This window comes from Hyperoodon ampullatus, assembly GCF_949752795.1.
Source record: "Hyperoodon ampullatus genome assembly, chromosome: 8".
In the NCBI taxonomy this organism is placed as follows: Eukaryota; Metazoa; Chordata; class Mammalia; order Artiodactyla; family Ziphiidae; genus Hyperoodon; species Hyperoodon ampullatus.
The window spans coordinates 35,408,377-35,475,327 of NC_136921.1; the positions used below are offsets into that span (position 1 = coordinate 35,408,377).

Here is a 66,951-nt window from a genome sequence, read left to right on the forward strand (position 1 = left end):
TTGTCAGAGAGGGGCACACTTGAAGCTGAGACTCGGGTGGAAGTACAGATATTGGTAATGACAAAGCGTACTGGATTCGTGACTGAGCAGACATGGAGGTTAGGCTCACTTAAAGGGGGTGGGGAAGATCAGGGACAAATGCAGAGTGAAATAATGGGAAAGTGTATGCCAAAATAGAATTATAAGCGAATGAACTCTTCTTCTTTGTGTGTTCTTGTATTTCCCCAATATTCTACAATGAACATATATCACTATATAAGCAGAAAAAAATTATTAAGTAAAATTAAAGACACTACTCAGAGGTAAAAAGGAAAAAATGTCTTTATTTATTGGTAAGGTAATTACTACTATTTACAAGTACTCAGTCCACAAAACTCATAAAGTTATTCCCATTCTAGAATTGTACCAGTATTTCCAGGCATCTTACAGCATCATTTTAAATAAGACCAAATGAGAGATGTGAGTTTCACAGTGTATAATATATACTTTGTTTCAAGAAATTCTTATTTTAAAATGCACATATATTTTGCTTTGTTGTATTTGCATTTGCACTAAGAAACCCTGAAATTATCTATGGGATGAGGAGGACAGGGGACCAGGCAGGCTGTGCAGAGAAATGGGGGCAAGACTTTTCTTGAACACCCTTTCATATTTTCTTATCTTCGAACAATGTAAAGATAGCACCTTTTCAAAAATAAATTTAAACAGTAAAATTTAATATAATCTAAAAATTTTAATAGAAAAACCCTCTTTTAAATTTTCATACATGCAAAAGTTATGTTAAATACAATGTTTGTATTGCCAAATGGGTCTTTCTTTAAACAGGAAATTCCCTTATTGCTTTTTTAAAAGGGTTCTACTTTCAGAAATTTAGTTTCTGTTTAAAGATACGAATATATCCCTATATTTTTACCACATCTTTAAGAGCAAACTGCAGACTTTTGACAAGACTCAGACCCTACCAGAAAAAAGTTTAAAAAAAAAAACTTGTCACATACAACATATACCTCACCAGACGATAGTTACCCTTGCTTGGTATGTCTCCAAGAGTTTAGAACCCGTGGTTCTAAGTACATTCTAAGGGGGCAGATTCAAGTCCAACAGAGAAAAAGACATTAAAGCTGTCCGCAGGTGAAACCAGATGGCAGGATTGCAAAGCAAGAGATACACAGGATTGCAAAGCCTCCACTAACAGCTGTGAGACATTGGTAAGTTTAACACTCTGAAGGCTGGACCACAGGGTCTCTCAAATCCATGACTCTGTGTGTGGTGTGAGTTCCCTCTGCTGGAAGAGTTAAGGGGAGGGATGGTGAAGTAGAGTCTATAGGGTTGAGAGGATAGACTGCAGCAGGTTTCAAATAGATTAACCACTGACACTTGACAATAAACCTGAGAATCCCCAGCCATGGACCCTAATCTATGCTACATTTAAAAGTGCAATGTAAAGTTCATCACTTTCTGTGAGCACCCGGATGTGAGCACAGAAGTCATGTGACGGTACTCAAATACGAGGTGGTCATACGGAAGAGAAGGGCACTTGTATTAATTTTTAAAGATTACCCCCACAAGGAATGACAACATTTAAAAATGAAGGTGGAGGACTCTCAGACCCTGAAGATAAATCCACAAAAACCTAAGGGCCCAAGAATTTCAGGTTGAGAACTTGACTACGTCACTCAGAAAATATCCGACCTGGAAAATTTTGTTAATCCGATATGGCACACAAGTCGTCTATAAAATGAGGTAAATGTTTACTTTGGTTCACCTCAGCGGAGACTTGATCACTGATCTTTGGCTGCTATTCAGCCTATTCACTGTTGTGTTAAACGGATCAGTGTCTGGTCTGATTGGTCAGTAACCACAATGTACTAGTTGCGTATATGTTTAAATTACCTGAGTACTGGGGGAATAATTATATTGCTAAGGGAAATGCCACGATAACAAACCTGCCCACCACCATGGTGAGTCCCTGAAGCAGACGCCACTAGGATGCTATAGTGACTAATAGTCCTAATAATACTATACACCGGTAGTATCATTATTAAATAACTAACATCTGCATAATACTCTATCAAAAGTGTTCATGTCTTTCATTTTGTTTGGTAGAAGCCAAACTTTTGAGCGATGAAGAGAAAAGAAAAGAAAAAATTAACTACAGCTCTTGTAGGTTGAGCAAAACTAGGCAAAATATACAGAAACCTTATTCCATCTGCCATTTTCATCATAAATGTCTGGACAGACAATGGCTGTAGGGACTGCCAAATGGTTGTGATCAATCACTTCCTTTTGTCTCTGGACTCTAAATTCACACACACACACACACACACACACACACACACACACACACACACAGAGATACAGACAAGGGCCAAGTGTGTATATGCTCCATTTAGGAAAAATGAGCCAAGAACGATTGCACTCCTGCTGTCTGTATAGACCCATGACTCACAGGCATAAATGTCTAGTGATTCCTCACATGCTTGCTGGAGGCCTCTGTAAAGAAAGTTCATGGAAAGTTTCCTGATTCTAGAGTTTAACCCTGCACATGCACTAAGTTCCAGTGAAACAGAAATATAAACTAGACCACAGGCCCAGGACTTCAACATCAAGCCCCACATATTTCTGATGCAGGAGAATTCATCACCTGTGCTGCCCAGCTGGACTCAGAGCCAAGAGCTGGCCTGGTTGTTCCTCAGTCAGAGAATATCAGCGGGTGTTGCTACTGTTGATTTGAAGCTAAAAGTCAGCAGGAATTCGATGCAAAGGAACTCAAACTCTGCTACTTCCATTAAGGTTACTACCAGAATACTGCTACCATGGGCCTTATATGCACCACGCCACAATTAGATTTAAACCTTAATCCTCCCAACAGATAATACTTCTCTGCTATATAGATAAGGCTCAAAAAACTAGCTTGACTTAGTGTCTCAGAGCAAGGAAATCACAGCATACAACAGAAACCCAAGGCTTCTCTCGCCAGACCCTTTGCTCTCTCCTTTGTACCAAATCATCCTTCAACTAGCAAAGGACTGTTAAATGGCCAAAAGCTGTGTATATCCAATTGGACAAAGACTGTACCCACCAGCTGTTAGCTTTGACATGTATGAACAATGATTTTGGAAGATCATCCTGACATATATGGCATTTGTTTCCTTGGTCAACCTACATTCAAATCCATGTAATTACTAGCTACATTATAACAAGGTTCTTATGAATATTTCTCATTGCAAATTTGCCAGACTTTAATTTGACTTTCATAAAAATAATTATAAAATCAAGCATCACTGAGTTATTTTTTCTTCCTTCCCTGACATCTTTCATGAGCACCTACATATCCAAGAAATGTTCATAAAGTCCTGTTATGACCCATGACATTCCAGTTCAGTTAAGTGGGAAATAAAATCCTGTAAACGATAGCTGGCTGGACGTTGTAGCAAATCACTCTGTCTCCTTGGGCTTTAGTTTCTTCATCTATAAATGAAGTCATTAACCACAGGACTTTCAATCTCCCTCCTTCCAGGAACTAACATTTAACTCCTTCCAAGAATTAAAAATTCCTCTTGAAATTAAAAAAAAAAAAGTTCAGTACATAGGAGTGTTCACAACCTTAATTTTTAAAGTATCAAGGCTTCCATACAGAGCTTCCCCCTCCAGAAGGCATAGCCAGACACTGCCTGGCCAGAGAGAGCAACAAGCCCTGTGAACACAGTCCCTGAGGCCATCTCTCTCCTCATCACTTTGGGTCAGAGGAGCAGAGTGTGTTAGAGCTAAGGCAGGGGCTGTTGACTACAGTCAGCTGCCAACCCTGAGGACTCTGACCGAGAGAGATGCTGTGTGCAGATTTAGTCCTGATTCAAGCCTCACCTGAAGCCAGTCTCCACGTTCATGTGTTTTCAGGTGAAAGAAGCCACCGATTTTCTTTTTTGCTTTAGTTGGTGTGAGGTGGGTGTTATGTCAGCGGCGTCTGAAAGGGTCCTGACCAACATGGAATTTAATCCAAGGTTGTAAAGTTTGTGCTCCCAGAGCAGCTGAATGTGTCTGTCTTCATGCTGAGCTGTCATCTTCTGAGAGCCAAACCTGTTCCCGGCCCAAGAGAAACATTGCCTGCAGAAACACCTTCCTTACACTAAAGCAGGAAATGGGTGTGGCATAGATCAAATTTTAGGGGAGAACAAGGAGAGGGTCATTGAACCATGATCTCATCATCTTCCAGTGTCCAAAGCAAGACCATTCAGAGGGGATACAGAATTATAACAAGGGGTGAGCATATATAGAAGGGAAATCTAAGCTCAGTCAAGGCCAAACAGTGGTTCTGAGCTAAAAGGAACCTTAAAATACACCAGGTCCCACCTTTTACTTCACAGATGCACAAACCGAGGCTAATCACTTTTTTCTCGGGGTACACAACTAAATTCAAGACTACAGTCCAAGACTTCAACAAAGAAAGTTTTCTACCATTTAGACTTAACCAAAAAAAAAAAAAAAAAAAAAAAGATTTTCTTGGGTCAGAAGATAGGGCATGTTCTTCTACTAGAAAGACAGGTGGCCAGCTCACTACCTGTCACTGATTTCTATGGCGGGTGGGAGGTTGGAAGCGATGCCCAAAGTGTCCTTTCAAGTGTAAGCGTTGATCAAAACTTTCTACTATAGTAAAAGTTCTTCCTGTGGCACAGGGAATACTACTTTTTTACGTAGTGTGAAAGCAGGCTGAGGCATCTGTTTTTTTTTTCCGTGTTTGTCCACTTGTCGACTCACATCATCGTTGACAGCAGTGAGAATGGATAAGATATCTTCCTGTCTGCAGGCAGAAAAGAAAATATATTTTCAACCAGGAGATAGAAATCACATACCAGGTCTTAGAAAACAGATTTTAAAATATGTGGCTTCTTCCCAGTCTAGCATGCCAAGATTCTAACTGGAATTTTGCCAAATATAAAGAAACATTTTTTCTGAAATTAAAAAAGAAATGCTAAATTATATAAAATTTTTCAATTCTACAGTCAGTATTTAAGAACATCATAATAATAATCACACCTTGCATTTTAATGCACTTAGTCCACAAAGACATTTTGCATATAATTATTTTTCTGTGTTCTTCCTTCAAGCTGGTACATAGGTAGGTAGATAGGTAGATAGATAGATAGATAGATAGATAGATAGACTAGGAGGTGATAGAAATATATATAGAGAGAGCCTACTATTAATAATACCCTCTCTATTCTAGGTTTTGGGAGGGATAAAGGGCAAACATGACACAATTCCTGAACTTAAACACTTAGAATACAGACATGAAACATGTACCAAGGTTAGCATAGAGACAAACTCCATAATACAAGGCAGAATGTGATCAACACTGCATGAAAAGTAGGTCAAAGTTCCCCTGCAAATTCTGAGGAGAAGACAGTGCCTCTGGCTGGGAGAAGAAGAGAAGACTCCATAGAGGAGGCAGCATTTGATCCAGGGCTTGTGGGCATTTACCAGAATGTTCTGGGGGTGGGCAATACATATCACTGGAAGCAAAGCATAGGCTCTGGAGACAGAGCTCAAGTTTGAATCATGCCTTCATGACTGGTTCTCAGCACCTGCATCCTGCATCACACTAGCTGTTCTCTCTGTCCCCAGATCTCCCTGTGGCTGACTCATCATTCAGTCTTACTTGAAATATCTATCGCCTCTACCAGGAAGCCTTCTCAAGTAGCTCCCTGCTCCACATTCTATATCATTATCCTGTTTTGCTTTTCATAGCAGGTATTACTTCCCCAAATTATCTCACTAATTCAAATATTCATTTACTTACATTTTTTATTATCTGTCTTCCTGTCACTGAGCGGTAAGTCCCATGGAGAAGGGATCTTGTCTCTCTTGTTCACAGCGATACCCCGAGCCCCCAGCTCAGTACCCAGTACAGTAGGCACATAGCAGGCCCTTGATAAATAGTGCATTTTCCCTGATGCCATAGGAATTGGTCTTTGATGGAGAGGTTGGTAAAGAAGAAGGAAAAGCCAAGGTGACTCAAGGCTCCCATCCTGGTTCCCAATCCTGAATTCCCAGAATTGGAACCGTTCCTAGCAACGGGGATTCAGGAGTAGGAACCCCTGGAGAGGGCTAAGAAAATGAGTTCAGGACTGTGCATACTGAATGTGAGGCTCAAAAGCAACAGAGGTGTGGGATGTCTGGCAGGCTGTGAGAAATGCATAGGACTGACCCAAAGAATGAGGTTGACTCAACCCAGCACTCACTGGTCCAGCAAATACTTATCAGCCTCAACAATGTATCAGGTACTGTGTCGGGTGCTGAGGATATAAGGTTAAATGAAACATCTCTGCCTTTCAGAAACTCAGAGATGGCAATTTGGGAGATGTTTTCATGGAGTTGCCAGTGGCTACCAGGTATAGCTAAAGCTGCCAAAAGGGGCTACAGAGAGAGAGCAAAGAAGAGGGGCTGGGGGCAGAACCTTGGTGAATGCCCATTTCCATTGTACCAGGTAAAGAGCATGTGACAGAGACAGAAGGAAAGTTGTCAGAGCAGTGGCAGGAAACCAAGGGTATTATAATGCCAAAGGCAGCACACGGGCATTCAGTAAATATAAGTGATTGATAATAAATAAATGAAGGAACAAATAAAAGGCCTCCCTGCCTATACTGATGCTGTTCCCTCTCCCCAGAATGTCTTTCACCCTGATTATTCACCTAACATCTATTTGGCATCTCTAGAAGCTTCCCCTGATCCTCCAAATCTGGGTGAGGTGCTAGTTCCATATGTTCCCATAACACCTATGCTTTACAATGTATATTTACCATAGGGAATGATCTTCCCCATATACTTGTCTGTTTTTCCGATTTGTGAGCAACTTGAGGACAGGGACTGTGTCTTTTTTTAAATTCTGTATCTTCCTTTCCAGTTACGTGCCAGTGCTCAGTACAGGTGTGTTGGACGGGTGGATGGATGCAGGAATGGATGCATGGATGGATGCATGGGTGGGTGGATAGATGGATGAACAGGTAGGTGGATAGATGAATGAATGAACAGGTAGGTGAATGGAACAACTCAAAACTCTCACCTTGGGACCAAGTCCTTCAGATGATTATACAGAGATTGGATATACCAGCTACCTTCCTCCACGTGCCGAAAGGACACGTAGCCGGGGACAGTGGCCAGGCCAAGAAGGAAATCCGCCTCAATGGGAACACTGTCCAGAAGGGAAGGGGGCACGTGCTCAGGATTTACTGCATCTGCTTCAATGGATACGGAAGGTTGTATTTCTTCACCTTGACAGGCCTGGATGAAAAAGAGTTTGGGTTTGTGAGCCAGAGCAGGACACTGCTGAGCTGTGAAGTGAGACATGATCTGCCGGATGGGAATGAGGTTCCCATCAGAAGAGTAGACAGCTCCAAATTTCCCATGGGTCAGAACACAGAACACAAAGCAGTCTCCATCAGCATGGCCTGGATGAGTCTGAAAATACTTCAGAACCTTCTCTAGGTGGTCTTTAGTCACATTGACATAAATATGCACGGTGAACCCAAGCCACTGAAACACGCGCTTCAGGCACTCTGTGAAAAAGGAGAGAAAGGGGAAGAAGTGAAATGGAGGGAAAGAAAACAAAACGCAGGGGTGAAACAATGCTAGTAGTTATAAAAATCTGCATAGCAAATAGGCTGAAGCTTTGGATGTTTTTTCTACTTTCATAACAATAAAATTTTACAATTAACCTACCTTTTTATAGTAGCCACAGTGCTATCACAATGATCCTGTGAGTCAGCAGAGGCCAGAATTTTATCCTATTTCACAGATGAGGAAGCTGAGGCCCCATGAATCTCCCACACAATCACAAACCTGGTTAGTGGTGGAGGCACAACTCTAACCCAGGTTGTCTCATCTGACCCAGGTGCTGTCTCCCAACCAGAGTCGTAAATGGTCATGGACTCTGGTCACTCTTTATTATTTTTTATTTTTTGCGTTACACGGGCCTCTCACTGTTGTGGCCTCTCCCGCTGCGGAGCACAGGCTCCGGACGCGCAGGCCCAGCAGCCATGGCTCACGGGCCCAGCCGCTCCGCGGCATATGGGATCCTCCCGGACCGGGGCACGAACCCGTATCCCCTGCATCGGCAGGCGGACTCTCAACCACTGCACCACCAGGGAGGCCCTCTGGTCACTCTTTAAGCAGGTCGGTGAGCCCAGGAGCTATGGTCTGAAAGTCTGTGTTCCCCCTCAACCCCCAAGGTGAGGGCATGAGGAAGTGGAGCCTTTGGGAGGTGCTTAGGTCATCAGGGTTGAGCCCATTAAGAAGACCCCAAAGAGCAATCTTGCCCTGGCCGCTGAGTAAGGTTACAGAGAGAAGACGGCCATCTAGGAAGTGGGCTCTCACCAGATACCGAAATGCCAGAGCCTTGATCTTGGACTTCCCAGTCTCCAGAACTGTGAGAAATAAATGTTTGCTGTTTAAAAGGCATCTAATGGTATTAGACGCCATTGGATGGACTAAGACACCAGGAATATACAGGAAGCTTAGAAACATTTCTGATATCATCCTTATATTTACATAGAAGATAAAAACTACAGAAAAAAAATGTGAAAATAAAAAGTGTTTTTAAGATTTCTAACTTGCGTTTCATGCACTTCCAGACTTTCTTACCAGCATCTTTATTGGTCCCTGGTCTTTCTGACAGTGAGGTAAAACTGTGGTTATTGACAACAACACAATACCCTCTGTGTTTCCGATCCATCCTGTACACAGCTGTCTCCTTGAAAGAAGAAGAGACAGGAACCACTTATTAGGGAATCCTCATTTTAAGGGTTTAATGTTTCTAACCAACCACTCCATTTATCAGTACCAAAGGCAGAGAGTTCTCAAGACCCTGGTCCTGATCTGGAATTAATGATTAATTCCAAGGTAGAATGCCAGGTCCTCATTAAAATTCAAACTTCACCTGTTTTGACTGCAGAATGTGAATTCGCAGTGTTAAATAATAAAATATGTATTTTTAACTTTGGCAAACCCAGGGTTTATGCAAAAGCGTCTTTCTTGTTGGATTAGCAAAGTGAAGAAAGCATAGGTAAGGATCTAACAAGACAACAAAAATATCAAATGGTAATTTGTTTTTTAAAATGGTAGAATTCTGGAGTGATCTGATTCCTCCAAAAACAGAGAAATCTCTTTTGTAGAGATCACAGTGTGAATTTTAAAATATGTGCAATTGTTTTTGAAGATTACTGTAAATAGCATTTGATTACAAATTAGCTGAGTTGGCTTCAGCAGGGCCTCTCTGTGGCTACAATGATCTCCTGAAAACATGGTACAGCTTTGATCCAAGCAGAAAAGAAGTGGCTTCAGTCGATGAAAAAGAAATTCCCCTCTCTTCATATTTCAGAGGATATGCATGACTGAAAGGGCGATAACATCACCTCCATAGCCAGAGGTCAACACACTTCTAATTATTACAGAAAAAGGGGAAAAGAACAGAGACAATCACACAGAGACGGGAAGAAGAACCAAGATGGAAACAGAAATCTGAGCCCACAGAGTCCTTAAGGGCTGGACCCTAGTTGGAGAAGACCTGAGGAAACAGTGCAAACCTTTGTACTGGTTTCACAAGTTAGAGTGTCAACGGATGCTCCCAACATCTCCACGGAGACCGGGGTTGCTCTGTCACCTAGAAAGACAAGTACTCAGACTCTTCACATAGCTTTCCCCAGACACTTAGATTTCCTTACAGAGGATGGGTTGGAATCAGCTCAAGTGTTTCTAGTTAAAAGTTTGGTTGGGTTGAGTCAACATTTATCTGTCACTGGATAGAGGCTGGGCAGACACCAAAAAGAAAGGGGGGTGGGGGAAAGGCCCAGTGACCCAATTTGGGCAGAGCAAAAATCACCACAGCCCTGGGATCAATTTAGTCATGGCTTTGGCATTGGCTGCAGACTGCACTGCTTTGAAGTGCACCTGCAAACTCCCTGGTTCCTCCGGATAAGAATCCTTCATAGAGAGAGGAAGCCAAAGATGAATTGTCAGATGACAGTAAAGGGAAAATGTGACTTGAAGCTTTTCTTCTCCCACACATGCCTGGCAAGTTTTCAGTAGAATCCAGAAGCTCTGCCCTCGTCTGTGAGGCCTGAGTTAGCTATTAACCATGGTGAAGGGTCAGTCCTGGGCACTCAGCTCAGGCTGAACAAGTCCAGGATCCTCCAGACCAGAGAACCTACCAAATGGGACCCCCGCTGCAGTCCTCCTGCGCACCTGTAAATTCCCCCTCAACGTGGGAGAAGGTAACTCTCCAGCGAAGACAGGTCTCAACTTTGAAACGGCAGAACTGCAGCACTGAAGGAAATGTGCTTGTTTTTCAGAAGTGAAACCATTGCCTGAGCTCTTGTAGCTGCAAGGGGTTAGAGCCAGGTCCTCAGAGGGTGTGATCTGGAGTCAGACTGCCAATTTCAAATCCCAGCTGCACTCCATTCTAGCTGTGTGATCTTCAGCAAAGCACCAGACCTTTTGGGTCTCAGTTTCCTCATCATTAAATGGGAATAACAGTGGTACCTATCTCCAGGTGACTGGATTATTAAAGGAGATAAGTCCTAGGAAGCTCTTAGAACAGTGGCTGGCACATGACAAGAGCTCGGTAACAATAATTCTCATCCACATCATATCATGCAGCCTCCCAGATAGGCAGAAAGACAAAAGTCCCTAGGAAAGTGGGATGTATTGGACTCTGAAGTTTAAATTTCCAGGAAAAAAAGAAATGAGGAATGGACACATCACAGAGAGAACACCAGAACCCTGACTGTTTGTAAGCAGTTTAGCCCAGTGGTTTTTCAAGGTCATGGTTTCTGGGCAAGGATTCAGAGCATTAAACACACTGGTGCCAAGTCCCTCCCTCTGACCGCCTCTTTCCCTCTGAAAAATACAAGCAGCATCTGGAGCCATACTATTCTACAGAGTCAATATTCTGCTGCTGCTGCTGGCCTGAGGGCTTCTGCCCGCCAAGGGCTCCGTCCCTCCCCACAGCGGGTGACCTCATGCTGAAGGGTGGAGGGAGACCAGCTCTGCATTCCCCAGATGCTGGTAGGTCAGGCTTTCCAAGTAGAAACCACCCAGCCCTCGCCATCCGCCCCCATGGAAAAGCCTGGTATAATCCACGCATTCAGTGGCTTGCCCTGAATTAGAATAAGAACTGAATTCTCCACTAATGTGTAAGCCTTCTCCCAAGTCATCCCAAATTGCTTGGTATGTATCAAATATATCTATCTGGCATACTGATCCAAGTTATAAAAAGTGTATTAGAGGGAATTCCCTGGCCGTCCAGTGGTTAGGACTCGGCACTTTCACTGCGGGGGAGCCCAGATTCAATCCCTGGTCAGGGAACTAAGATCCTGCAAGCCGCGCAGCGAGGCAAAAAAAAAAAAAAAAAAAAAAAAAGTGTATTAGAAACACCTACCATTACTCTGTGCATGCTCATCTTGCCAGGACACCTCCTGTTGAGGCAAGAGGAAATTCATGAATTGCAGGAAATTCACACAGTTAGGGTAAGGGCTGAAAATCTAGGCTTGATTCAGACAAGAAAAAATACCTGATCCCCAGCCATAGAAAAAGTCACTAGCAGGTAACAAGAAAAGAATCAACGTCTTCCTTCCAAACAGGAAGGTTCACCAAGACACAGTGGCAAAAGTATATGACACATACACAAAGATATTTATTCACTGCAGCATTATTTGGAATAACTGAAGACTGGAAATAACCCTAATGTTGACCAACAGGGAGTGGTCGAAAGAACGACAGTTCATCACACAGTGTGGTAGATACTGTGACATGAAAGAAGTAATGTGAAGATTGGTATTTAGTGTGCTCCCTCTCTTATAATAAAGGAGAGATTCGACTGGGTTTTTTTCAATAGGATAAATCAGAAAACTAATAAAAATGGTAATCTATGGGGGGAGGAGAAGCAAGCCAGGGATGCAATGCAGACTTCTCTGAGTGTACTCAATAGTTTTTCCTTTTAGTTTTACAAAATTAAATACAAAATTGCAGCACAGTTTAGGGCCTTTGTGTTTTCTGCATCCACTCCACTCCCACCACCCCCAGCCCTTGGGCTGCAGCTGAAAGCCCCAACGGGGACATGACCACGACGTTTTGGGGAAGGACTGACTCTGCCACTGGCTGTGTGGTGGGAAGTACCAGGACATCTGTTTGATGTGACAGGCAAGTCACCCCCAAGTCACTGGGGGCGCCTCCCTGGTGGAGCCCACCAGGCTTCTGGCTGCAGGAGGGTGATTTCTCTTCGAGCCAGACCGGAGCTGCACTGCCTCGCTCCCAAGCTGCCTGTGAGAAATGGAAGTCGTTTCTAAGGGGTGTGGCTCAGCCTTAATCTCTGAAGTGCTGCTGTTCCGGCTCTGAGGGAACAAAGGCGAAGAAGTTTAGTTTCACTTTCCAGAAGACTTCCTGCCTTTCTTTTTGCAAGACACATTTCCCTTTCTTCTGCACCCTAGAGTCCTCCTCAACAGCATCCAAGGGCCAGGCAGGCTGTTTTCTGGGTTTGCACAGTGGGTTTTGAAAGCAGCTGAGTGAATTTTCTGGGATTAAGGGCATCACAGATACAGCACTGGGCTCAGCCCAGGCATCTCCAGGCCCCAGGTTTCTTTGGTTTGTCTCTTCCCTTGTGCTGATAAAATCAGCCAGAAAAAGGACTCGGAATAAGCTTTAGGGTCTGTCTGGCTCTCTTTGTCTGAGAATGTTGCATTCCCTGTTGATACCTCCCAAGTAGCTGTGTCAAAGAGGAAAGAATGAATGCCCCATTGCCTGGCCATACTTGGTCTTCTTTCCAGTGTTTTCCAGAGGGGTCCAGTAAGGCCTTAAAAAGCAGCTGTTGTTATGTCTCCTCGTTAGAGGGCATGCATGTCTTTAAGAAAAGGCTAGGACACACTAAGGAATATTGATTTGGTTTTAAACAAATTAGAGGATGCTGCTTGAAATACAGTTTCTTTTTGTTTTGTTTTGCTTTACAACCTAACTGTCCATCGACAGATGAATGGACCAAAAAATGGAGTATATATTTGTACAAAGGAATATCATTCAGCCCCAAGAAAGAAGGAAATCCTGCCATTTGCAAAAACGTGGATGAACCTGGCAGATGTTAGGCCAAGTGAAATAATCCAGACACAGAAAGAAAAAAATGTATGATCTCACTTACATGTGGAATCTAAACTAGTTGAACTCACAGGGTAGAATGGGGTTGTCAGAGGTTTGGTGGGGTGGAGGGGTACAGGTGAAAAAGTGGGGAGATATTGGTCAAAGCGTACAAAGCTTAGGTATAGGGGATGAATAAGTTCTGGGGATCTAATGTACAACATGGTGACTGTAGTTAACATAGTGTATTGTATACTTGACACTTGCTAAGAGGGTGGATCTTTTCTTTTTTTTTAACTTCTTTAATGGAGTGAAATACAGTTTTGATAAAAGAAATTTTCACATATTGAGGAACAGGGAAGTCATCCTGGCTTATACATGAGTTAACTTGAATTTTATGCTAACTACAACAGCCTGTTTGTGGCCTATCAAGCATACATTGTACATCTGCTTTAATTATTAAAGAAAAGGGTGCACTAACCAGAAGTAAAAAATGTCCATAGTTATGAAGATTAAATGCCTCCCTTCCTGGGACACCAATGCTGGTCCTCCTCTGATGATAAGACCATACAGACTTAGGTGCCAAGGCCATACCGACTCGCTGTGTATGTGCTGATCTGTTTTTGTTTTTGTTTTTGAAACCTTGAAGGAAGGTTTCCCTGACTTTTTTGATGTTCTTTGCTCTGACAAGACATAAAACTGCTGAAAACCATGCTTCTCTGGAACAGTTCCTCAGAGTTATCTGAGAAACTGTCTTCCAGGCTATAGTCCTCAGTTTGGACCAAATAAAACCCTTTTCTATTCCTGTTATAGACTGTTTATTGTTTGTTTGTTTGTTTGTCAATAGTTTCTTCTCATTAAATGCAATTGTTGGCAGTACTCTTTTATATAAGAAAACCTTTCAGGTACATATGAAACATGAGATAATTTACCAAGTTTTAGTTTATCTCTCACTTCATGGAGAGAGACTGGTGGCCTAGATAACTTTTAAGACACCTTCCAACCCTGAGAGTCTATAAGCATGTGTGTAACGTGAGGTGCTGCCCTCCAAAGCCTCCTGCACTCCCAGCACCACCACGGCTATTCTCCATCTTCATCTGGCCGTGACCAGAATCACCCAACAGCAACAAAACAGCAGCACTTCAGAGGTTAAGGCTGAGCCACACGCCTTAGAAACTACTCAGGTGCTAGGAGGCAAAGGGGAAAGTCCTGTGTGTGTGTGTGCGCGCGCATGTGTGTTTTCCACTTGCAAATCAGTCTCTGAGCAAAAAATCAGGTAAAAATGTGGGCAAGGGACAGAATTAAGCTGAGTAGCAAAACAACTTTTGAGGGAGAAAAGAGGACTCCTGCTTACAGTAAAATGCTGAGTGGTAACATAAATGTGGAGAGAATACTGGAGTTTGAAAATCATTGCTTTTCAATCTTGCAAGAATCATCAATGGATGCTCAATCTAAGGTGACATTTTAATTCATTTCAAGGGAAAAAATAGTAACTTCATAAAATTAACTATATAGTGAAGAAATCAGACAACATCTGGACCAAATAATCAAAATTTAAATCATGAATAGGGAGCCAATGAACACCACATGCCTGCAGATGGGATGCCCTGAGAAAGATATGGTATCATTGATGTAATATTCCAGCCAGAATATACAGCTTGAATCTAATCATGAGGTAACACCACTCACACACACACACACACACACACACGCACGCACACAAAGAGGAAAATTCTATTTTTTTAATAAAATGTGGTGGTGGTGGTGACTATATTCTTCAAAAGTGTCCATGTCATAAAAGAGGAAGAAAGTTGTGGAGATGAAAAGATTTAAGGAGACTAAAGAGACATGACAACTAAATACAATATATGATCCTAGACTGAATTATGTACTGGAGGGGAAAAAGCTATAAAACCTGTAAAAGATATTATTGGGTTAATAGATAAAATTGAAATATGGACCATTGACTTGGTGAAACTTTTGTATAATTTAATTTAACTGTACTATAATCTGTAAAACAATATCCTTATTATTATGAAATATACACTGAAGTATTTAGGGGCAAAGAGCCATGATGTATGCAAGTTACTCTTAAAAAGTTGAGAAAAAATTATGTGTGTGCGTATACAAATAGATAAAGAGAGAGCACACAAATGATAAAGCAAATGGGACAAAAGTCACAACAGGTAGGTGAATCTGGGTAAACAAATTTTGTATTATTCACATTTTTTCAACTTTTCTATAAGATTAAACATACTTCCAAATTTTAAAATAATAATTATAACTGTAAAAATATGACACCATGAAAATAGTAAAGAAGCTATGAAAGAATTTTTTAAGAATTAAAAAATAAAACTTCCAGGGTGGGAGGGAGATGCAAGAGGGAGGGTATATGGAGATATATGTATACATATAGCTGATTCACTCTGTTGTACAGCAGAAACTAGCACAACATTGTAAAGCAGTTATACTCCAATAAAGATGTTTAAAAAAATAAATAAAAATAAAAAACTTCCAAAACAACCCAATTAAAAAATGGGCAAAGGACTTGAATAAACATTTCTCCAAAGAAGATATACAAATAGCCAACAAGCACCTGAAAAGATCAACATCACTAATCATTAGGGAGATGCAAGTCAAAACTACAATGAAATACCACCTCACACCCATTAGGTTGGCTACTATCAAAAACCAAGAAAATAACAAGTGTTAGCAAGGGTGTGGAGAACACTTGTGCCTTGTTTGTGAAAATGCAAAAGGATGCAGCTGCTATGGAAAACAGTATGGTGGTTTCTCAAAAAATGAAATATAGGGAATTCCCTGGCAGTCCAATGGTTAGGACTCAGCGCTTTCACTGCCCAGGCCCAGGTTCAAACCCTGGTCGGGGAACTAAGATCCCTCAAGCTCCGATGCACTGCCAAAAAGAAAAAAGAAAAGAAATATAGAATGATATATGATCCAGCAATTCTACTTCTGGGTACCCCAAAAGAATTGAAAGCAGAGTCTCAAAGAGATATTTGTACACCCATGTTCATAAGCAGTATTATTCACAATAGGGAAAAGGTAGAAGTTATTCAAGTGTCCATCCATGGATGAATGGATAAACAAGATGTGGTATATACACCCAATGGAATATTACTGAGCCTTAAAAATGAAGAAAATTCTGACATGGATGAACCTTGAGGACATTATGCTAAGTGAAATAAGCCAGTCACAAAAAGACAAATACTGTATGCTTCCACTTATATGAGGTAGCCAGAATAGTCAAATTCATAGAGACAGGAAGTAGAATGGTGTTTGCCAGAGGTTGGTGGGAGGGGGAATGGGGAGTTAGTGTTTAACGGATATAGTTTCAGTTTTCAAGATGAAATGAGCTCTGGAAATTGATTACACAACAATGTGACTGTACTTAACAACACTAAACTGTACACTTAAAAATGGCTAACACAGTACATTTTATGTTATTTGTATTTTACAACAACTTTAAAAAATTTTTTTGTATGGTTAAGATGGTAAATTTTAGGTAATGTGTATTTTACCACAATTAGAAACCAAAAACAAAAAATTCCAGGGACAACCTAACTTCACTGATGCTGACAGATGTCAGCAAAATAGAGCTGCCAAGCAAGATGGGAATAAACATAAATCCCAGGGAAGAATGTCATGTGTCTTCCAAGGACCATGATCATGGTGTGAAAAATGGATTGCAAATTCTCCCAATGTTTCCCCCTCTACCTACCCTACCTTTGCTGGGTACTACAGGAACCCAGTTCTTGTCCTCTGGGACCCAGTGCAAAGTAAAACTGTGAGGCCCCTTGTTCACACATTATCAAGAATTACAAAACAATGACAGCTGAGCATTCAAAAAGTACGGGCCCTGTGCGACTGTACAGGCTGTACGCCCATGAAGCCTGCCGTGATCGAATCCCACAGATAAGAACAGAACCATTCAAAGCAACCCAGTGGTGTACTGGAGTCAGCTCTAACCAGCTAGTGAGAGCCAATCATTAGATTTTCAGAAATTCTGCAATACAGTTAATATCAAGTTGGTAACTTGAAATCAGCCGTGGTAGGAGTATTTACACCAAATGCTACAAATCATTCTCTCTCTCTCTCTCTCTCTCTCTCTCTCTCTCTTCTCTCTCTCATTTGCAGTGAAGCTGGTGGTTACACATTTACCAACACATCAATGAACCTACCGGCAAGGCTCCAAGCAATTGGTTAATGTCCGAGCGGGAAAATAGTTCTTTCTCTCCTTGATGCAATGACTCAGTTTCCTTGGCTACAGGAGGTGCCCCTACCTGGGAGGCTGGGAATAGAATCAGATAGAAAAACAAAAAAATCACCTTCTGACTAGTGGCAATCCGAAATAACCCATCATCATAAGAAATTATGTTACAGGGACCTGTAGATTTGTAGTGGCATTTGCTTAAAGAGGCCTACATATATATACCAAGAAAAAATGTGAATGTATAAATTATTTTTATCATTATATTTTCATTCCTTATATTATGATATTTTGTTCCTTACTATTTCTATTATTTTTGTAATTTAATTAGTTCCTTAAAATTACTATATACTTTACTAAATACCATTTCAGAACTTATGGTGATCAGTGTGTCAGGTAACTGCCAAATAAAGATTACAAAAGCATTACCTCAAGAAATAAAACCAGAACTCAGACTGTACTAGCAAATAAAGATTACAAAGGCATTACCTCAAGAAATAAAACCAGAACTCAGACTGGAACAGCAAAAAGAAAACGAAAGAAAGAAGCAAAAGAAGGTAGGAAGAGAAGGAAAGGAAAAGAAAAACCATTTAAAAGTGTTGATTAGGGCTTCCCTGGTGGCGCAGTGGTTGAGAGTCCGCCTGCCGATGCAGGGGACACGGGTTCGTGCCCCAGTCCGGGAGGATCCCACATGCCGCGGAGCGGCTGGGCCCATGAGCCATGGCTGCTGAGCCTGCGCGTCCGGAGCCTGTGCTCCGCAACGGGAGAGGCCACAACAGTGAGAGGCCCGCGTACCACAAAAAAAAAAAAAAAAGTGTTGATTAAATACATATGTTATATACATAAAATATGTCTCTATGGAACCATTAATAAAAATAAGCTATATCTGCATTATATACATGGGAAAATGCCAGATATATTAGGTGGGAAAAAAGCAAGTTATGGAATATGATTAGCATGATTTTAGTTAAATATGTATTATAGGTATCTATCTATCCATACATGCATACACACATGCACTTATCTGTATATAGAAGAAAAGCTACAAAAATATACTCCCAACAGGGGTTATCTCTGGGGAACGTACTAGCAGTGGAAGAAAAAGAAGAGAGAGACTTTACCTCCTACACTCTGTATTGTTGTCATTATTTGAATTTCTATTTAATTTTATTATAATTATTATACATTATTTTTAATAATGAATTTAAAATATTAAAACAAACACCAAGGCTCAGGAAAACTCAGTAAGATATCCTGGTGGTCCTTAAACAGAGCTTGTGTCCTAATCAGATACAGTGGGCTTAGTCTTTCCACTCACCTCACTTACAGAAGCCTAAAATCTGCATACCTACTATCTTTTCAGTCCTTTAGTCCTTCATCCTAAATGCCAGAATTAAGCCCAAGCTCTCAGAGGACTGTAGAAAGTCAATATTAAAATACTGAGACCTATGATATAATAATAAATATCCATGTGGTCTCTGCCCCTCTTCCTGGCACACAGTTCCTAAAACCCTACACTCTCATAAGTGATTGTGTCTTTTTGTATGCTAATGACATGACTGGTGGTTAGGGACATCCTGATAGCCTCAGGATGGGGGCTGGTTGCCAGGGGACCCAATCAAATGATCAGAGGGTTGGAACTTTCAGCTTTACTCCCAGAACTCTGGAAAGGGGACAGGGGCTAGAGGTTGAATTAATTACAATGGCCAATGATTTAATCAATCATGCCTACGTAACAAAGCCTCCATTAAAACCCTAACTGAGGGACTTCCCTGGCGGTCCAGTGGTTAAGACTCTGCGCTTCCACTGCAGGGGGGGGGCACGGGTTCCATCCCTGGTCAGGGAATTGGGATCCCGCTGCCAGGCAGTGTGGACAAAAAAAAAAAAAAACCCCTAACTGAGGGGGTTCACAGAGCTTCTGGGTTGTGAACAAGTGGAGGTGTTGGGAGGGTGATCCACCTGGAGGGGGCATGGAACTTCCATGCTCCTTCCCTCACGCCTTGACCTATGCATCTATTCCACTTGGCTGTTCCTGAGTTGTATACTTTTGTAATAAATCAGTAATCTAGTAAGTAAACTATTTTCCTAAGTTCTGTGAACAGTTCTAGCAAATTATCAAACCTGAGGAAGGGGTCATGGGAATCCCTGGTTTGTAACCAAGTTGAACAGAAGCTGTGGGTAATCTGGGGACCCACTACCTGAGATTGGTGGCTGAAGTGGTGTGGGGAGTCTTGGGGGACTGAACCCTTAACCTGTGGGATCTGCAATAACTGATGAGTGTCAGAACTGAATTAAAACACAGGACACCCAGTTGGTGTCTGCAGAGTTGGAGAATATTTTGGTGTGGAAAAACTCACACCCCTGGGGTCAGAAGTGTTCCAGAATGTTGTTGTGAGTATTAGTAAAGGAAAACAAGTTTTTTCTTTCAACATCCAAAAAATGATCATACAGCATGTAGATTATAGAAAAGAAAAATCAAAATTAGAATTCTTCTGACAGGGAACTATATTCAATATCTTGTAATAACCTATAATTGAAAAGAATCTGAAAAGAACGTGCGTGTGTAACTGAATCACTTTGTTGTACACCTGAAATGAATACAATATTGTAAATCAAAAAAAAAAGAATTCTTCTGATAATAAAGCTCAGTCCTCAAGACTCACTGAGGCAAATGTAAACATTTACTACATAGAAACTAGAGAGCCTTCTCCAGAGTCCAAATAGTCAAAATAATCTGGCCACCTGCCCTATGTTTACTCTGTGTGGAGTACTGCATTATAGAAAAACGATGATGTGATCAGAAAAAAAAAAAAAATCTCAGCATTCAAAGTTCAAGTGAGGATTTCAAATATACTTTCAATATTAACTCCCTGTTTTTATTTCTCACTTGATGACTTGATGGTTAGAAAAGCTGTTTTTATTCTTCATAATTTTTACTTAAAGTATACATTAAATTATCCATTGATTTGGTTATTGTTTGAGATTTTATCAAATTAACAACAGTACATTTTGTTCCTGGACTCATTTTGTGTTAATAGAATTCTTAGAGAGAAGTTTCCTTTTGGCTAGTTTTGTTTTCAACCAGATAAGTTTGCACACTATGTTGAGTCTCTGAACTAAAATATGGGTGTGGCATACAAGCTTCATGAATACCATCCTGAGTGTTTACTTTTAGCTTTTGTTTAATAGTGGAGAAATGGATTCAATAAACCACAAATATTCAGCATATTGACACATGGTAAGGCAGCCAAGTTTGATTTCTGCCCTACACAGCTACTTCTACGTAATACCATGGCAATACTACCTTTACAAGCCTGATTAAAAACAAAAGAGAAAGAAAGAAAATTCTTCTCTGATAGTACTTTACAAGAATATGAAAGTTTTCATGACTTTCCTCTCTAACAAACGTATTCATAGCAGTGTGTATTGAATGCTTACTCTGTACCAGACATGCATTTTATAGGAATTACCTCATTCAATCCTCAAAAAAATTATGAAGTAGGTACTATGATTAGCCCCACTTTAAAGATGGGAAAAGTGAGACATAGAACAGCTGAAGAAAGGGCCACTGCACCATTAATAAGTGGAGTGCTGGCAATCTGACTCCATGGATCCCACTCTTAATTCCTGTGCCATCCTGCCTCCTTCCTTTTGATGTTATTTCATTCAAAACAATTTCTTTTACAATCACTTCCATGTAAGAAACAGAAGAAGACATTTGTCTAAAACCACTTTCCCTCACTAGAATATAAGCTCCAAGAAGGTAGAAGCTTTGCATGTACCTTGCTGTAGCTCCAACTTCTAAAACTGTGCCTAGTACAAAGTATGCATTCAATAAACATATGTTGAATGAACAAATGGGGAGATTTCAAAAGAATATTATCAGAGTGATAAGTAAACATCATACATGGCCAATTGGTTTAAGAATTCCCATGGTCTGATTCGAGCAAGCAAGCAAGCATAAGCTAGTTACCTTTCTCTCTTTTATATTTGTCTATCTTTCTCATAAGATTAGGTACAATTTTTTTGCAGAGATCCTCCAGTAATGCCAGATTATCTTCATTTATTTTATCTTGTTTCTCCAGATATGCCAGGAAACTTAGAGAGGTCTGCAAAAGAATCAATGGAGTCACATTTACTTGCCTACTGATTACCTATTGCAGTAATAAATTAGGTAGAGAGTCCATGCAGGAAGACTTCAATAGTAGGGGGGAGGAGGCATTATAGAGATTGTAAATCTCTATACAATCTATATTAATACCAGATACCAAACACACATCACTCATTAACTACTCAGAAACAATCCAGTGAGCAGATGCTATTATATCCACATTTTAAAGATGAAATAACTGAGGCACAGGGAAGTTCAGTAAGTCGTCCAAGGTCACAGAGCCAATAAGTGGCAGAGCTGGTATTTGAGTCCTGGCAGCCTGATGCCAAAGTCTGTCTCATTAACCATTGAGCAATACTGCCTCTAACTCACAGCTATAAATGATATAATAGATTAGGGCAGCAGCAAAGCAGGGGTACCAAAGAAAAGAGAAGAAAATGCTTTGAAAGAATTTTATATTTGGTATTTTAAAAGAAAAAAATATCTTAAGCACTCCTGGGAAAAATTACAAATTGGCTACTATTATTTTAATATTGAATTACATATGAGGTGGAAGGCACCATAATCTTTTCACTGATAAGGACTTCTCAACCAATGTATCTGGTTATTAAATATATATATGAATAAAATTGTGTTAGAGCCCACGGAAAAGAATAACTAATCAGAGGGACTTCCCTGGAGGTCCAGTAGTTAAGACCCCCATGCTTCCACTGCAGGGGGCACAGGTTCGATCCCTGGTCGAGGAACTAAGATCCCACATGCTGTGCAGAGTGGCCAAAAAATAAATAAATCAAATAACTAATCAGAAAGTGAACAGCTAAACACTCGCTAACTGCATACATAAGCATCAGCAGGATGGGAACAGGGGGCCGGGGAGTCTCCAGACATGCTGGCCAGTTGAAAAGGGACTGTATGGTCAGGAATATTGAGAAGGAGACCTGAGTACAAACTCCAAGTGAAAACTAGGCCACAGCTGGAACAGCAGACTGGTATCAGGCCATGAAGGAACACCGAGGGGTTTGGGCAAGTATCCCATGGATGAAGGGGTTCCAGCAGGAACTTTTAAGGAGAACAGTGACATGAACAGGTTTGTTTTTAAATAGAAGTCTTGGGGATAGGTTGGAGGAGGAAGTGGGCTAGAGAGAAAATATCAGCAGGAAGATTAAATGCTCCGGTGAAGAGATCAGCACAGCCTGGTCTAAAGCTAGTGGTGGAAACGCAGAGGAAGCGCTGGATTTGAGCGACTTTTCTGAGGTATAATTTGGTGAGTTGGGAGGTCAACTGGAGTGCGTGAAGAAAGGAAGGACGAATCGAAGATGACTTCAAATGGTGATGCCCCTCGTTTCTGCACGACTCACGGGCTCCACAGAGCAGGCGTCACACGAGCTGCACATGGGAGGTGATACGTGAATCGCATCTCGAAAGATCACCACGCCTTCACTTCCGACATGCAGAAGGGCCTTCCAAGCAAAGAAAATTAGATAGGGAAAATGACAAACTAAACATCTGGTTGTGAGAAGGCTCGTGGTAGTTTCGGCAAGAATAGTTTCGTGGGAGTGAAGGAGGCTGAAGCCATCTTGGAATGCGTTGGAGTGTGACTAAGAGTCGCGTCAGTGGAGAGAGAGTGTGTGTGGACTATTCTCTCAAAAAGCCTGGCATTAGGAATTCCCTGGTGGTGCAGTGGTTAAGAATCTGCCTGCCAACGCAGGGGACACGGGTTCGAGCCCTGGTCCGGGAAGATCCCACATGCCGCGGAGCAGCTAAGCCCATGCATCGCAACTACTGAGCCTGCACTCTAGAGCCTGCGAGCCACAACTACTAAGCCCGCGCGCCTAGAGCCTGTGCTCCGCAACAAAAGAAGCCACCGCAATGAGAAGCCCACGCATTGCAACGAAGACTAGCCCCCGCTCACCACAACCAGAGAAAGCCCGCACAACAACGAGGACCCAACGCAGCCATAAATAAGTAAATAAATAAATAAATAAAGACAAGTAAATAAAATTTAAAAAAAAAGTCTGGCAGTAAAGGGAAAGAAGATAGAGCAGTAACAGAAGGATGAAAAAGGGTTAATGGAAGAGTGTGTGTGTGTGTGTGTGTGCGCGCGTGCGCGCGAAATGTGTGTTTTCAAACAAGGTACTCAAAATGCCAACAACCAAGGGAAAGGCCAGAGTTACAAAGTCTTAACTGAGTTCTGTACTAATCTGATCAAAAAAGAGATTATAAATTTTCAAGACATTCCCGAGACACATAGGAGAACCAAAAATGCAAAGAAACGTGTGTGTCCTCACCTGCAGCGCCAGCACACCAACAACCTGCCCAGGAAATAAAGCAGGAGGGAGGAGGGGGTAAAGGAAGATTCATCCAGAGCTGATCAGCTGGGCAAAGGGGTCAGAGGGAATCCCCGAACAAGGTTCTACAGTCGGTTTATGTGCAAATGAGCTCCCGCTGAAGCTCAAAACAGAAACTTCTATCTTGACTGCATCCTACCAGGAGGAAGAAAAGGGGCTAAAGCATGTTTCCAGAAGCAATGATGGAAATCCATTATACTTTGTACAGAGTGTATTAGATGTTGAGTAAATGACACCCTCCATACACACACACACACGAACACCCACAATTTAAATGGAGTCTGCACATTAGTTTAAGAACACCACCCTGGCAAATATTAGCAGAAATTCTGAAACTCTCTTGCTCTGCATCTTTGTTAAAAAGATAGGTTTGGGTGTGGTTTCCTTTACATCTAACGTTCTATGTTGATTGCTACATTGAGAACGGATATCCTGACAGTTGTTTGGGTCACTCAGGATGTGTGAAGGCAGCTATGTTTGCTCTAAGTTTGTGTGAAAGCTATCAAAGAGGAAACCTAGGGCTTCCCTGTCGGCTCAGTGGTTGAGAGTCTGCCTGCTGATGCAGGGGACACGGGTTTGTGCCCCGGTCTGGGAAGATCCCACATGCTGCGGAGCGGCTGGGCCCGTGAGCCATAGCCACTGAGTCTGCGCGTCTGGAGCCTGTGCTCCGCAACGAGAGAGGCCACAACAGTGAGAGGCCCGTGTACCGCAAAAAAAAAAAAAAAAGAAAAAAGAAAAAAGAGGAAACCTAGAACACCCTGCAAAGGTCGTTTCTGTCCATCCAGAGAGACCACGTGAATTCACAATTCTTCCTTTTTGGCTGAGAGGTATTCAGGCCCTCCTCCACTGGCTGGTAAAGAATTTATTTCTGTGATAAAGTCTTGATAAAGTCTTTTGCAATTGCAATTGCAGATAATGCAGTCCCATTAAACCCTGGTATGGAAACACATCTGGGCTGCTTAGAGTTTGTCCTTTACGCATTTGAGAAAGCTGGCCTGATACTTGAGAAGGCTGGCCTGATCACAAAGCCCAACAGAGATCAACCTGGATTATCAGGTGTGTAACTCAGCCATAGTTCTGGCGTGAATAGTTACATCTCCTTCAGAATACAGTGAGATCATTTGGAATCCAAGAAGGAAGTGCAGTTTTCATGAATTTGTCCAGGAAATTCCACAGTTTTATGCCACAGCTAAACACAGTAACTTCTTATTTACTGTTGTACGGAGTGAGAAAAGCATAAAATCATTTGGCTACTTGGGCATGGGCCTTTGATGATTTAAAAGCTAATTTATCAGGAGGGAGAAATGCTTGGAATGATCCTGAACAATGAAAATGTTTCTGAAGCCACAGATGCCTTTAAGCAGAGGTCTAGGACCTGTGGAAAGGCCCAGAGGAAGAAATACATTCCCCAGCTTTTCTTAGTGGGAAATCATGGCTCAGTGTTGAGCATATCAAATGCCCTTCTCATCCTCCACCTCATTGTGGGGAGTAAGGACTTCTGTGCATGACAATAGGTGTAACAATAGAAAGTGGTCTCTTTTTATTTATAAACCCAGAGACTGGAAAAATTATGAGAGGATGCCCAGAGTTGGGAGATAATTTTACCCGAATATCCTGGAAGGTTTTTCAAACTACAAGAATCTCTTCTGATGTTGAGAAATTCTACATTTAAAGCAAAATGCTGTCATTTGAGTACGTAACCACTTTGCACCAACATAAACTCGAGATTGCACCATCCCATTCATTCATGCTTTCATTCAGAGCACCATTTTGTAATTCTGCAGTGTTTTGGGGCTATAATGATAAGTAAGACTCAGTCCCCATTCCCAAGGATCCCACAACCAATCCTTAGGATAAAGGAGCCTGGAGAGAGAATCAATGGAAAGACGCAAGAGGCTAAAATCCCTGAGGGCTCTGAAAAGGAGAAAAAAAGGACTCAAAGATTGCAACCAAAACAGAGAATTAACCTGCAGGTTAATTAACCTACAGGTCTGACACCAGGAAACATGTTTAATGAATTATTAAACATGGTCCTCATAAGACCTACCACATGTAAAACAGCTTCCTACTCCTCAGTGACTTTTCTTTCAAAAAGAATTTATTTGTCAATAATATCAGTTAGTCTGGGGAGAATGTAATATGGGAGGGCTACACATGTAAGCTCTTTGCACTGGTGATGTGCTCATCTGTAAGTTGGACGGGGGATCCATGGCTGTTCACTTAGTTCTACATTTAGTTCTACTTCCATACATGTTACATGTCTTTTTTGGTGTTATCAAACATTATATAACTTAAAACTTAATAAAGATAGCAGTTGAATAACAAAATTAATGTTATAGGGTAAAATTTGAAAATTGGCCCCTTCCCAAATTAACTAACTTGCTTGTCACAAGCTGTTATGAGAATCAAAAGAAAAAATATAAAGTTTTGAGGCCTGGAAGAGAGATGTGCAGCTACTTTCCTGCCCTTAATTGTGACCAATCTAGCAAGAATATCAGCCGACAGCATTATGTTAATATTAAAAACATTACTATTAGTTCCAAGCACTTGTATAGCCCTTTAGAAAGCACATCCTCAAACATTTGTCTCATTTGATTTTCACAAAACTCTACATGGGAGACACTGCAACGTCCACTGAGAAGGACACGGCTCCCTCAGAAACCTCAACTAATGGAGGTGAGGAACAACTCATTCCCATTCTGCCATTAGCTACCACCTCCTCATTTCTTTGTGGTGCCCTGCACATTTCTGTATCATAAAACACAGTGGACGCCAGTAGCACTCATTTACTGCATGGTTACTATGTGCAAAATACAGGCCCCAGGTAATAGTTTATGTACATTACTTCATCTAATCCTCTTAACAGTCCTGGAAGGAAGTAGTATAATTGTCTATAATATGACACATTAGAAAATGGAGGCTCAGAAACATTCAATCACTTGCCCCACATCCAGGAGTTAGTCTAGGACTAGACTCCAGGCCCATCAAAAGTCAATGCTGCTAACCCTTGTCTGATACTGTCTCCTGCAACAAAATGAGCTCTCCTGAAATCCCTTTCTAGCATCTTCCCAAACACTGATTAAGGCGATGTTCACAAAGACCCCATCCTATAGGGCCCACTCACCATCTGGACTTTTGGAATCGACTCCCTCAGAAGGAAGATCATGCTGTTTAAGTTCTCTGAGCTGATGTCTTCTGACAGTTCATAGAGCAGGTTTCTAAGACATACACCCAAGAGACAAATTAAAGCCCCGCACTTGCAGAGGATGGGCAGGAAATTGAGTGCTTTTATCGTACGTTATCTCTCATTTGAATGACCACAACCCTGTGAGTAGACAATTATTAATCCCATTTTATAGATTTAAAAACAAAAACTTTGAGCTTCAGAGTGACCTATTAAACGACAGCAACACAATAAGCAGTGGGAGCAGGCCTTCTGATTCCAAGTCCAGTGCTGCTTCAAATTCCACTAAGAAGGCATAAAACACAATGTCGGCATGCCTGCCCTCCTCCGGCCTCCGTTCTAGAAATCAGGCTTACTTTATAGGCCCTCATCAGGGAGGACCCAATGCCAGTGAGTATAAAGTTCACCGTTGAAAAAGAAAGGAAACTATCCCCACTTCTAGAGAGCCATACAGTCGACAATTAGAATAACTGAATATGGGGACTTCCCTGGCGGTCCAGTGGTTGGGTGCGGGTTCGATCCCTGGTTGGGGAACTAAGATCCCACATGCCGTGCGGCACAACCAAAAAAAAAGAGGAAAGAAAAACTGAATACTTCATTCACAGGTTAACAGCTCTGCATGCCTGAGATCATTCCTCAGCTGTCTAACCAGCAGAGTGGAAATAATGATCTCCAGAATTCCCTCACTGACCCAAGGGCAGCTCAGGTTGTAGGAACCAGTTCAAGTGTTAAGGCCAGAAGGATTCTAACCGTCCAGGCCGTAAAATAGTATTACGAAGGCTCCACTTCGTGAGGCTGTTTGATGTAGATACTATGTTAGTGGACCGTTTAAAACTGCATTGCTTAAGGTCTGATGCCTTTATTCTACCTCTTTGGGGAAAATGCCTATATTTTACCTGTCTGGGTTTCACCCCAAAACTGGATAAACTGGACATGGCATAAATGATGTCCCTCCCTACCCCAAAGACACATCTCCTTTTTTATTTTGCTCATTTGGGTCCAAGTATTCATTTCTCTCTTCTCAAATGGCTAGGTATAGGCTGACACACCAGTGACTCACTGGAGGCAGGAGGCTGAGAGCGTGGAGGCTGGCAAAGAGGAAGGCGCTGGCCTGCTGCACACGGACCTGGGCCTCCTTCCTCAGTGAGAAGCAAAACAAAGGGAAGCCACCCCCAGGCACGGGGCTGGCTTTTGAAACTTTGCAGACCTCCCAGCCTCCCTTCTCATTAGCACCTGAAGCTAAGAAATCTCCTGCTTTAGAATCACCATACCAGCCAAGGAGGTAGATGCAGGGGGTGGGGGTGGGGGTGGGGGTAAAGAAAAACAACCTTAAAAATTAATTCATCATGAATCGCAGCCTCTTTTCAAAGCCCAATGGCCCTGCCCTGTGGATCACCTGAACAGAGAGACCTTCCGGCGGACAGGCAGCCAGCGCTCCACCTGCTCCTTGGTGTAATGGAGGTGCCGAAGGAGGGCCTTCTGCTTGATGGTATAGAGGAGCTCCGCTAGGAAGAAGGGGTCTTCCTCACTCAGCCATTCCTCTGCCAACAGGTAATCAAAGATATCCAAGGCTGAGCCGCACTTCTCCAGGTTCTTGGGGGCGATGGAGTCCCGGCAGAGAAACTTCAGGCGCTCCACATCTTGATCCCCCAGATACGAATCAATAGTCAGAAGCATCCCTCGAAAGTTCACTTGACAGTTATCATCTAAAGTGGAATTCAAACTTTGGCCTTGCGATGTCATGGCCAGCCTGAAAGAGATAAGGAGTTGGGGGCCGCAGCTTAGAGAGTGAGGACAACACGGCACCCCAACTTCCCAAGCCCTCCCCCAGTTCCAGCCTCCTCTGTTCCAGGCCTTAGACTTTTCTAGAAATGCTAAAAAATGAAATTCACTGCGAGGTCACTTCAAAAACCTATAGCCCAGAACACGTGACCCCAACACTGGCATGTTAACCTTTTAGGAGGTCTGGAGGGAGCTTTTATTGAAACTCAATTGACCCCGAGTTCCCCCAAATCAAAATGTCCCCATTGGGAGCTAGTCAAGAGGGAGGACGACACAGCACAATTTCTCCCGCCTGGAGCTCTTAAGTCATTCCCACCAAATGGCAGAAGTAACACTTTTACATTTTAGAAATAAAGTAATGGCAGGGTGGGGGGGAGGGTACATTTCTGAAGTATCTACCAACCCAAGGACAACAAGGTAACATTGCTAACCATACCAGGGTGGGCCTTTCTTTATCTCACAGAAAGAAAAGTCATAATCCCAGACCCCAGAAAGAGTGGTTTCAGACAACATTTGCTCAAATCAATGTAGGAACTGACAAATTACCGAAGTCAGTATTTCCACACTAAATGTATTTCCACACTAAATTTCATTCTAATCAGAGGAGCAATAAATCGATAACATTTTTTCAATGTAATTATTCATTCTTTAAGGACTTGAGGTATATATTCACTATGCAACACTTATCTATTTAGAAATAAGAAACTACTTTCTAAGGGAAGGCGAACATACCAACAACAAAAAAATAACAAAGAGTGGTTATATATAAGTGGTATAATTACAGATACTATAAATTTTATTCTGGGCTCCTGTCTGAGTTTCTCAAATTTTATGCAGTGAACGTATATTACTTTTATAGTTAGAAAAAGAAAAAAAATGTCATTTTTAATGTGAGCATCCATGGGGTCTTCCCTTCTAGTAGCTCTGTGATACTAGAAACAGTATGACGGGCTTCCTGGAGACCTCTTATTCTAACATCGTACATTTGTCTTGCAGTTTCCTGAAAATTCTGATCTCTAACTCTGGCAAGTCTGCCAGACTTTGTCTCCATTTATGGGCTAGCATATTTCTACCAGGAAAGGGCTGTGTTGGAGCCTTCCTGGGGCTTTCTAAGCTTTCTTTTTCCCTGGTACGGCTAGTAAATCCAGGCAGAAACAGTGCCATGGCTGACAATGTGAGATTTTGCAAGTTTCCAGGAAGTAAAGCAAGGGGAAAAAAAAGGCTGGCGCCTGAGACCCCAGCAGAGAAATGGTGTTAATTACATACCTTCAGATCAAATTCCACTGATCCTCTGGAGGTAAAAAGTTCTCAGAAAATTTTCCTGAGAACAGAGCTTTAAAGAAATTAGAATCCTCTTCGTGCTCCAAGTCCAAGTGCCAAGAAAGCTCCCGTTTGAGCGGTTAAAAGAACTCAAATTTGCCTTGGCTGAGCAAGTGAAATTGGTCGGTTAAGGGAATTTAAATTTGCCTTGGCAGACCAAGTGAAATTGGTCGGTTAAGGGAATTTAAATTTGCCTTGGCTGAGCAAGTGAAATTGGTCAGTTAAGGGAATTTAAATTTGCCTTGGCTGAGCAAGTGAAATTGGTCGGTTAAGGGAATTTAAATTTGCCTTGGCAGACCAAGTGAAATTGGTCGGTTAAGGGAATTTAAATTTGCCTTGGCAGACCAAGTGAAATTGCTCGGTTAAGGGAACTCAAATTTGCCTGGCAGAGCAAGTGAAAACTCGGTCGGCCGATTTGGGAAACTTATGCTAATTGATGATGTCATCATTGACTCACTCGCCTTGCTTCCTCCCCTTTCCTGGGGTTAGGACAATGCTGACAAACAGCGTCTCCTAAAGGCAGATGCACAACCTTCCCACTGTAGAGCTCAGGACTTTCCCAGGTAAAGCCGAGGGCCCCAACAGAGGAACTCCTGGAAGGCACTAAGTGCTCTAGTGTTTCCCTGGGGTCACTCCCCTCATAAGTTAAAAAGGGAAGTGTCGATTTTTCCTAACCATCTCCTTCCCCAAACACACTAACCTTTAAAATAAAACTCAAGGGGCTTCCCTGGTGGAGCAGTGGTTGAGAGTCCGCCTGCTGATGCGGGGGACATGGGTTCGTGCCCCGGTTTGGGAAGATCCCACGTGCTGTGGAGCGGCTGGGCCCGTGAGCCATGGCCACTGAGCCTGCGCGTCCGGAACCTGTGCTCCGCAACGGGAGAGGCCACAACAGTGAGAGGCCTGCGTACTGAAAAAAAAAAAAAAAAAAAAAAAAACTCAAAATGTTCATGAGGGCTTCCCTGGTGGCGCAGTGGTTGGGAGTCCGCCTGCCAATGCAGGGGACACGGGTTCGAGCCCTGGCCCAGGAGGATCCCACATGCTGCGGAGCAGCTGAGCCCGTGCGCCACAGCTACTGAGCCTGCGCTCTAGAGTCCGTGAGCCACAACTGTTGAAGCCCGCGCGCCTGGAGCCCGTGCTCTGCAACAAGAGAAGCCACTGCGATGAGAAACCTGCGCACCGCAACGAAGAGTGGCTCCCGCTCGCTGCAACTTAGAGAAAGCCTGTGCACAGCAAGGAAGACCCAACGCAGCCAAAAATAAATAAAATAAATTTCAAAGAAAAGCTGAACAACAACAACAAAAAATGTTCATGAAATAGTAGTCGGCCATCTTAACCCTTTCTCAAGTAAGTACATGTGCAAATAAACAACAAAAAAATTTAAGGCAAAAAAAAAAAAAAAGGAGGGGGCTGGACTCTAAGCCCATTTGGAAGTATTTGCAAGGAACTGAGTTAACAGTAGGCAAAACTGTTGAAGTCTCTGCCTTTCCAACACATTGAGTCCAGCAGGAAAAAGACTTCGAAGACATTATTTCACATAATAAAAACAATGCCTAACACTTGTATCTCAACTACCATGTGCCAGGTACTATTTACTCATTTAATCATCTCAACAACTCTCTAAAAAAATACTATTACTATGACCCCTCTTTTAAGACGTGAAAATTAAAACACAAAAGGTTAAGTAATTTGCCCAAGATCACATAGGGAGCTGGTGGGAGAGCCAAGATTTAAACCAATAAGTTTGGCTTTAAGTCACTACACTATAATTCAGCTAATTCAAATGCACAGAGCTGAAAGAAGTACAGAATCTTAGAAAGATATTTTATCTCTGAAAAATAAAGATTTATGGGGGACTTCCCTGGTGACTCACGCTCCCAGTGCAGGGGGCCCAGGTTAGATCCCTGGTCAGGGAACTAGATCCCACATGCATGCTGCAACTATGAGTTGCTAAGGAGCCTGCCTGCCGCAACTAAGACCCGGTGCAACCAAATACATACATACACAGATACATAAATTTGGTCATGGAAAAAGTTATTTCTAAAAAAAAAAAAAGATTTATGATGCCTTATTAACAAATGTATTATAGTGCCATTTCCATATCCTAGGCATGAAATTCTGTGTTTAAGAAAGACAAGCCCGGGTGGTTTTTTTTTTTTTTTTTTCCTAAACTCGTCCTCCTTCCCTCTTCTAAGAGCAGCTACAGCCTCTTAGTTTCACAGACAAAAATGCTACCAGAAAAGCCTGGAGGGAGGGCAGATACACTTTATTTTTTGCTCTTGCAAGGGCTCAGAACTGAATCAATCCATAAAGAGACGAGAATAAACGCTATCTATATAAGGCAAAGTCGAGTGGGTGCTACCATATGAGAGTTAATGTTGTTTGACAGAGTGTAAACAGAAACTATTCCTAATCCTATGAATTTATCAGCTGCTCTTTGATTGTAGGCTGTGTCTACAATCTTGAAGGGGAGGGAAGGACAGTCTGAGAGAAGGAAAGCGAGTGGAGGAAGAATTGGAAGAATTTTGGGCTCTGCTTGTCCTCTGATGAGCATACGCTCTCCTGGGAGAAAACCTGAGTGTCTAGGAGCCAAACCAACTCTCCTGGGCTGCAGAAAGGAGAGGATCAGCTGCCCATGGGACACAATCCAAATTCCTGAAAATACGGCATTCACCAACAACTCCCCACCCATTCTGAATTCTACCCATTCTGCAGTGTTTTGCCTCTAGTCTCGGGTTTACAGTACCTCGAGAGAGGACAATGATCAAATTCCGTTACACAGGTATTTATGGAGCACATACTACCCATCAGACGGATGCATCACTATATAGGACAAAAAAGTCCTGGCCCTCAAGGAATTTATGGTGCTTCTCTTCTTCCACTTAAAACATTAAAAAGGGAAGAGGCCAACCGATTCTTACACAACTGGAGTTCATTAGCCATATCCTATTCCTTCTGGGCTGTGAATTTCTTGAAAGAAAAGGGTGAGGTAAATGTCTGATTTCTAAGCCATACAAGCAAAGTGAGCAAGATTGAGTAGGAAAAACAGGTAAGAAAAATGTGAGCACAGGAAGATGAAGGAAAATAAAAGGAGAAGTGCTCCTGTGTGAGAGGTAACGAAAGAGGACAAGTTCGTTGTAGGTAGAGTTGGGTGGCTTTGCTGGGGGGAAATATCAGCAGTCAAATTTCTAATGCCTATTAACCTGTAGCCTAGCAGCCCCTTCAGGGGAAGAGCGGGTGGGGTGCGACAAGCCAGTAAAGAGGTAGAATTATGCTAGAGGAGCCACTGAAGAACGTACACCTTCCTTTGGGGTTTTGGTTGGGAGCCTGTTATTCAAACTGACACTACTGGACCTGAAACAGACCACATCGTGTGGTCTTTCCTGAAATGAGGATTTTTTTAAAAAACTGAAGTATACCTGACTTACATTATTATATTAGTTTTAGGTGCATAACATACTGATTCGATATTTTTATACATTACAAAATGAAACCACTAAATGAGGATATTTTCTAAATCTCATTGTTAGATGAGAGAACTGGCGATGAGTGAACGTGACGACCAAGAAAACCTTCCCTGGGCTTCCGTGGTGGCGCAGTGGTTGAGAGTCCGCCTGCCGATGCAGGGGATACGGGTTCGTGCCCTGATCCGGGAAGATCCCACATGCCGCGGAGCAGCTGGGCCCGTGAGCCGTGGCCGCTGAGCCTGCGCGTCCGGAGCCTGTGCTCCGCAACGGGAGAGGCCACAACAGTGAGAGGCCCGCGTACCGCAAAAAAAAAAAAAAAAAAAAAAAAAAAGAAAACCTTCCCTGAGGTCATTGCTCCCCTCTCCCACTCTCCCAATCTTCCAGGAAACCCTGAGCCTAGAGGCCCCTTTAGTTACCACAACAACTGAATTTAGCAGCCAAAGGACAAAATATCCTGTATGGCAGCGCTGCCAATAAACATTCAATCTGAGTCATTTATGTAATATTAAGTTTTCTAAGTGGCCGCATTAAAATTTAAAAAAGAAAAACATAGGAAATAAGAATAATTAATTTTAATAATTATTTTATTTGACCTGATATAGCCAAAATAATAAAAAAAAAAAGAAAGACAAGCCCGAGTGGTGATGGTTGCACAACAATGTGACTATATTAATGCCACTGAATTGTACACCTGAAAATGGTTAAAATAGTAAATTTTATGTTATGTATATTTTACCACAAATTTTTTTTAACGATAAGACAGACAAGCTCTAAGTGTTGCTCTTCTATTCATTTCTTCAATTATACATATTTTACTCCCTGGACCATCTGGGAAGCCAATTTGATGAAACTATCGCTTCTCCCCTTGTTCATAAAATACATGAACTTTTTCAACTTTCGTTCAATAATATTAAATATTTAGCAAGCTCTTCCTACGTGTAAAGCATGAACTCTCTAAGGTGTTATTATCCATATTCAATAGATGAGGAAATCAAAGTTCAGAGAGGAAAAGTATTTTGCCATCCTCCCCACCCTAGGAAGAGTTGGGAATTCAGGACTGACACCTAGGTCTCTCTAATTCCAAATCCTATGCTCTTGATCCCAAGGCTACTACTGCCACTAACTCCATATGAGGTAATGTAATTTCTGTAACTATTGGGCAGGGTGATGCTGCAGTGGGGCTCACCTAAGCCCCACAGGAGCCCCACAGAGCAAGGCAGGAATCCAGATGGTGATGCCTTGTAGGTATTTGAGCTAAGCCTGAAAGGCAGAAGTAGAATAGAGACACCAGAAGTAAAACTTAAACTTTTATCCTAGGACTCCCAGTACTCAAGGGAAACACTTGAATCAAGTTAAAGGGCGGGGGAGATTGTGTGCTATGTTATTTGCATTCGGCATTTCATACTTCCCATTCAGAACACAATTACTGAGGGCATCCTGATGGTGAGTTGATAGCAGTGGAAAGAATAAACATTTCTTACAGCCTCTTTCCTGATTGGTTGCAGTTAACTTGGTCCATATGAAGAGCCAATGAAAACCTACCATGGCCCTGGTGACAGAGGGGAAATACCAGATGGTTCCTATTTAGTTCCACCTTGGGAGGGGGCGATGGTGTCAGTAATTGGCTTTCCTTTACATCCAGGGTCTGGTCCAAGTTCCCCCCCCCTCAAAGTAAAAACTCGTGAACTAAAGAATGGACACAGTGATGGGGAAGATAAATGTAGTAGCTGGAAAAAACCTTGGTGCCCTGAAAGTTTCATTCCAACTCCTGTTCCTATGGTAGCAGGTTCTTTTGATTAGCTATCCCATCCCCAGCTTCTAGGACTCCCTCCCTTCCTCACTCCATACTTTTATTCACACACTTCAGACCTTCTCAGAACTAGTCTTACTCTAGGTATATGGGAGCATGATGAAGCTAAGTTCTAAAGGAGAATGCTTTTGGTGCTAAGGATCCCAGCAGAGGTCTCCAAATGGTGCACTGGCAGGAGACTATAGCTAGATGAGTAAAATGTGACCCTTTTTGTATTCATTGTACTACAGACTGATCTATTTTAAGACATTTTTTGGCCTTGCTGCACGGCATGTGGGATTTAGTTCCCCGACCAGGGATCGAACCCATGCCCCCTGAAGTGGAAGCGCGGAGTCGCAACCACTGGACCACCAGCGAAGTCCCCAGACTGATCTACTTTAACATGTCTCTTTCCTTAATAAAAAAGCAGTTAAAAAAAAAAGAGGTGAGAAACTTCCAATATTTAATGTAGAAAGGCTGGAAAATAGGGAAACACACAGAGTCATTTATAACTTATACTGTTAAATTTTTATCAAATCAATATGTTGTACACCGTAAACTTACACAATGTTGTATATATGTCAATTATATCTCAATTTTTTAAATTTTAGTGTATATCCTTTCACTTTTCTCTGTGTAATTATTTTTCAAAAATTGAAATATGCTGTACAGTTTGCTTTTTTCACTTAACAACACATATACCTTTTTTTCCATTTCATTAAATAGTCTTTGACAACATGATGGTTAGTGGTTAGATGATATTCTCCTCCCTGGATATACGATATTTATTTAACTAATTTATAGTTATTGGACATTTAATTCATTTCCAATTTTTTATTATTGTGAACAGTGCTGCATTGAAGATTCTTACAAATAAATCTCTGAATGTATTTATAATGATTTCCTTAGGATTAAACCCAATGCAGAATTAGCAAGCTAATCTTTAAATTCACTCTTCCCCACTCTGTGAACTCCAAAGGCCTTCCATCCCACTTTCTTATCCAGTTGACTTTGAAGCAAGAAGCCAGGGAATTCGGGGGTGACAAAACCTCAAAGTTCCACAAGATGGTGATATTTCCTAAAAGAGTCCAACAGACTAGCATTAGATTGGCTAGGGAACTAGGAGGATGTGGCTAAAGGGGTAAAATAGTTTTAGTGCTGCAAAAAAGAAAAAAGAAAGAATCAAAAGAGGCCGAATGGTCTTCCATTTAGAGGAGAGTTTGTCGTTTGAAAGAAGAAAAATAGAGAGAAGCCTGCTTTGGCCTTTGATTCAATAATTTTTCAAAAAGGCAGCACAAGACAGCCATGTTTATAAAAATTTACAATGAGGCAAGTGACATAAAATGTCCCTGATATCAATGTGTGCAAAAAGAGTCCAGTTAAGATGGCAGTATCCCCCAAATTGGTCTTCATATTCAGTGCAATCACTATCAAAATCCTCACTGCCCTTTTTTTTTTTAATGTTATTTATTTATTTTTCTGGCTGCGCCCCACGGCATGTGGGATCTTAGTTCCCTGACCACTGATTGAACCTTCGCCCACTGCAGTGGAAGCACAGAGTCTAAACCACTGGACCACCAGGGAGGTCCCCTCACTGCCCTTTTTACAGAAATTGACAGCTGATCCTAAAAGTCATGGTCATGTAAGGGACTTGGGAGAGGCAAAATAATCTTGAGAAAGAACAACAAAGTTGGAACACTCACACTCTCCAATTTTAGAACTTACTACAAAGTACAGTAATCAAGACAATATGGTACTGCCATAAGGATAGACAGTTCCGTGGAATAGAATTGAAAGTCCAGAAATAAACCCTCACATTCACGGTCAGTTGATTTTCAACAAGGATGACAAACAATTCAATGGGGGAAAAATAGTCTTTTCAACAAATGGTGCAGGATATCCATTAGCAAAATAATGAGGTTGAACCCATAGTTCATACCATATACAAAAAATTACTCAAAATTGATCAAAGACTGAAATGTAAGGGTTAAAATCATAAAATCTTATAAGAAAATATAGGTGTAACTCTTCATAACCTTGGATTAGGCAATGGTTTCTTACATATGATGCCAAAAGCATAAGCAACAAAGAAGAAAACAGATCAATTGGACTTTATCAAAATATAAAGTTTTGTGCTGGAAAGGATACTATACAAAAAATGAAAAGACAACCCACAGAATAGGTGACAAATTTTGCAGATCTTTATCTGATAAGAGACTAGTATCCAGGATATATAAACATACTAACAATTCAACAATAGAAAGACAATTTTTAAAGATTTTTTTTGATGTGGACGGTTCTTAAAGTCTTTATTGAATTTGTTACAATATTGCTTCTGTTTTATGTTTTGGTTTTTTTTTTTTTTGGCTATGAGTCATGTGAGAGCATATCTCACCGACCAGGGATTAAACCCGCACCCCCTGCATTGGAAGGCGAAGTCTTAACCACTGAACTGCCAGGGAAGTCCCAAAAGAAAATTTTTAAATGGGAAAGTACTGAATAGATGTTTCTTCAAAAACAATGTAAAAATGGCCAATACACACATGAAAAGATGCTCAATATCATTAGTCAGTAGGAAAATACAAATCATAACCACAATGAGATACTAATTCATGCCCACTAGGATGTTTATAATTAAAAAGACAAACAATAACAAGTGTTGGAGAGGATGTAGAGAAGTTGGAACCCTCATACCCTGCTAGTGGGAATGTAAAGTGGTATAGCCACTGTGAAAAACAGTTTGGCAGTCCTCAAAAAGGTAAACATAGAATTACCAGCAATTCAACTCTGACTTTATGAACCAACAATTCCAATTTTACGTCTATACCCAAGAGAACTGAAAACATATATCCACACAAAAACTTATACATGAATACATAGCAGCATCATTCATAATAGACAAAAAGTGGAAGCCATCTAAATGTCCATCAATTGATGGATACACAAAATGTGGTATATCCATACAATGAAATATTATTCAGGCATAAAGCAAAATGAAGTACTTACATATTATACAACATAGATAAACCTTGAAAACATTATGCTAAATGAAAGAAGTCAGAAGGCCATGTATTGAATGATCTGTTTATATATGTGGTTTTGTGAAACCACAAAAATATAAAAGGAAATAAATGAGAGCATCATACATACTAAAAACTTAGGTAGGCTCAGGTGTTAACATTACATTTTTTAACAATACATACATACATTTTTAAACAATAATAAAAAAATTAAAATGATTGCCTAGGCAAATATTTATTTTAAACTTATAACATGCATAAACATAAAAAACACTTTAATCAAATAACAATGTACCAGTCAGACTAGGCTAGGTTAAAAGAAATATAAATCCCACATATTTTTCTCTCACATAAATGTCCAGATGTAGGTAATCTAGGGTTGGTATGGTGACTCTGCTTCTTAATGTCTTCACCCAACAAGGGTCCTTCCTGTTCACCACTTGGTCATCCCTACAGTGTGGCTCTTATCCTCACAATTCAAGATGGCAGCTAGAACTCCAGCCATCACATATGCAGTCTAGTCACTAAGACAGAAAAAGGGACAAAGGGGCGAAGGGCAAAAAACAGTTGCCTTTTAAGAAAAATTCTCAGCAACTGCCAAACAATACCACTGCTTACATATTATTTTCCAGGACTAGACACATGACCACATCTTGCTACAAGTTGAGGCTTGGACAGCTAGACTGTATTCTGTGAGGCTGTGTGCCCAGTTTCAAATTAAGACTTCTATTACTAGGGAAAAAGAGAATGGATATTTGGGACAGTGAGCAGGGTCTACCACACAGACAAATTGACAAGGCTGACCTCAAATTGTGACCTCTTGGTGGCATAAGTAACATGCTTAATCCTGAAAACTTGCTCCTAGAATATGGGAGAAGAGATTCCCACTTCAAACACTGCAGACAGAAAAAGCTGTCAAGTGACCCCTACCATGGCCTATTCATGGAAGAGGATGGAAGGCATTGGGGACTGGAATGAAACTGGGGTTGATGAGACAGTCCTCCTAACCAGTGGCCCAGAAAAGCAGCCCTGAGACCACGGGTCCTGCTACTGAAAAGAAGAGCTAGAGATGAGACAGAGAAGTGAAGGCAGAACTACAGGAAAGAGTAGTCTCTTCAGCACCAAAGAACCAGCGAGTCAAAAGTTGATAGAGGGACTTCCCTGGTGGTCCCGTGGTTAAGACTCTGCGCTCCCAATGCAGGGGACCTGAGTTTGATGCCTGGTCAGGGAACTAGATCCTGCATGAATGCCACAGCTAAAAATCCCTCATGCTGCAACTAAGACCTGGCACAGCCAAATAAATAAATAAATGTTTTTTTTCTAAAAAGTTGGAGGAATGGACTTCCCTGGTGGCGCAGCGGTTGAGAGTCCGCCTGCCGATGCAGGGGACACGGGTTCGTGTCCCGGTCCGGGAAGATCCCACATGCCGCGGAGCGGCTGGGCCCATGAGCCATGGCCGCTGAGCCTGCGCGTCCGCAGCCTGTGCTCCGCAACGGGAGAGGCCACAACAGTGAGAGGCCCGTGTAATGCAAAAAAAAAAAAAGTTGGATGAATTACCTAGACTTTACTTTAGAAACCAGTATGCTTAAACATACAGAGATAGAAAAGCGGATTTGGAAAACAGAAAGAAAAGATACCAGCCACAGTTCTGTCATCCATACACCACTTTTGGAATATTTCTTTCCGGCCTTTTGTTTTCCTGTGAGACATATTTTTTGTTAGTTTTTGCTTTTTTTTTTTGGCCACACCACACGGTATGTGGGATCTTCCCCAACCAGGGATCGAACCCATGTCCCCTGCATTGTAAGCGCACAGCCTTAACCAATGGACCTCCGGGGAAGGCCTGTTTTGCTTTAAACGTACTTAGCTATAAAAATAAAGGCTCTGTTTATGGCTTGAGTTTATATCCTAGGCTGGGGTGACCAAGGACAAGCTACTTAGCATCCCTTTTGTCACTTTCCCCATCTATAAAATGGGAAGAAATAATAATGAGGACAATAATACCTACCTCAAAGAGCTGTTTTGAGGATTAAATGAGATAATTCATGTAATGAGCTAAGAACAGCTTATGTAAGCCTTTATTATTTGTATATATAAGTTTAGCGGTTACATAAAATTCCAACCAGTGGACGTTTTATCATAACCATGCTCCTGTTACTAAACACTTGATGAATTTTCAGTTGGGGGCTATTATAAAGTTTTAAATATTTTAATATTTAAATTTATCTCTTTTATATTTAGGGCTATTACTTAAAGCAGTATCTTCAGAGTCTTCATGTAGATTTTAGAACATTTCATTTAAGCTGGGTTGTGGGTATGTATTCATTATATTGTTACCTAATATAATTCTCCTTTAGCATGCCTTAAATATTTCATTTAAAAACTATACTCAATGAAAAAGAATAAGGCACTTAGTAATCAAATTGCTCATATACACAAAAATGTCAAAGAAGTAGCTGTAGACTCCACTATTAAAGTGAGAAAAATAACTCACGAAATAACTTACATGAGAGCTGACTAAAAGACAGAGATGGGGGTCTTTACAGCTCTTCACAGGCACCTCCTGGCTTATCACTCACCATGGCTCACATTCTCTCTGCTCCAGCTAAAAGTTACACTCGTGGTTTTTAAAACATGCCTTACATTTCCCTTATCTGACCCTTCGTTTGCTTTGTTTCTTCTCCTGCAATGTATTCTCTTCTCCACCTCAACCTGCCAAAATCCTACCAATTTTCAAGGTTTGATTCAACCTTTTCAGAATAACTCCTCCACAGTGTGCTATAATAGTAACAGCTATGTTCACATGGCATCACCGATGCAGTCATAAAAGCTCTCATTGGGTATGATCATAAAGGCTCCCTCATCTCATCCTCAGAACAATTCTGCGAAGTAGGCAAGGGGAGGCAAGGCTTTATTCCTCCCATCTTGTTGGCCTGCTCCTGGAATCAGCCCCTCTTTACTCCACCCCATCCCCCTTGCCAGTGAGCAAAACACACAAGCAAACCCTTAGCACTCTTTTTCCTTGGCACCTGCGGGTTGACTGATGAATGGTATTAATAAAAATAATGTAATCTAAAGACAGAAAAGGGACAAAAGTAAACAGACAGCACAATATACTTTAATAAATATATATTTTTTTGTTTTTGTGTGTTTGTTTCGTTTTTGGTTTTTTTTTGGAGGGGCGCATGTGGGATCTTAGTTCTCTGACCAGGGACCAGAGATTGAACCTGAACCCCCTGTGGTGGAAGTGCGGAGTCTTAACTACTGGACTGCCACGGAAGTCCCAATAAATAATTGCTTTTTAAAAGAGAAGGAAAGAAAAGATGGTGATTTAACAGGCTCTGTATTTTCACTGTGTCCCTCAGATGCGATATGGAAAGCTATGTGGCCATGCTGCCTCTCTGCGGGAAAAGGGTGGGGCTGGAAAGGTAGGGTAATGACTCTCACAAACAGCTGAGAGAGGAGTACGATGCCTTCCCTGGAATGCATGCTACATATCTTCCAAAGTTTGTTCTAATTTCTGAAGGACACCAGATCGTAAGGCTGGTTGTTAACATTCTAGACCTGGCACTACCAATGATTTTCTCTGAGATTTGGGAACAGCTCACTTAAAAGCTGTGTGCCTCAGTTTCTTCAATCATAAAATGGATGTTCTCATTCCTTTTGGCATACATTATGGTTAACTACTCCCCAGGGAAGCTCCATGCCCCATTTTCCCCTAAAAGAACCCCAGCTTTTGGAGACCATGTGCCCAAGGGAGCTGAAGCCACTGAACCCCAGTCCCAGGGGACTGAGTCTGGGCTGGTATAAACCAACCATGGTAATCCCATTCCCTCTGCCAATGGTCGGTTTAAGGAAGAACATATCATGTGATTGTAGCCAATGAGAAGTGAGGGAAGGGAACTCTTGGGGAGGAGAGCTTCTGCGAAATTTTTCCTTTGATCTTAAGAAGCCACACAAGGAAGAGATGTTTTCCCTTGTGTGTTTGGGTATGATACTTGGACCTGTGGCCCTCTTGTGACCTTTAGATGACAAATTTGAAAATAAAAGCCCAAACACTGAGACTACAGAGAGGAAAGGTGGAAAGCATCAAACCCTTGAGGACATTGTTGAGCCAATGTATTAACCAAGCCGGCAACTACACCCCCTACCTCTGAACCTGTTGCTTAATAAGAGTAAACAAATTTTTAAAAAACTTTTTGTTTTAAGTTAGGTCTTCTGTTACTTGCATCTAAAACATTTTGAATGACATGACTGTGTTTTTCAAATCTTTTTTTCCCCATTTTACTGAGAAATAATTGATATACATCACTGTATGAGTTTAAGGTATACAAGGTGATAATTACATATATTGTGAAATGATTACCACAATAGGGTCGGCTAACATTCACTGTCTCATATATATACACTAAAAAGAAAAGAAAAAAGGAAAAAAAATTTTCTCCTTGTGATGAGAACCCTTAGGACTTACTCTCTTAACAAATTCCCTATGTGTCACACGGCAGTGTTACCTCTAGTCATCATGTTGTACATTATACCCCTAGTACTTATTTATCTTACAACTGGAAGTTTGTCCCCTTTTCTTTTTGTAAATTTTTAATTTATTTTTAATTATTGGAATGAACATCATTTGATGTGAATTTTTGAGAGATTATAGCTGTCAGGTGTCATTATATTATTTATTGAAAACCGAATGTCACAATATGCCATATCCTAAACTTTAATTCTTCACTGTCAATCACACTTATACACTAAACCTGCTTGCATTCCATCCATCACACCCGTCTTGTAGGTCTTATTATTTTATATCACACAGCTGACTGTCATTTATTCTCTCTCATTCCATTTCTAAAGCCTTTCTTCCATCTCTGGTTTACCTCTACCATATTCTCTATCAATCTCACAGGTTAAAGCTCATGGGATTACAGACTGTAGCTGCTCCTAAACCCTCTCTAACTAAAAATCTCATATTCATCATGTTCAGTTTTTGTGAAACATAGCTTAGGTGTGGGAGAAATCAGGGCCTACATCAAGAATCTGATATTTCAGCCTAACATTGGACTATGCACTGCAGGTGCTTACCCGTGCTTAGAGCAGTCTTTTTTTTTTTTCTTTTTTTTTGGAAGTTTGTGCCTTTTGACCACCTTCCTCCAATTACTCCCTTCCCCCACCTCCGGTTACCACTGCCTAATCTCTTTTTCTATGAGTTTGGTTTGTTTTGTTTATGTTTTTGTTTTGTAGATTCCACATATAAAGGAGAGCATATAATGCTTGGTATTTGTCTTTTATTTCACTTAGCATAGTGACTTCTAGGTCCCTCTTATTTTTATATTTAATGCAAATACAAGTTATCTTAATAATATATGAAAATATATAAAACTAAAAAGTAAGGACCTCCCTGGTGGCACAGTGGTTGAGAATCTGCCTGCTAATGCAGGGGACATGGGTTCGAGCCCTGGTCTGGGAGGATCCCACATGCCGCGGAGCAACCAGGCCCGTGAGCCACAACTACTGAGCCTGAGCGTCTGGAGCCTGTGCTCCGCAACAAGGGAGGCCGCGATAGTGAGAGGCCTGCGCGCACCGCGATGAAGAGTGGTCCCCGCTTGCCACAACTAGAGAAAGCCCTCACACAGAAACGAAGACCCAACACAGCCAAAAATAAAAATAAATAATTTTTTTTTAAAAAGTAATATAAATAGATACTATGCTTCAGCTTTATGTTTCCAGTTTTTTGTGAGTCAAAGAAGATACATGACATTTTTCAAGAGGGGTGGTCATCCCATTCCCGAGGTAAAAGAAAAGGTGCAATTCCCATCCATGATAGGAAACAGAATATGGAAAATGCCTGTCACCCAGTCAGGATGGGACAGAGAAGGATGCAAAAGCTGCAAGGTCATTAAGATCCCTCACAAACAGCTTCCCTCTGTAATAATTAACACAGGGTTCTGGTTCATGAGTCCAAGCATATACATTGTTCCTGCTGGTGCCCCCAGCAATGTGAAATTCAAAGACACCCTCGGGAGTCCCACATTCATTAACACAAGGATAGAAAATTACCTTTAAAGTAGAAATAAGTGTATGAAGTGTCTGAAAAGTGTTCCTTTCATACTTTTCAGCTTTTGTTGAGTGATCATGTCAAAACACATATAAACATACCCCCACAGATACATACCACTTAAAACCAACTTAAAAATATATAAATAAGTTTTTTTTTTAACTTCAAGTGATTGTTTTTGGCCATGCCTCAGCATGTGGGATCTTAGTTCCCAATCAGGGATTGAACTCATTCCTCCTGCAGTGGAAGCACGGAGTCTTAACCACTGGCCCACCAGGGAAGTCCCTTTAAATAATATTTTAAACAATCATATTCTTGTAGGTCATGCTTTCAAATCCAAGGAGGAAAGGTATACTGATTACTGTAGAATGCCATGTGAGTCCTAGACAGAGAAGCAACCTCAGATCAGAAAGCCACTGTTTTAAATTGAATGTTTGTGTTCACCCCCAGATTCATAGGTTGAAATCCTGTCCCCCAATATGATAGTATGAGATGGTGGGGCCTTTGGGAGGTGATTAGTTGATGACAGGGCAGCCCTTATGAATAAGATCAGTGTCCTTATAAGAAGAGACACAAGACAGCCTGCTTTCTCTCTGTTCTCTTTGCCGTGTGAAGATCCAACAGGAGGGTCATCTGCCAACCTGGAGGCAGGATCTACAAGCACCTTGATCTTGGACTTCCCAGTCGCTAGAACTGTGAGAAATAAATGTTTGTCTTTCTGGCTAGCGATGGAGACTGCAAAGCTAAGAAGGGCCTTTGGCTTTTCATTGGCAAGAGAGGATGAGTTTCTTTCTCAGAGTGTGCTGCAGCCAGACACAGTACCTCTCCTTAGCAGACACTCTGCTGTTCCAATCATACACCTTGCTGTTGAGCTCAATGTGGAGTTCCAGGAGTGAGTGTTTTCTGGAGGGAATGAGAAAAGCAAAAATTAATCCCATGCAAATATCAACGAGGAGACAGATTAGCATTAGGTTGAAATCAGCTAACAGATATGAAAGTGCTTTAAAATTGTTCCTGTCTAAATATTCTACAAGCTGCTTAGCAAGTGATCCAAACAGGTTTGCAGCACTCTGACCCAATGACCACAGTCCCCACCCACAGGGGCAACTGAGTTTTAGTCTGGGTACACACCAGCCAGGCGATAACCCATCTGGATCATCTATGCAAATGCAGGATGGATGTAAAAGGCCAATAATACCGTTGGCCCGTGGTGTATGTACCTTGGAAGGCTGAGCTGCCCCTGCTCTAGCCCTCCCTTTACTGCTGTGCCATCCCTGAGGAGGCTAGGGGTCCCAGGCCCTGAGATTTATTCCTGGGGTCCCCCAAGCTACAACAGATGCCTTTCACAGGTGACTCAGAGAAATTCTAAATTGTGATTAGGGGGCAACAGAAAAGGGACTGCTAATCTTACATGTGAGGTACACTGAGGCTTCCCTCATCCTAAATGGACACCAACGTTTCCCTTAGAAAAGTATCTTTGCCAATAAACATCAAAAATGTCTAAGTTACAAGGACTTGCAGACCTGTATAGCCAGGTACCATTTTTCACCTATCAACCTCAAGACTTGGGGAAATAAACGAGCACACAGTATCAGTGAGATTTCAGGGATGCAGACTCTCTCATAAAAGCTGATCTATGGGAATTCCCTGGGGTCCAGTGGTTAGGACTCGGCGCTCTCACTCCCAGGGGCCCGGGCTCAATCCTTGGTCCGGGAACTAAAGTCCTGCAAGCTGCGTGGTGTGGTCAAAAAACAAAAAGTTGGTCTAACTGTCCTAGAGGACAATCTGATGAGATGCATCAGAGGCTTTAAAAATGCTTGTCATTCAACACAGTAATTCCACTTCTGGGAATTTTCCCTTCAAGAAAACAATTAAGAATAAGCACAAATATTGAGCTACAAAGATGTTGAACACTTTCTTTTTTGTGAAAGCAAAACATTGCCCAATAACTAAAGACTGGCCAAGTAAATTATGCTATAGCCATATTAGGGACTGCTCTGCAGACATTAAAATGATACTATAGGGACTTCCCTGGTGGCGCAGTGGTTAAGAATCTGCCTGCCAATGCAGGGCACATGGTTCGAGCCCTGGTCCAGGAAGATCCCACATGTCGTGGAGCAACAAAACCTGTGCACAACTACTGCGCCTGCGCTCTAGAGCCCGCGAGCCACAACTACTGAGCCCGCGTGCCACAACTACTGAAGCCCGCATGCCTAGAGCCGGTACTCCACAACAAGAGAAACCCGCACAATGAGTAGCCCCCGCTCGCTGCAACTAGAGAAAAAGCCTGCACGCGGCAACGAAGACCCAAGTCAGCCAAAAATAAATAAATAAATAAATATTTAAATATTTAAACAAATAAAATAAAATGATGCCATAAAAATGTGATTCCTGACATGTAAAAATATACTGTTGCACAAACTAAAAGCAGGTTATAAAGTAACAGTAAATTATGATTTCATTTTGGCTTAAAAAACATCTTTATATATGATTGTATCGGTATCCAAAAAAGATCTGGAAGGCAACACACCAAGATTTGGTTAACAGATTAGTTCTAATAAGTAGGATTATAACTGCTTGTTATGTTCTGCTTTCAGCATCTATATCTCATGGTCTATGTTCAGTAAGGAGTATGTATTGCTTTTGTAATAAGAAAAAAAATTTTCTTAATTTTGAAGAAAAATATCCAAACCACAAGCTGACTACTATATGACCTTCTGAAGTACAAAGCATTCATAAACTGTGCAGAGTCTATATCATACTCCTAAGGCAACCCCAACAAGGAACGAAACATCCCTCCCCCTGAAGAAAAGGGCATCAAATATGGCACAGTGGCACTTCCATCCTGGTAGCAGAAAATAAACAACTGGGGCCAGGATCCGCTACAGCTTGGGTGGCTCACCTTTCTTTCCCCAGTTTCTGGGAGAGGCACTTCAGGTACAATGACGGTGAAGGGGAGGACCGCTCCAGCAGGGACACGTCCGCTTTGCACAGGCTCCAGAAGAAGTCAGCTTCTCGGTGAATCATGCAGGCCCCGGGCTGCCTGGCCTTGGATTCTGCGCTTTTCACTGATGGCCTATCCACCTCCAGGAAGCTGCTGTCCTCTAGCTGGCCCTCTGATGTCACATAATTCTGAATAAAAAAGACCTTTGGCTTCCCTGACAGAGAGGGGCATGCATCTGCCATGAACATCCTTCTGATATGATCCAAAGGGACCCCTGAGCGAGTCTGATCCACGCCAAACACGCTCTGGGAGCCCCCTCGGCTCACCAGGATACACACGAAGCTGTCGTAGTCTTGGTGTTGGGTCATGTGCGCAACTTGGCCAAGAATGTGCATTATATTTTCCACAGTGAGATGTAAGAAACGCTTGACTTCATAGCCCAGGGAAGTGAAGGTTTCCTCAACAATGTCTGGAAAAAACAAACAAACATGAAAAACAACACAGGAGGGACTTCCCTGGTGGCGCAGTGGTTAAGAATCCACCTGCCAATGCACGGGACTATGGGTTCACGCCCTGGTCCAGGAAGATCCCACATGCCGCGGAGCAACTAAGCCCGTGCGCCACAACTACTGAGCCTGCACTCTAGAGCCTGCGAGCCACAACTACTGAAGCCCATGCGCCTAGAGCCCGTGCTCCGCAACAAGAGAAGCCACCGCCATGAAAAGCCCGCGCGCCACAACAAAGAGTGGCCCCTGCTCGCTGCAACTGGAGAAAGCCCGTGCGCAGCAAAAAAGACCCAACGCGGCCAAAAATTAAAAAAAAAAAAACACACAGGAGTAAGAAACGCTCAAGAGACACTAGGTAGCAATCCTAAACATGGTGTAATCTCCATTACTTGTCTGTTTCTGCTATTGTGTCATAGTTTGAGGCTTTAAAGGACCTAAGAACGGGGCAGGAGGGATAGAATCAGCCTAAAACATGAAATATGTGACTTTCATGTCCCAGGTTCCCAGTTTTGGTCCGTCCCCTGTTATTCCACTTCCCCTGCCTGAGGCCACCACTGCATCTGGCCACGGGCAGAGACTGAGCCCCCCTCTAGTCTAAACGAACCAAGAGAGGAAAAATACTTTCTCCTTTCAACCAAAACAAAGTTGGGGATTGTTCAAAGGGCTCTTTCTTACAATAACTCACAAGTTCATAGGAATGGGTGCATTTGCAGCATGCAGATCCAAACCTAGATCCAATGGCCACAGAAAGGGTGACCCAGGTCATGAGTTCCCTCACCTCCACATGCTGTGAGCTGATCCGGAGGCCCCTGGATCTAAGCTGGGACCATTCCCAGACTCCTCAGCTCCTCTCATGACCTACTTCCCAGTGTAGCCTTTGACTAAGCAAGGGGGTGCCCTTGGCCAAGACGCCCTACAGCAGCGGTCACCAACCTTTTTGGCACCAGGGAACGGTTTCGTGGAAGACAGTTTTTCCACAGACTGGGGGTGGGGTGGGGTGAAGTTTCGGGACGATTCAAGTGCTTTCCACTTATTGTGCACTTTATTTCTATTATTATTACATTGTAATATATAACAAAATAATTCTACAACTCACCATAATGCAGAATCAGTGGGAGCCCTGAGCTTGTTTTCCTGAAACTAGATGGTCCCATCTGGGGGTGATGGGAGACAGTGACACCCAAAGTGTGTTGTTTATGTCCAGTCTACTCCGTAATCTCATTTTGGTTGCTGTCACTGCAGAAAACCCTGCTTCACAAAGATAGGATGTTGGAAATGAAAGCAGGCTTTTCCGTGCTTTTGTGGCAATCTCAGGATATTCCGCCTTGACTTTAATCCAAAAGGTATGGAGATTTGAAGTTGTCTCAAACATACTTTTAAGGCCACCATCATTTGTGATCTCAAGCAATTGATCCTCTTCTAGCGCGGACAAAGTCGATTCACCCAGCTTATTCACAAATGGGTTGCAGATCCATTCCTTCCCAGTTCGGGGGTCTTTTGTGGTTGGGAAGTAATGCTCAAACTCTTTTGAAAGCTGAGATAGGTGCACCAGCTGGGAGAAAGAAGGCCCTAGTTCAGCCTCTTTCAAAATCTCTGCTAATGTTTGAAACATGTCAAAAATCCCAATGCTCACTCGTCACCCCCATAATTCCAGTTTGGCTTTGAATGCAGTCACTTTATCTGCCAACTTGAACACAGTTGCCATTCTCCCCTGAAGTGATAGACTGAGTTCGGCGAGCAGGTTGAATATGTCACACAAGTAAGCAAGTTTTGCGACCCATTCTGTGTCACTGAAATGTGCTGCCAGTGGTGACTGTTTTTCTACAAGAAATCCCTGGAGCGGCTCTCGTAACTCAAAAACTCTGGCCGGTGAGATCTACCTCTAGAAAGCCATCTCACTTCTGTGTATAAGAGAAGATGTGTGTGCTCTGTGTCCATCTCCTCACAGAGGGGCACGAACAGATGTGAGTTAAGGGCATGTACTTTAATGTCGTTGATAATTTTAACCATGTCCTGCAAAACATTGTTAAGTTCAGGTACCATTTTTCGGCTAGCCAGCATTTTGCTATGGACACACATTCAGAAGCGACCTCTTTGACCCATAGTGAAACCAGAAAGCCATCCAGTCATGGCAGCCGCTCCATCTGTGCATATACCAACACAAAATGACCAGTTCCGTTTTCCTGATATGTAATCATTCAAAGACTTGAATAGTTCTGCAGCTGTGGTGTTGGATGGCAACAAAAGTGCACATAACATATCCTCATGTACATCCTCCTGAAAAATATATTGCACAAAAACAAGCATTGTTGCCTTGTTGTCAGCATCGGTAGACTCGTCAACCTGGATTGAGTACCACGGTGACTCATTAATCCTCTCTAACAATTGTGTCTCAATATCCTCTGCTATTTCATCAATTCGTCTAGTTATGGTGCTAGCCGAAAGAAGAACACGTACCACCTTTTGAACTGCAGCCTCTGCTAAAAGTTCACGACAAATGTCCTGAGCAGCAGGCAGGATCAGATCTTCACCAATAGCAAAGGACTTCTTAGCTTTAGCAATACAGTTAGCCACTAAGAATGATGCTCTCAATGCAGACACATTTGATGGAGTGGTTGCCTTCAATGATTGTTTCTGTTCTTCGTGTTCACGTTTTTTTCTTTTGAAAAACTCCAAAGGCTTGTCGTTTTGTTTGTTTTTTAAAATAAATTTATTTATTTATTTATTTTTGGCTGCGTTGGGTCTCCGTTGCTGCGAACGGGCTTTCTCTAGTTGCAGCGAGAGGCGGCTACTCTTCATTTTGGTGCGCAGGCTTTTCTTGTTGCAGAGCAGGGGCTCTAGGCGCGCAGGCTCAGTAGTTGTGGCTCGCAGCCTCTAGAGCGCAGGCTCAGTAGTTGTGGGCTTAGTTGCTCCGCGGCATGTGGGATCTTCCCAGGCCAGGGCTCGAACCCGTGTCCCCTGCATTGGAAGGCGTGTTCTTAACCACTGCACCACCAGGGAAGTCCCCAAAGGCTTGTCTTTTAATGCAGGGTGCTTGGTCTCCATGTAGTGAAGCAGTTTTGAAGGTTTCACGGCTCCGTCGGATAGCCAGTCGCCACAAATTATACAAAGCAGGCTTCGAGAATGTGAATCACCTGTTGCAATAATTTAAGTAGGACTCTTGGTATTTCCTTTAAAATGAAGCTTTCTTTTTGTTGGCGGTCTTAGAGTCTTCTGCTGTCTCATCATTGGGTCTTTCCCTCTTTTCTTTTCTTTTTTTTTAAATTAATTATTTATTTTTGGCTGTGTTGGGTCTTCGTTTCTGTGCAAGGCTTTCTCTAGTTGCGGCAAGCGGGGGCCACTCTTCATCGCGGTGCACGGGCCTCTCATTGTCGCAGCCTCTCTTGTTGCAGAGCACAGGCTCCAGACGCGCAGGCTCAGTAGTCGTGGCTCATGGGCCCAGTTGCTCCGCGGCACGTGGGATCTTCCTGGACCAGGGCCCGAACCCGTGTCCCCTGCATTGGCAGGCAGATTCTCAACCACTGCGCCACGAGGGAAGCCCTCCCTCTTTTCAAAGAAGCTCTCCAGCACTGTTTGTTTTTTACCTATTTTGGCTAGGGTTAGCTTGCGGGCTTACCAAAACTGTGACTGAGACAAGTGCGCAGTGCGGGAAAGAGGTGTGGACGGAAATGGTAAATAAAATAATGGGTGGGCCACGCGTGGACTAAAGTAAGTGTTGAATTCTGACTTAAAGCCTGCCACCAGATGCACCTTAACTGTCACTTGCCACTCACTGATAGGGTTTTGATATGAGTCTGAAAGCAATTGATTTAACATGGTCACTGTGCAGTCAAACCTCTCTGCTAATGATAATCTGTACTTGCAGCTGCTCCCCAGCGCTAGCTTCACTGCCTCAGCTCCACCTCAGATCATCAGGCATTAGATTCTCATAAGGAGCACGCAACCTAGATCCCTCACATGCATAGTTCACAGCAGAGTTCGTGCTCCTATGAAAATCTAATGCCGCCACTGATCTGACAGGAGGCGGAGCTCAGGCAGTAATGCGAGCGATGGGGAGTGGCTGTAAATACAGAGGAAGCTTCGCTTGCTCACCAGTCACTCACCTCCTGCTGTGTGGCCCCGGACCGGTACCAGTCAGTGGTTGGAGGGATGGGGACTCCTGCCCTACAGGGCCCCCAGAGATTCTTCTCCTAGTTTCCAGGAATCCTGGGTTGACTTTGCCTCGAGAAGCAGTGTAAGGCACTGGAAAAAGCAGACAAGCCTTCCTTCTAACACTGACCTCACCACACCTATGGGCTGCATTGCTTTAAGGAAGTGGGTCTCCCTAGCTTGAAGTGGAAGTGAAGATACCCACCCTATGAGGATGCTGTCTTCACAGACGTGAGATAATACAAATAAAGCTCCTGGTGCTCAATAAAAATATTCCCTGTTCTCTTTTTAAAAATCTTTTTGTTCATCTTCTAGAAGTTTCTATGGCCTTGGAACCCTAGAAATCCTACCCACCTACTTTGTTCCCATCTGCTCCGTTTGCCTTCATTGGAGAAGTAGGTACCGAATTGTTTCATCTTTCTAGTAGCAAAGAGAGACATCTTTCTCTTCCTCATTCAAAAAGTCCACAACCTTTTGAGGTACCCATTAATTTTCTACTCCTTGTCTGAGGGATGCCTCCAGTTCTTAGTCCATTTTCAGAGCAGAAAAACCATTCTGTCCTAAGCCCAGAGGCTAAATAAGAATCTCCTAATTCAGGTTGTCATCCAAACTATTAGCCACTTCTCTGGATTTGCTTCCCTGTCTCAGGACTATGTACCCACTTCTGTTCCTCCCCTGGGGTATGACCTTCCAGAAGCCTACGACTGCATTCACCCCAAACCAAACAACATGGTAGTAATCAGAGTACCTATAACTTCCACCAAGGAACAGAGGGGTCCTATCTCATACCAGTTTAGGCATCACACAAAGGGGTCAAGGGGGAGATAAATCACTGAAGGTACATATAACAGTTTACTACAAATTCCCAATTCTCGACATTAAATGGGAACAATATGAAGTACGGAGAGACAAATAATTCAGAGACTCACAGCTTCAACCAACAGTTTCAACTGTCTTGTCTTGCCAACTTTACCAACCACTAATAAACTATAAAAGTAAAAGTAAGCAATCACAATTTCTCTTCTGGCTTCTCAGCAGGAAACGGAAAAAGATTAAAAGTTGGAAAAGAAACACAGCCTTGGGTTAACAAAAATCTGGAATCTAAGCAGCCACTGGACAAATAAGAGCTGGCTTGTGTGCTCTTAATTTAATTCACCCAGCCTATGAGCAGTATCTGGACACAATCACATAGAGTCTTGTAGAACATTCCACTCAGCAGACCCACATCCTGCCAGATATGGCGGTTTTAAATAAGCCCATGATTCTTTGACACTCCTCCCTTAAAAAGATAGAGTGTAATTCCCACCCCCCCCCCTTGAATGTGGACCAACTTGGTAACTCGTTTCTAATGAGTGGAATGTGGTAGAAGAGATACAACGTGACTTCCAAAGCCAGGTCACTGTGGAACAACTCACTCTGGGGGAAGCCAGTTGCCATGTCTTGAGAACACTCAATACAGGTCCCCAATGCCACGTGGAGAGGCCTCCATGGAAAAGAACTTAGGCCTCGCACCAACCAGCCACGTGACTGAGTACCCGAGAAGCCCCTCCAAAGCCAATCAAGCCTTCAGATGACCCCAGCTGACATCTGACTACAACCTCCCAAGAGACTCAGGGCCAGAACAACCTGGCTAAGCCACTCCTAAATTCCAGACCCACAGAAACTGTGAGAGATAGAAATAAATGAATATTGTTGTTTTAAGCTACTAAATTTTGGAGTGATTTGTACACATTATCAGATAACTAATTCACCAGGGAAGTCAACAAAAGGAAACGATAATAACCATTCCCTAAGAATGTAGTTAGGCTACTTACTTTTCTCCTTCTGCCTGGCCCGTAGGTAAGGGTGAAAAAAATGAATTTGTATATATATATATATATATATATATATATATATATATATATATATATATGTCACGTCATAATGAAGAGATATAAAGAAGGTGCCAACCCCCTTAAAACCCTGTGATAAGTAAGTATTATCAGGAAATGACAGTTGCTGAAAACCTATTAAATACCTCACTTGTCCACATAGGATCTCAGAGTGGTAGAAAAGGCGTAGCAGCACCGCCCACTAGGCATGGCTTCTGAGGGTGTAGGCAAGGCTTCAGTACCCAGTTCTGTGCTCGGGATGAAACCAAGTGCTGTACCATGTGAGAGAACCTGGACTAGGACCCCAGTGCCGTCCCCACTGCTTTAGTCCAAACTCTCCCTTTCAGGAGTCACACTCTCCGGTCATGGAGCATTCTCTCCTCTAGGGGGCAGAAGCAAACAGAGAAACACCAGACGCGAAGCTCTTTTGTTTGCTTGTTATCTCAGACTGGCTTGCTCCCCTCAAAAGCCTCTTTTCACTGCTAGATTTACTCCCTTATCAAAGTCCTTGAAAGAAAGCCACAGTCTCCCTTTCCATCCTGATACGCAGAGGTCTGGACAGAACACACGCTGCCCTGTGCCTTAATCTCCTTTCTTTATCTGGGCTCCCCGCAGGTTCTGGCTGAAGCAGCAGCTGGGCTGTCACAAGGCAGTCAGCAGGCAGCTGCGTGATACGGGTGAAAGAGGAACAGTCTTGGAATCACAAGATCTGAGTTTCAGTCCTGGCTCTTCCACCCACTTACTGGTCTGAACCTTGCCTGGTCCTGAAAAAAAACTAACTTACACTAGCAGAAGAGCTAAGAAGGAGATGCGAATCTGAGGTCTAGGGCAGGAAGTCCTTACCTGATACAACAGAAGGAAAAGGGCTAAAAGCTGGAGGTGAACCCAAAAGCCATAGAAGTCCCCAAGGCCAAGTATAAGGCCAATCAGAGCACCAAATCTGGATGGGCCTCAGACCAAGATGGAGCATCCCTTAAATATCCCTGTGGCAGCAGTCACTCAATGGACACAGCCTGAAGTCATCACAGCTGGCATTTCCCAATAACAGCACATCTTTCCTCTATCAGTTGGTGAGGACTGATGCCAGCTGTTGTTCTCTCTTGGGCCAGCAAGAACACAGATATAGCCCAGTCTAATTTATAGGATCAAGGGGGTTGTGACAGTGTGACTTTGAACAAATTACATCTGTAGTTTATTCATATATAAAATGGATCAATACCAATGCCTATACCGTGTCCTCCAGAAGGTGGCTGAGAGGACCCATTGAGATTTCTGTCAAGATGCTTTGCAAACTGTGAGTGCTTATTCAAATATATTAGTTTTAAAGAATATAAAGGCAGCCACTGCACCACAAATAATGGAGCCTGCCTGTGATGCCTCTCTTGCATGGAATATACCTCCTTAGAACCCAGAGGGAGGTCTCTACAGTCTAAACTAAAATGGACTCAGAGCAGCCAGATTCTGTGTCCCATGTATCAACAGTAACTTCCTTGTCCTTACTTGCAAATAGGGGAAGAAAAATGTGGGTGTTGAGTTTGGAAAATAAAGCTTCAACCAACTGCATTAGTCCCACTTCTCCTCCTACCCACCCTGCAAACCCCACTCCTGACCCAGCCCTATCTCTGTAAAATTCAGCTGTTCCTTTATTAACTTCCTGAAATGATGAGGGGTTTCTTCTGGCCTTGAAATTAGTACAGGGCTGTTAGTGAAGGGCTAGGATCAGCATTACCCACCCGTCTGGGGACTACTGAGATGAAATCCAAAGAACTAAATAAAATGTCATGATCTCATTCATTTAGAATGTGTTTTGACCGAAAATGAGCTCACATCTATCTTGACACTATCTAAAAAAGGGGATTCATTAAATAAATGTATAGAATAAATAAGAAAGAGGGCACGTTTCCTCAGTCTATTTATGATCACTTATTGAGTACCTTTAATAAGCCCAGCTCAAATTACTATAAAGCACATGAAAGGAACACAAGTGGGCAGGATATTCTTAGTGGAAAGGGGAGTTTTGAGGTCAAATGTGAATGAGAAATGCAAGGTTGACAAGACTTAACCAGGTTTCGTTACAGGAACACTGCTCGGAAACTTTAAGGCCAACATGCACTGCAAATCTCCTAAAGAGGAACAAATTCTTTCTTTCTTTTCTTTTTTTTTTTTTTTTGCGGTACGCAGGCCTCTCACTGCTGTGGCCTCTCCCGTTGCGGAGCACAGGCTCCGGACGCGCAGGCTCAGCAGCCATGGCTCACGGGCCCAGGCGCTCCGCGGCATGTGGGATCTTCCCGGACCGGGGCACAAACCCGTGTCCCCTGCATCGGCAGGCGGACTCTCAACCGCTGCGCCACCAGGGAAGCCCAACAAATTATTTCTTAAACTCACTTGACCTCAAAACTCATGTTTTACAAAGTTCCTCTTCCTGTGTTACAGAAGCACTGTGATGAGGGGATACAGATTAAGTATACAATGTAGTTCCTGTTCTTCAAGGAGCCCATAATCTTGCTAGAGAAGCAAAGTGTATAAATGTGCACAAAACAATGACTGATATGTCACATAGAACAGTAGGATTTTAGGTAAAATAGGAGATCAGAGTAGGGAAGATCAGTGTGGTCTAAGACACCTGGAGAGGAGATTATGGGAAAGGTGCAATTCAGCTGCGGCTCCAAAAAAAACAGGGCAAAGGAAAGGCCCCCAAGTTGAAGGATGATGGTGAATAAAGACAGAAGAAAGAGTGAGGGAGGAAGCGGGGTTGGGGGAAGTGGGACTTGTATAAATCTGACTTTCCATTTGTTCAGGGACACCAACAATCGGGGGTGTTACTGGACAATCCATATACACTCGAAATTATAAACTACTTTATAAATGTCTTTTTTGTTTGTTTGTTTGCTTGTTTTTGCGGTACGCGGGCCTCTCACTGTTGTGGTCTCTCCCGTTGCGGAGCACAGGCTCCGGACGTGCAGGCTCAGCGGCCATGGCTCATGGGCCCAGCCGCTCCGCGGCATGTGGGATCTTCCTGGACCGGGGCACGAACCCACGTCCCCTGCGGACTCTCAACCACTGCGCCACCAGGGAAGCCCCCCCCCCTTTTTTTTTTAAGCACAGATGATCACTAGTAATTCTTTCTGGACTAGCTTTCTTAGGAGAAAACAATATCAATAATAAACATGTCAAGAGAGGCTTCTGTGGCCCCTCAGGTGGCCTAAAAGTCCTCTGCTTTTCCACATACCCACCACTCCTATCCACAGTTCCAAGACCCCAAAAGCTCTGAAAAACTTAGGTTCTTTTCCCTGACTCATTTTGTGGCAAAACCTTTCCTGAACTGATGAGAAGCTATTTATAGTCTTTATTCCACTTAGTGTAAGTATCCATCCCTTTTGCTGTAGAAATAGTCACATATTTGATTATGGGGTACTGCCCTAGAACCCACTGGAATGTTCTATAAATTACAGTATATGGGCCATGTCATCTTTCTGAACTCTTAAAACTTTAAAATTTTGAAATGCAAGGGTCTCCAATAAGGGATCTTGGACCTATAATTCTTTATACCCTAGCTTTATGCTGTCTGTGAAAAAAGGGTTTGCTATGTAGCACTGATTTAAAGGGAAATTTCATGAGTGATGCTAGGTTTCCAACCGAATGGCTGCTTAATCTCAGAGGATAAGAATGCCCAGAAAAAAAAAGCATACCACCACAGACTTCCTGGTCTTTTGCCCACAGGGAAGCTATCGTTAATAGTTTGCTAATCCCGCAGGGGTTAAGAGGGAAGACCCCACTTCCTTGGCACTCAAGCTGGCAGGCAGCAGTAGCTGCTCCATGGGAACAAAGCCTCCATCTACCATCTCATGTGTGACTTACCACGTGTCTTCAGGAGCAGAGGCCACAGTGGCTGCTCCGATTCCCCTTGATGAGATATGTTTACATCTATCAGTGCAGGAACATGCTACTGATTTGGCTTGTTGCCCATTCCATTAAGGGAAAATGAGGAAAGGAGGCTGGGTAACCCCAAGGAGCAGCCAAGCTCCAATCAACACCACTGCAAAGATCTCTACGATCAACTCCGGGCTTTCAGGACTAGCTGCTCTGTTAGAAGAGGAAGTTTCTTAGGCAAGATTTCCCAGGGAAACGTGCAGCATCTGCTAGAAGAATCTAAGCCTTAGCCTGGTTAAAAGTATAGAAAAATCTTCAAGCTTTTCAGAAAGAGCAGGGAGAAAAGAGAGGAATAAACACGTCCTCTTAAAATCTCCTAACACCAGCTTTCAGTCAGCAGCCTAAAAACCAGCCAGAGCCCTAGGTCAAGGTCCAGAGTCCAGTGTCTGTGATGTGAGGCTTTCACTTCTTGGCTCCAAACCAGAGCAAAAGTCCACTGCTATGTCAGGGCACCTCGAAGCAGGGCCTCACACAGGTCTAGCTTTGCTAGGTCTCTGACACAGGTGACGCAACACGGAGGGCACCAAGCACAAAGCCACTGAACGAATTAGCCTCAAAACCTTAAGTTTCCATGTCTGCTCCAAGAAGAGGTTACTGACTACTCCAAGGATTCTTCTCAAGAATGAGCCACCAAACAATAACCTTATAACCTTATCTTTGTTCACAATGTGGCTCTGAGGCCAGACTCTACTTCATGGCCTCCATACCTGCTTCACAAAGGGCCAAGCATGGTGGGGTCTTTTGTTTTTGTTTTTAATTTGAATAATTTATGTGTCCAAACTTTAATATGAACTTATTTCTTTTTGCTTCAGTACTCTACCAAACTTATCTTTTACTGCAGTAACATGATTTGGTGTATCAACTATACCATTCACTGCTTTTTTTTTTCTTTCTTTCTTTCTTGCAGTACGCGGGCCTCTCACTGCTGTGGCCTCTCCCGTTGTGGAGCACAGGTTCCGGATGCGCAGGCTCAACGGCCATGGCTCACGGGCTCAGCCTCTCCGTGGCATGTGGGATCCTCCCGGACCGGGGCATGAGCCCATGTCCCCTGCATCGGCAGGCGGACTCCCAACCACTGCGCCACCAGGGAAGCCCCATTCGCTGCTTTTTATATTTAAGTTATTTTTTTTAACATCTTTATTGGAGTATAATTGCTTTACATTTTTGTGTTAGTTTCTGCTGTATAACAAAGTGAATCAGCTATACGTATACATATAGCCCCATATCCCCTCCCTCTTGCATCTCCCTCCCACCCTCCCTATCCCACCCCTCTAGGTGGTCTCAAAGCACCAAGCTGATCTCCCTGTGCTATGCAGCTGCTTCCCACTAGCTATCTATTTTACATTTGGTAGTGTACATATGTCAATGCTACTCTCTCACTTAGTCCCAGCTTACCCTTCCCCCTCCCCATGTCCTCAAGTCCATTCTCTATGTCTGCGTCTTTATTCCTGTCCTGCCCCTAGGTTCTTCAGAAGCATGTATTTTTTTTTTTTTTTAGATTCCATATATATGTGTTAGCATACAGTATTTGTCTTTTCTTAGTTCCCCGACCAGGGATCAAACCCACATCCCCTGCATTGGAAGGCGGATTCTTTACCACTGGGCAACCAGGGAAGTCCCAAGCATGGTGTTCTGCAATAGTAGGGGTGCAATAAACATTTATGGGATAAAGGAAGAATAAATCTATAAAGGTTTGGGGAAATTACATATTCTGGATAAAAGTCTGATTTTTTTTTTTTGAGGACAGGAAAAGATAGGTATAAGAGAGTCTTCCAGATTCTACAGGTACAAAGGAATGGTTTTAGAAACACACCAAGACCAGTAGAGCTTACTCCTTCATTCATTCACCCAACAAATATTTACTGAGCTCCCACATACCAGGCATGGTTCCAGGTTCTGGAGACACATAGGAAAAGCTCCCCACCCACATGGAACTTACAGCAAAGTAGCTAAAAGCAGAGGCTTTGCAGTCAAGCTTTCAAATCCCGACTCTATTACTTAACTAGAAAAGTTAGAAAGGGAGTTTATTGTGCTCTGCTTGCTCACCTTGAAAATGGGGATAATAGTACCTATCTTGCAGTAATATTTATGAAAATTAAGTGAGAATCCCTGTAAAGGAATTAGCAAAGCACCTGACACATAGTATATTTTTAATAAATTTTACACCCTGGGACTTCCCTGGTGGCGCAATGGTTAAGAATCTGCCTGCCAATGCAGGGGACATGGGTTTGATCCCTGGTCCGGGAAGATCCCACATGCTGTGGAGCAACTAAACCCATGCACCACAACTACTGAGCCTGCGCTCTAGAGCCCGAGAGCTACAACTACTGAACCCGAGCACCACAACTACTGAAGACGGCGTGCCCTAGAGCCCGTGCTCCACAACAAGAGAAGCCACCACAATGAAAAGCCCACACGTCACAACGAAGAGTAGCCCGCACTCACCACAACTAGAGAAAGCCCGCGCGCACCAACGAAGACCCAACACAGCAACAACAAAAAAAATTTACACCCTGATCACTACCACCCTCAAGTTAGTCTTACCATATTATTGTTAGTTTCTTTCTTTCTTTCTTTCTTTTTTTTTTATGGGTTTGAGAGAGTTAGATCCTTAGGAAGAGAGAACAATTAGTGGGCTGCTGAAGTGGCTCTGGGCAAGAAGCTGTGAAGAGGAAGAGAATTTGAGACAGTTTTAAAAAAAGGTGGTGAGGGGCGCAGTATTTACCAGCAATCCCACTCAGGAGAATTGAAAATATATGTCCACACAAAAACTTGTATTAGTCAGGGTTCTCCAGAGAAAAGAACCAATAAGATAATACAGTGATATGTATAAGAGATTTATTACAAGAAGTGAGAGCCCTCATGTCTAGTAATAATGTTTATTGCCAGACTCCTGCACTCATCCCAAATGCTCAGCGTTAACCAAGTGAGAAAGTTAACTAGGGAAGAGACATAGGAAACCCCACAGAATCACCTAGACGAACTGGGCTGTTAGGAAATGAAGAAATGAAACGTGTTGCACATAATTAAGACTACTGTCAATCCAAGCAGGATTCCCAGCCTGGAGTCCTCAGAGAAAAATCGCTGGGAGGGGAATTGGAAACTGAAGAGCTGGAGGCCTGGAGCGGGAGTGTGAGAAGAAACCGTGTCATCCAGTTCACATTAATTAATACTCTCCTGCTGTTCTGAGTCTCAGCTGCGTGTACACGTGGATTCAGGACCCGTCAGCTGATAAAAGCCACAACACAACAGGAGTAAGAGTGTGCTGTCTGGTTTCTTTACCTGTCAGTTAGCCACCTGAGCCCAAGGGCGTTGTAGACGTGGCCTCAAGCCCAGTTATTTGTATTGTTCCCAGAGGCAGGGAGAACTTGAGTCAAGGAAGCAGATGTACAAATGCACCTCAAGCCAATACCTGTTCTTACCTCATCAAAGAGGCCCCTGCTCCAGCTCCTAGAGATTCTGATTCTACGCTCCTTTCCATTTTTCTCTCCCATCAGACCATGCCACTCTCTGCCCTCCCTCCCCCTGGCATTTGTGTTCAGATTCTCTTTCTCTGTCATGCCCGCTCATACCATGACTAGTAGTAGTCTCCCCAGCTATTCACCTGTGTATGTCCCCAAAAGTTACCCCTTCTTGGTGTTACCCCTTCTATTCCAGTTAGCCCCAGGCTATGGGGACCTGCCCCACTCCCCCATGAGCAGGCCTCAGGACTCCAGTTCTCTGGTCCCTCACTTGTCTGGGTCAGGCTCCCTGTACCAAGCACAAAGCCATGGCAAGTTCTAGCTCAGTGGTTTGCAGCTAAAATTAAACAAACAAAATGGACAAATAACATTAACTGGCATTTAGTACGTGCTTACAGTGTGTGTCAGGCACTGCCCTAAGTTCTTTACAGGTAGGACTCATTCACTCCTCCCAACCTCCCTATGAGGCAGGTCCTGTTATTAATTCATTTTACAGAAGAAAAACTGAGCTACCGAGAGGCTAGAAAAACTGCCACAGGTAACAAGCTAAGCCATGGCAAAGCCATGATTCAAACCCACACAGTCGTATTCCAGGGCTCAACTCTGATCACAATCCTATAATACAGAAAAATACAAATATACACTCAGTCCCTGCCTAAAAGAGGCCCCTAACTTAGCAAGCAAAGCAGACAGTGGATTATAGCCACAAATTCACAACAAGTCATGGCTTTATCTTTGTGGTTCTCCTCATACAACAGACACACATCCTGCGCCAAGTCCAGCTGGGAACTTCCTGCTAACGCATGAAGCAGAACTGATTACAACCAAAAGAGGAGGACAATTACACAATCTCTTTTAAAGCAGGAAGTTACTCACTGAGAAAATATTTTCTCATTCTTATGTGAATACTAATGGCTAAAACAGAAAGAACACGTCTTGTACATCAACTACACCTCAATTTAAGAAAAATAAAATTAAATAAATAAATAAAGGACACATCTATAGCTCAGGAGATAGCATTTCTTACATCCATCCAAATATAGGACATGAGAAAGTGAGATCATACATGAAATCCTGGGAAATTCAGCTTAATATTTGCTAATTTGATCTTCTCTTGGGTTCTCTTCCCATAAAACTCACCATGGTAACATTCTAAGTGAGCCTAGAAGACAGTTCTGACTCATTCTAAGAGAATGTTGAGAAGTTGGACAACTGTGGAAATAGAAGGAGCAATCCTTTCAAGAAAGAGATAGGGATTTCCCTGGTGGCACAGCGGTTGAGAATCCGCCTGCCAGTGCCGGGGGACACGGGTTCAAGCCCTGGTCCGGATGGATTCCACATGCCGCAGAGCAATTGGGCCCATGCTCCACAGCTACTGAGCCTGCGCTCTAGAGCCCGCGAGCTACAACTACTGAAGCCCGCGAGCTACAGCTACTGAAGCCCGTGCTCCTACAGACCTCGCTCCTCAACAAGAGAAGCCACCGCAATGAGAGGCCCACGCACCGCAACCAAGAGTAGCCCCCGCTCGACGCAACTAGAGAAAGCCCGCGCGCAGCAACGAAGACCCAACGCAGCCAAATATAAATAAATTAATTTATTTAAATAAATAAATTTTTTTTGAAAAGAAAGAGATAAATAATTAAACCAAATGTTATTGTACTTATCTAGGCTTTTCTTCTTTTTTGATGCATCATCAGTGACTAATTCAGTTCGAGTCAGACATCCAACAACTGAGCAAAAGAATCGATTCAGATCCAAAGTTGACACACAGGTAGTACACACTCAGGCCAGTAACCAAAGTCCAGGGTGACAGAACTAAGGGACACATTGCCTCTAAGTGAACACAAATTTATCCTTTTTTTTTTTTTTTTTTTTTTTTGCGGTACACGGGCCTCTCACTGTTGTGTTGTGGCCTCTCTCTTTGCGGAGCACAGGCTCTGGATGCGCAGGCTCAGCGGCCATGGCTCACGGACCCAGCCGCACCGCGGCATGTGGGGTCTTCCCAGACCGGGGCACAAACCCGTGTCTCCTGCATCGGCAAGTGGACTCTCAACCACTGTGCCACCAGGGAAGCCCATCCTATTTTTAATGTTCCCCAGAAAAGCTTTCAGAGTCTATCTAGGTGAAATGATGGGGTATCTGATAATACTGAAGCCCAGAAAACTTTCCATTTTAAACCCCCCTTTGGATCCCAGGACTCCTCCCTGCCACAGCATCCAGCATGGAAAGACAAGACTGAAGCTCACCAACTTTCACAAAGTTTGCCTTTGTGCCAGAGACAGCGCTATGTGTTCCCCCAACCTCCTTTCATTTTCCTCATGACACACAACTTGTCTACTGTGGTTGGATGGGGCACATGAGTTCTAACCAAAGGAATGAGGGTGGAAATGATGCATATCACTTTCAGGCCTGCCCCTAAAGTCTCTTGTGAGATCTTCCACTCGCTTCCTTCATCCACCAGCCAGATATAGAGGATCCTGAGGAAAACTCCAAGCCCTCAGATGATGACGCCACTGATGAGCACATGGAACAAAGCTCTACAGTACCACCCGCACCAGACTGCAACATGAGTGAGAAACTACCCTTCATGTGTGAAACCACATTTTGGCATTGGTTTGTTACAGCAGCTAGTGTGGATCACTCGATGAATACAGCTTGTGTGTGCCGTGATCTCACTGTGATCTCACTGTGGGAGCATCATTTCATCTGGAGCATTCACACCTACCTGTGTCATTGCCAATGCAATCAATTATCAGGCAGATTCCCAGGGGCTTGCTCTGCATCTTGTATCTCTCTTCCAGTACGTGCTGGAGAGGAAAGCAGGGATTGTTAAAGACCCTAAACATTGTTTTTTCCTCAAGATTCCACCCGTGTGATCTTTTCTTTTGGATTTCCTTAAATTTCCTTTTGGCAGGTGAGTCACTCAATAGACACAGGCTGAAGTCATCACAGCTGACATTTCCCTTCCATATCAACAAGCTATTTCAGTTTCTATTTAATTTTAATAAAAATTGCAGTCTCTTTACGCATGTCTTAGCTTTGTCGGATAAAGATAATTTAAAACACAGAGAAAAGATGGGTCATATGTTTCCACAGTAACCTGAGATTGGACAAGTGATATCTTTCCAAACCAATACAAAAGGAGGCCTTTCTATTATGGAGAAGAGGTATCAACATAGAAAAAGTCAGAACAAGTCAAGGTTCAGTGTCACTGCTTATTTATATATTCAGCCATCACTCAGCTGAGAAGAGAAATGCCACTTTGGAATTTTCCTGCATTCCAAAGTTCACTAATGCAATCCACTTCAACGTCTTTCTCTTTGCTACATCCAAGGTTCCCCTTTAGAACAGAAGAGTTCTCAGAATAGCACACCCTCAGCATCCTGTTGTTACAAAGAATTCTTAATGGACAGATATTTTTAAAGCCATCAGTGTTCTCCACAGATACTGTGCTTACAATACAATACCAAATCAGATCATTTATTCTGTACCTGAGGTAAAAATGCTTCTGATTCCTGAATGGATGTCTTCACTGGTTCTCCTGAGGGATGAGAGAGAAATCATTTACAAAGCTGAAGGAGAACTAGCCCTAATCCTAGTCCCTGCGGGCTGCGTTTCTTTATGTCTCACCATTTTTCTCTCCCTATTTTCTTCCCCCTACTGTCTTTTCTTTCCCCAGCTATACTCAGCCCCAAGCTTCTAACCTCACACTGAAAAACCTAACTGATAAGAAAACACAAGTCCCCATGCTAAACGGGGGTTATGTAGAAAAACTGCTTAAATAGAAGTAAAAGAAGCCTCTCCCTTGCCCTTCTCCAGGTAAGGACCCAGTGACTGCTGAGGTTTTAACCTGATAGGGAGAATTTAATAAACTAACCACCCAACAATATCAATAGCTTTACTGCATGTGCTGAAATTGTGCACAATGCCTCAAGGGAACAACCTTAGAGACACAGAGAAGGGAAAGCTTTTGTGGGTTTGCCACTTATAGAACAGATGGCCATGTTTTCTTAGTCCAGTGATATTGGGAGATCATAAAATAAAATGTCAATGGTAAGATAGGGGACAGTGGGCTTAGGAAATATAGATGAACCTAGAGCAAACTCTGTAGATAAAAAATGACTTTACTAGTCCCGGGGAGGTGGAGAAACCACCAGTTTTGAAGCCATAAAGGGCTGGCTGAAACCCTAGCACCATCACTAACAAGTCCTGTGATCTTGGGCAAGTTTCTGAAGTCTCAGGGTGTGTTGGGTTTTGTTTGCCTTGTTTTGTTTTTTAATCTCTGAGATGAGCATCTAATTTATGACTGCTGCAAAAATGAGAAATAATGTCTAAAGACAGGCAAAGAAAATGCCAATATTTGGTAAGGTTTGGGGGAAATGAATACTTTCAAATGGTAATGCTGTATAAGTTGAAACAGTCTTCTTTTTTTTTTTTGCGGTACGCAGGCCTCTCACTGTTGTGGCCTCTCCCGTTGCAGAGCACAGGCTCCGGACGCGCAGGTTCAGCGGCCATGGCTCACGGGCCCAGCCGCTCCGCGGCATGTGGGATGTGGGATCTTCCCAGACCGGGGCAGGAACCCGTGTCCCCTGCATTGGCAGGCGGACTCTCAACCACTGCGCCACCAGGGAAGCCCTGAAACAGCCTTTTTAAAGGACAATTGGCAATACCCTTTAAACCAACATTCTGCTTCTAGAAGTTTATCCTAAGGAAATAATAGAGCACGTGTGCAAAAATGTCAAGGAGATGTACTGAAGGACTGTTTGTAATGGCCCTAAACTAGAAAGAAACTAGAAGTCTACCAACATGAAACTGGTTAAATAAATTATGATATATACAATGGAATACTATGCAATGTTAAAAAGGATATGAGAAATATTTATGTATTTGACAAGAAAAGATATGCAGGATGTATTTAGTGAAAAACAGATTACTGAAAAATATGTATAATATGGAGCCAACGTACTTAAAAATTTTACATGTGTTTGCGTGCATATACCTACATATACTTACTAGAGGTACACAGATCAAACATTAATAGTGGTTATGTCTGATACTCAGAATTAAGAGGAAATTTCACTTTATCTTTTTGTATTTTAGCAATCATGGCTTAACAGAATTTTAAAAACACGCAAAATAATATATGTAATATGTCCATCTCAGTTCAGGGCACTTAGCACTTACTAAAAGTGCTTAATAAATTGTAGTTATTATCATCATCATCCAGTTGAAATCTATTTGGAAGTCCAAAATAATATGAATACTTGATTATTTTAAACTTCTATTAGATTAAGGTCAAGTTATCAGGATGCTTTTCTCTTTTACTAGCAAATGAACCACATCCAGGCAAAAGCAGGCAACTAGCTCTCCTAAGGATCTGCAGGGCTGTTGGGAGCCTCACTTACCTCACCTGTTTAATTACCATCAAGGATAAACCTGCCGTCAGGCAGCCCAATGGAAAAAACACTGATTATTTTAAATTCCTATCCAAATCTACCAGGTCTCCCATTTTAAACAGCTAATTCTCACCACCTCACCAGTGTTTTAAGAAACATACTGTCATCTCAGAAACTAATTTGCTCCTCAACAGCTTTTGCTGGAGAGCTGACTTTTACATAGGGAATGCTGGGCATGAGCTGCTCCATCTGGCTGAGCTGGGCAGAATGCTTGCAG

General features: G+C 42.6%; 1 protein-coding gene across 2 annotated transcripts; it reads right to left on the reverse strand.

Annotated features, from left to right (window-relative positions):
• Positions 1-4,644: 4,644 nt before the first annotated feature.
• Positions 4,645-28,730, reverse strand: CASP10 (caspase 10; the record flags this gene model as incomplete). 2 transcript variants are annotated; one of them, XM_079709872.1, is made up of 9 exons in its annotated part: positions 4,645-4,798; positions 7,061-7,553; positions 8,638-8,746; positions 9,579-9,655; positions 11,432-11,468; positions 17,316-17,425; positions 21,318-21,453; positions 26,928-27,021; positions 28,384-28,730. In XM_079709872.1, 9 exons carry the CDS (start codon positions 28,728-28,730, stop codon positions 4,645-4,647), a joined length of 1,557 nt encoding a protein of 518 aa, XP_079565998.1. The 2 variants fall into 2 exon arrangements, with proteins under 2 accessions (XP_079565998.1, XP_079565999.1); XM_079709873.1 differs by lacking the exons at positions 9,579-9,655; positions 11,432-11,468.
• Between the last annotated feature and the right edge of the window lie 38,221 nt (positions 28,731-66,951).